Genomic DNA, 72,089 nt, shown 5'->3' on the forward strand with positions numbered 1-72,089 from the left:
ATTGTGCCCTAACTTACGGGGTTTCGATTTTCTCGTTGTTTCTAAATAGCAAAATATCCTTTTCAAGTTTTAAAACACATGAAATTCTCATTCAAATTAGGGGACAACTTTGTGCTCGGGAATTCATGGTATTGTGTCCTAACTTACGGGATGTGATACTCTGATATCTCGAGACAAGAAAATCTTTAAACAATCGATTCAAGCTAACTCAAGCATTTTTAAAATCGACGTCAATAAAAAAGGATTGTATTTTAAAATCCATTCCCGATTTTCAACTTTCGACATTAAGACATTAACTAATCAATTCGGTACCAATTTTTGGGCGTGTCGAGGGTGCTAATCCTTCCTCGCACGTAACCGACTCCCGAACCCATTCTTCCAAGTTTCGTAGACCGAAGGCACTGTTTTAGTAAACTAAAATTGATTTATTAAAACAAAGGTGATCCGATCACACCTAATAAAGATCGGTGGTGGCTCCCGTTTTAAATTTCCATTTTTAAATAAAGTCGATCCCCATTTTCAAGAAAATGGTTTCGACAATAAGATTTGGCAAAAACTTTTATATCATTTTCTTAAATGAAAAATCATGGCATATTTTGTTAATCTTTTTCAATTTATATCCCAAAGTCTTATATGAGTTGATTTTTCTCTAGAAAAATGGGTAACTAGAGAACCAAATGAATATTTAACCATTAAGCTTTCAATCTTGGTTCTTATAGAAAATTAGTCAGCATTGATCGGCCACAGTTTGCCTTCAAAAAGACCCAGAGACGTAAAACCTAAAACCTTCAAAAATGGTTACTTCATGTTTACTAAGCGAGACAACAAAAGGCAATCCAAACCAGATTATAAATAATGCTTTTGACGAGGATCCACAAACCCAACAGGAGCAGCCAATAATTCAAAACCCTTCACAACTGATTATTTTACAAATAATGAAATCTAATACTTTGTTATTATATAATTGGTTTTTATAAAATTAAAACTATTTTGAATATGCTGTTTGCAAAATATAATATGATGTAATTTAAATATGATAATAAAACTTTCCTATATTTTTTAGTCTTTTTTTTCAATGTTTGAAATAAAATACTAAATAGACATGTAAATAAATAGCACATTCAATGAACAATTTTTATAATATTCGTTATGTTCATTTATTGAACTAAATAAACGAATATATACAAAACTTTTGTGATTGCTTAATAAACGAATAAACATAAACAAAAGTGATCGATTCATTTATATTCACAAACAAACTTGTTTATAAACTTGTTTATTAACTCATTTATTCATTAATGATATTTTCTTATAAAAATTTCATTAGTATATATTAATAAAATTATCTTAAAACTAATTTGATGTTCCATTAATATATATTAATAAAATTATCTTAGTTTGTATTTTTTCATTTATAATATAATTATTAATTTTTATATTTAACTATTTTATATCTAAACAATATGTGTATGTATTTATTTATTTATTGTTTATTATTTGTTAACATTGTCCGTGAACATGTTCAATTATATGTTCATGAATAAGTTCGTTTAAGGTTCATCAACATTAAACAAACAAACATGAACAAATAATTTTAAATAAAAGAACATGAACAAAAAATTAAAATCTTAACCAACACAAACAAACTTAAAAATAAACAAACGAACATGAAAAAAAGTTTGTTCGTCCAAACTCTGTTCATTTACATGCCTAATATTAAATAAATCTCATTTAACATTATTAGAATTTAGAAAACAAACTAAACGTTCCAATAGGATCTCAACACATTGGTGTCAAGAATCAAGATCCTATATATGTATTTTTCCCTGCATAGTAAAGCGCAGAGAATTGAACACCACATACCTTGACATCCATGAATGTCAAAATAGCTATTCAAAAAAAGAAAAAACAAAGAATACACACATAATCCCAACACAACATTCTGCAGAGAGAAAAAAACCAAAAAGATAAACAATATTTGAATAAATAATTCTAATCCTTGAAGGATAAAGTCTTGAATTTATACTTAGCAGAACCAACTTTTTGTATATATCTACTGTTGTAAAATATAATTTTGTACAAACTATACACGAGAAAGAATAAATGCAAGAGTAAAAACCAAATGCTTTCCAGCTCAACTCTTATCTAGCTATTGGCTCTCTTTCTTTCTTTTTTTGTGAACTATATGTTAGGGACCTTTGTTTTTAATTATATATATTCTCCTGTTCTTACTGGGGTGAAAAAGGCTTACAGAAAAGGAACTAATAAAGGAAATCTACCTGATACTACTTCTCTGCAATAGATATTCACTTCCCCCTTGCTCTTTCCCCTGTTCAATTGTAGAAAGCAAAACCCGTAAAAAGTTCTTTGTGTCTTCTTCTGATTCCAGTTCCAAGTTGGTCTGAAAAAGTGGAAGCGGAGTTGATGGATTATTCCACCGCATCTTCGTCCCACCGCCACCACCCTTCCTCGACATCTGCTGATTCTGTCTTAACAATGCATCTAAACTGCTTCCAACAATATGTACCACACCATCATCAGCATCAGTGTGGATTACACTATGCAGGCTAATTTCTGTTTCTATCACCCACTCTTGATTAGCTGCAACACCTCGGAATTCAGGTTTCCCCAAGTCCACCAGACTCGGGCAATTAACAACCAACACAAGTCTCTCTGTCATGATGACATATTTACCGGGGTTTTTAAGTGCCTTGGACATGACATAGACTTCATCCTTGAGCTTGCCATCATCAGCTTCCTTAAGCACCGATATTCCAACAGCTTCTTCCCAAGAGTAAGGCCTCAAAGGAAGTTCTCTGCTTAAAGGCCTCGGCAAACGAACTCTACAACGTTGCGAACCCATTTGGTATAATCTGCTTCTGTTTCTAATACTCTGTGCAGTTTTTCCAGTAACCTCAAGTATACTAGCAGCTGGTCTTCCCACTAGTCCTGTTACTCCCAAAGCTATTCCTGTACGGAACACAAAAATAATCAGATGATGATGCATGGCTTGTTGTTTATGATAGTAACATGGTTCATAAGACCTGCAGCCAACTAGCTACCGGTGGTTTACCTGAGAGGATTCCAGGTAGGCCATGTTTCTCTGCTTCTTTAACTGGCGATTGAAGGAGGCCAGTAAGTCCCTGAAATTAACAGGAAAATAAGATTCAACCTTGAAAAGGCATGCAGTAACATCTCTATCCAAACAGGCTCCCCATAAAAGACAACTGTTAACAAGCAGCTTTATTTCTTTCCAGAGGGTTTATTGCTGTGGTGCAATATTTACCATCCAAATAGAAAGAGCTCAAAAGAGAAAAAGTAGAAAAGATGTTCATACCTCAAAAACTTCATTAATTATGCCTTTACTGTGTGAAGCCTCCCCTTTCAATTGCCTTTCCATTCTTGCAACAGCCTGCTCATCAAATGTAAATGCAACAATACCCTGCAAGCAGTATAGCTTTTCACTGTCAATCAATGATATTTAACTGAATAATTCAAGTTTCTCATAGATAATAACATTAAGAGATAAAAAATAAAATAAAACGTTAATTAATTAGAACAAATTGCATCTAGTGATACCTTGTGTGCAGCTTTACTGAACTGAGTGGCAGCATCACTTAGTGCATAGACCGTATTGCTCAGAAGACTAGTAGTACCTTGAGCCATGCCTGTGATAAGTCCAGTGGGACTCTAAAAGAAACATTCCTATTTCAGCCCTCAGCCATTAACACAGAATTAAAGCTAACAAAGAATACAAAATTTAATTACCTTCAAAATACTCTTCGCAGGAACTGCTAAGAAATCTCTAATTCCTACACCTAGACTCCTAGCAAATCCCATGGGATTGCCAATAACACCAGCAGAGCCAAACACCTGCAGATTACATTAGTTTCTGTGAAATCAAGTGAGGAAGAAGAAGGAGAAAGAAGGAAGAAAACAGCTGCTGTTGCAGCTCTACTGTTGGCTGTAACAGCCGTAAAAAAGAAAGAAAAATAAGGAGAAGAAAAGAGAGAAATAGGGAAAAGACTTGTGTGAAAATAATACTTGTCTATTTACAATAAGTTACATAGCCTATTCATAATAATAACTAGATACACAAATAAGGAAAGACAAAGATATGATATGATATGCCTAATATTATGCTAATTAATCCTAGAATCATGACATAATTATGCAAGATATCACAACTATCACAACAGTTCCGAGAAGATGATGAATCACATCAGAGGCAACACAGTCAGCAGCAATGAAATTCATACATGGCAAGCTCTGCAGTGTGCAGAGCACTAATTTGCTTCAAACAGATTCTAAGGGAGCTAGAGATCAAAGCATAACTTCTGAATCATGAAAAATGGAGTTCTGAGGCACCCAAGAGTACAAACATCAAATATAAGGTGATATCTTTGACAAATTAAAGTCACCCAGGCTTTAATGGTAAGTATGGGATTTGGTTGAGATTCTAGATTCAAGTTGTGGTACCAATGGAACGGCAGGACTTGAAATTTGATCTGAGGCCTGTGAGTAAGCCCACTGATAGAGGACATTTATCATGTGGCTTTGTTTATGTGGTCATTCTATTGTACATAAATATTGTTTTTGCCAAACCTTCCTTAATAGTTAGGTGGCCATATTGTGATGCACTTTTTAAACCTAGGTTTGTGAAGTCATAAATATAGGTTTCAATAAAACTTGGAATTTAAGTTATGATGATTGATATTTTGATTTAGGGATTTTTACCTATGAGACATGAGATTTGAGTTCATGCAATTGAGATTATTAAGGCTATTATTGAGTGATTAAGAATGCCTGTTCTACATCAATCTGGTAACAAAATAGACAAGATTTGCAGTTTTGGATTTGAGGGAACCTTTTCAACCGTTAAAAATCCTATACCGCTTTTCATCCACTAAACCCTTTTAAATTTACTAAATAATTCAAACACTGCTCTCACAACTCAAAACTTGCAGATATTTAATAAACTAAACCCTAAATCAAGGTTGTTGGAATTGGACCAGACCGGCCAACCAAACCGGAAACCACTCGGAACACCAGTCTGGAAAAAGAGGTTGAACCAATTGACCTACGAACCAGTACAAACCAGTTGAACCGGCTGTTATACTTTTATTTTTTATTTTTTTATGAACTAATAATTTATCTAATCAAACCACCGGTCCTGTTACAAAATCATTGCCCTAAATACTAAACAAAGAACCACAACTCTCACATCAGAACACTAGTGAAATTAATCTTAAATTCTCAACAAAAATTCAAAACATGAGTAGTTAAATGAACCACGAGCCCCTTTTAGAACATGAGGAAGCCAGAAAATTGCAAAAGCCTCCCATTACCCTTGTATAGCCCAACAAAAAAAGAAGCAGTCACCGTCAAGGGTATAATGCGTTCCAAAATAGTCAACCAATGCATTCCCAACTTAACAGGAAACAATGATGATCCACAAGAAACCAACAACAGAAACCTACAAGAAATGAGCAACGGCGTCAACTCTATGATCGCCTGGGTGACCTGGCAAAAGTTTATCAATCCTGATCTCATAACAATCTCCAAGCTCATGCCAACCTGCTAGTCAGCTACTTCACGACAGAGCTTTGGGTTGTTGATTCCCGAGCCATTCATCACATTGTCTTAGATGCTAAAAGTGCATGATTACCATGGTTCCGAAAAGGTTTCAATAGGCAATGGTAACACCATTCTAATTTCTCATATCAATAAAAACCAATTTATGTGCATCAAATCATCACTTTCAATTACTTAAAAGAAACCTTATATTTGTTTTTCAATTTTGCCACAATAAACAAACATCTATGAAGTTTTCCTGTCAAGGATCTGAATACAGAAGCGCCTCTAGTACGCGGGCAGAATAGAGATGGACTTTACTACGGGCCATCAAGCAGTCCAACTAGTCCCCAATGCAATATGGTCATTACTCGTCACTATGGCACTGTCACTAAAGACATCCAAATTTTCGTATTCTAAATAAAATTTTGCATCAATTTTCTGTTCAAATTCAAAAACTGTTTCCGCTTGTAATTCTTATTGCTTCAATAAGATGCATAGGTTGCTTTTTGCTGAAAATCCCCTACATAGTCAACGACCATTACAAACAATTTACAATGATTTATGGGGCCCTCCATAGTGTTGTCAGTTGATAAAAGTGATTTATGGACCTTGCTTGAACGACGTTTTCAAACAAAAATCTTTTCTATATTGATGGTGGTAATGAATTTGTAAGTTTAAAAAACACATGGAACACCAACAATTATTTTCCCCTCCTCTACAACTAAAGAGTGGCCCTAGTAGAGCACAGATACCTACATGTTAAACTGCTAAAACACTCTCACACAAAGCCTCACTACCCTCAATATTTTGGATTTTGGCCGATCATCAAGCTGTCAATCAATAGGTTAATCACACCAAGTCTAAAAAAAACATGCCCCTATAAAATTTTATGCCAAGAACCTCCAAATTATAAGTCTATAAGATTTGGGTGTTATGCTATCAATGGCTGAAGCCATATGCCAAGTAAACTTTAGTCTCATTTAATACCATGTGTTTATTTGAGATTTTCTAACAAATACTTCACCACTAGCGTTTTCATCCTGTTCGTTCAAAAATTTATAGATGTCTTAGTTTTTCAAGAAAATTTCGTTTCAAAATTTACTTCCCAATTTACAACTATTTCTCACAATCTATCTTGGGAGAAAATCTTATTTCCTTGTCTTAAGCTTCCACCCTGCACTATCACAAAGCCACTCTACTCTGCTGCTTGCTAGAGGGTTTCAAAAATTTCAAGTACTACTCCCAACCTACTTCCTAATTCTCCACCTTTTCCCCCTAACCAAGCTCTATCATCATCTCATCAACTTCCTACAACCTTTGCCTCATCCAACCCGGAACATCGACCACAACCCCTCCTAACCTATCAACATCTAACAACTACTACACTAGCTAAACCAACACAACCTACTCCATCTTCTCCAAATCCATGCTTGCATCATCAAAAGCACCTCCCAAACTAACACACATCCAATGATAACATACTCATAAAGTAACCTCAACCCACCCCCACAGATCCACATCACAGCTCTAGCCCTTCCCCTCTTCATCCCACGAACTTATAAACAAGCCCAATGTCATCCTCAATAGAAAGCAGCCATGAAAGCTGAATTTGATGTGCTTGTCAAAAACCAAACATGTGACTTGCTTCCTTATGATCCTTCAAAGAATGTGATTGATTGTGAGTGGTTATTTAGAATAAAACATCCTGATGGTTCTCTTGAAAGGTGCAAAGCACAGTAGGTTACAAAAGATCTACATTCAGTCCAATTATCAAACCCACTATTGTTCGACTAGACCTCCCAATACTGACTCAAGAAATCTAGCCACTCTTCCAACTAGATGTGAATAATGCATTATTTGCAAAGATGATATAAGAGGTTTATATGCGACAATCACCCAGCTTTGCAAGCAATTCATTGTCTAATCATGTTTGCAAATTGAAAAGCAAATTTATGGTCCTAAACAAGTGCCTAGGGCTTGGCATTACAATCTAGTAAGAGTGGGATTCACCAAATTCAATCTTGATAGTTCTCTATTCATACTTCACAAATTTGACTTGAATGACTATATTCTTATTTATGTGAATGTTATAGATCGCTAGCAATTACATCCAAGGTGTTCGAAATATGATTGATCGCTTGTCCCATAGGTTCTCTTAAAGGTCTTGGTACATTGCATTATTTTACGGGCGTTGAGGTCCTTCCTAGTGATGATAGTCTTCTATTTTCTCAACACAAATATATTTTTGATATTTTGCATGATGTTAATATGCAAGCCATAAAAGGTGTTCCATAACAATGTGTTCAACAGCTTTTGGTCCTTCCAATGATGAACACATTGTTGGTGTCTTGAAATATAGGCAACTTACTGACAAACTTCAATACATATCCTTTACTAAACCTGACATTGCATTTACTGTCACCAACCTATGTCAATTCATGCATCATCCTCAAGAAGCCCATGGGAAGGCTATCAAAAGGTTGCTCCGATGTTTTAATCGAACATCCTACGATATTCGCATAACTCGTGAACATGACTCAAGGCTGGTAGTTTATTCAAATTTCGATTGAGCTGGTGAACCGATTGATCAAACTTCCACTACTAATTACATGATTTATCTAGGAAGAACTATTTTATGGTCCTCCAAGAAGCAGTGATCAGTGTCTTGATCTTACACTGAAGTTGAATATCATGCTCTAGTTGCTGCTGTCACAGAAACATATTGGCTCGCTAATCTCTGCTGTTCGCTACGCTTTTCACTCTATCATCCAGCATATCATATGTGATAAAGTTAGCACAACATACATTTCTGAAAACCATGTCTTCCATAACTGAATGAAACATGTGCAAACGACTTCCACTTCATTCGTGAATAGGTAGAAAACAAAGAAGTTGCAGTCAAACATTTACACACTGTAGATCAGGTTGCATGTTCCAAGTTGGGTGTTGTCAATGTCTTCACCAACTTGCAAGGGTGTAAAAGAGAGGAACCAACTATCGTGAATCTAACTCCATTTTAGCTTTCTGTTATTTGTTCCAAAATTTTGTTTTTCAAATATTTTCTAACATACTTAAGAGTTATTGAGATTTTTTCTTCTAGCTATTAGGAAAATTAGTTGAGAATTACTTGTATAAATAGCTTGATAAAATTCAACAATGGAGCACATTTTGTATTCTATTTTCCTTATAGATAGCACCGTGCTATAGGGTTCAATGATTTTAAAAAAGACGATCTGATATTTACCTTGTACATCTCATGGAGAAATTGTCGAGTATAGTGCCTAATCAGGATCTCCTGAATAGATTCCCAACTGGCCATTTGATGCATGATTGACAACTCTTTGAGATGAATTCGTGCTCCCTCTACATCAGCAAGAGCCATCAGACCTCTCTGCAGTGAATAATTTTACCAAGAAGATTAGTACTTTACAGGAGAGGAACCCCAAGGGAATTTTCAAAGTTCTACTAAAACAATGGAATTAATATGAAGCAAAGAAAAGTAGTAAAACAAAAGCACACGAATTACACTAGCAAAGCACATTTTTTATTAAGGAATGACCATTTAATGATTGACTCAAGAACATCTGCATGATTAAAATCATGGCCAAAAATCAAAAGATGAAATGAGAATGATGATTGTTTTCCCTATTCCCTCTTCCATTTATTTTATTATTATCATCTTTTTGCTTTTGTGGTTTACAGTTTCTATGGATGAGGCAATTAGAAGGGAAACATATGCCAAACCAATAAACAAATTAAAGAAACACAAAACTGAAATAGACTTAATAGCATTCTGAATTTAACTTCACGAGTAGGAAATATCATATGCTCCTGTTATGCGATTATTACATTTGGGGAAAAAAGGACAAGAGAAAAAGATCATTGCTGCAAGTTTGACCCTTTTTTCACCCTCCCTGTTTCTATTCAACTTATAAAAGCAGTAGTTAGTATTTGACAACCAAATACAATTTTAAAATAGTCTCAACTTCTAGCAAAAATTCAAACATAAAAAATGACAAAAATAAGCCAAACTCACAAGGAAACCATGAAAACTTGCAGAATCCTAAGTAGACTGAATTAGCTTTAGCTCGTGTACTAAGCATAATAATGTGATGGATCAAGACATCACCTAAAATAGCTAACGAATTGCTCAGGTCACTTTCATCCATATACTGAGGCAGAAGAAAATCTCATCCTAGCAAAACAACTTATAAATATGCACTAACCAAATCAAGATTAAGTAGCATCCACCCAAATGCATAGTGGCCAATTCCAATTACAGTCAAAATAGTGAAACAATATATTCTATGAGTACCAATAAATATACCAAGTCTCTATGTCTGCGCATGTAAAATAAATGTGAAACACTAGACATGTTAAGTTTGGCCCTTAGTACAAGGCAGGAAGCACAAATCCATCATATTTGGTATAAAAAAAAAAGGTAACCAGTTCACTGAAGCCACATGAGATTTGGCCATATTTTTCATTTATTTCCTCACTAGACAAGAAATGAAATCTTCACTTCCTGGGTAAGCTAGAAATGCTTGAACTTTTTATAATCATGCCAGTTTTTATTTTTTAGATACTCATCTATGATACACAACCTTGTATGGTTCTCGGAGTTTAGATAATAGAACCACTCACATGGATAACAGATTCTCCAGATGTAAGAACCCCACTTCTAAGCATCCAAGGAGAACTAGAAAAGCTGTTCAAACGAAACCTCATATTTGTTAGTTTAGTTTACAGGTGATAAAATAAGAGCTTGAGTTGAATTTAAAGAAACCAACTCCACTAGAGACAAAGTTATTCTACCTAAGAGTGAACTTTATAGGAGCCAAATCAAATGATTCCACATAAATCTTCTTCTGTCTTCTGGCCAAACAGTGAATTTGCTGCCAAGGAGCCCCTATTGGAACTATTAAAGGTAATCCACCAGTGTCATCAATTCTACTGAGCACAGGAGTACCACTACCATGTAGGTGTTCTCTTACTTTCACATGCTCAGATGTTTGACCGTGCATAAAACCCACATTGAAGTTAGGATCAGAAAATGGCAAGGCTTGACTCTGTAAACCTGGAGAGACAGCTTTGTAGAAGTAAAGCAAGCTCAAAATCAGTTCCTGTTCAAGCTCAAGGCAAAAATCTGCCATTCTGCAAGCAAATATATACTAAAATAAGCACTTAAACTATTACAAATCAAACAATTACTAAGATGCATTTGAATCTGAAACGACACCTTAAGCTTATATATTCAAAAGAGACCAATGAAATATCTTTCTTCCTCCACTTTGCCACAGCTAGGTTAAACACAGGTTCAAACGAAGAATCTGAAGAAATCAGTAACCCCCTTTCTGCTTTAAATTTTGGGCTATCATCCTTCTTTATCTGGCCAGCTTGGTTACTTCTGTATTCCCTATTAAAGGAAAGGACGACAGGATAGGGGGTGTTATGCAGTTGATTATCTATTTGAAGCGAAGATATATGGCAAGAAAGCTTTTGGTGGTCCACACTTTGAAATAGATCAATTTTTATATTTTTTGCAGAGGCAAAAAGCAATTCCTGCAAAATAAAGAGAAAGCTTAATAGATTTTGAAGTATATCTTTAGATCTGAACAAAACTCTAGCAATTTGTATCTGCTAACCTGTGGATAAGAATTAACCAAAGAAATACCAATGCAAGGAATAGTAACTGAAAACTTCTCCTTGTATTCAGCAGGTTTCCCTTGTTTCTCTTGATTTTGTTTTTCTTGGAACCTAATGCTACTTTGATCTGTCATGTCTTTCAGAACATGATATGTTGAATCAATAATTGTGAGCACCTGAAACAAGAAATTCAGTTGTTAAGCTACACAAATGCAAAAAAACATCCAGCTCAAAGCACCTAACTATGATAATGTACCTTTGTTGCACCCTCAGCACGCACGGATAAAAGCAACATCCTTTCTGGCTTCTGTAGACAGTTTAGCATTAGATAAATATTTAATGTAAAATCAGGATACAGGAGTAGAGGGGAAATAATAACCTTGAATAGCTAATTTTTTATATTTAAGAATAGCTATTTCAAATATATATTTATAAACGAGCCAACAGAATCATATGCTACATTACTCCAGCAGTATAATATAGCAAGCCATCTCATATTCCTTATGTCTTTAGAGAACAATAATCGGTAATATTTTTCAAGAACAAGGGAGAGTGAAGGATTTTCTTTGGAGCATGTTTTCTGGATTTATGTTATTTTAATTATTCTTTAAGCAATAATCAATAGATTATCAGGTTCACATATTTACAACACTTGTGTAATTATTTATATTTTAATGTTTGAAAATTATTAGTATTTGGCCATGCTAGTTCTAAAAGATAAACACAGCCATGCAGGTTGTACAATAGCACATTGGCTTATCTTGAACTTTGGTAAAGTAGAAGAGCTTTCTATAGAAATTTAGCCTCCGAAATATTCAAAAAATAATGCTCACCTTCAAGGTAAGCATCTAATGCTACTATATTCATTAAATATAGCATGAAACTAAAAATCGATATATTATTAGCTTGCAACTTTTTATCTTGCAAATTGACCCTATTAGACAAGTTACTGCAGGAGGGTTCAATCCTCAAAGAATATCAACTGAAATATACTACTAACCCTCCTTTACCAATTCAGAGAAGATATAAAGTTTGCTGACCTATTTAGGCGCCTTATGTCAGGTCCTGCTTAAAGAAATAAAGCTAATAACAGAATGATGTACCTCAGAAGTAGACTGTAGGTGCACAGGCATATGTTCTTTCAAATCATCTAGAGCAAAAGAACCCACCATACGCTCCCCTGGTACCTTTATATGTCAAACAAAGATTCATTAGAAAGGCAATACCTTACAGTTCATCACTTCAAAAGGAACAAAAAGTAAAGCGGGCATACCTCAATAGAAACACGGTGGGGATAGCAGGGTTCATCCCACGCATAAGGGCAGGAAGTGTATGGGTGAACAATGGTGTCAAGTGATTCACACCTTTGTTGGTAAATCCTTAGTCTCTACAATGACAAAAAAGATACAGAACTCTCACAAAAAATTATTATTAAAGTTTTAAAATGGGTGATGCAGAATGCAAAGAAGGTAATTGAGGGATTAAACTACTTAAAGGTTTGGAGTTTACACAAATATTAGCTATTCCACATTTGATGGTTTGGGATCTTAGCATTTCATATTTAAGAGTAGAATGTCATAAATAACCCCTAACAAACAGAAAGAAAAGTAATAGTAGAAACGGCAGTACAAATAAGTAAAATATAAGATAAAAATAAAAAATAAAAAATAAAAAAACTACTAACAAGTACTCTGTCAGATTTCAGAATATTTGAGTATATCAAATATGATTCTAAAAATATTCTATCCCTAACTTTAAGGCTGTACAGTATCCCTACAATTATTCTGTTTCCTAGCATAAAGTTACCTTCGTGAGGCTAACTATGTGTATAAATATGTATGTAATCTCTTGTGGAAAATATAATAGAAAATATCCTGTTTTTCACATGGTATCAGAGCCTGTTATTTAGCCCGAGTTCTGGGAGTTTTTAGCCGGTTTCTTTAGCCTGTTTTTTTTTTCTGACTCCCAACCAGTCCTCAAGTCTATAGAACTTGTTCAGACACAACATGACTGAAACTGTCAAGACCAGTAACACTGGGGAGGGCTTAGAAATTTCTGTAAACAACTCAAATCCAATGAGTGAGTTTCAGAATATCCAAGTAGCCTACAGGCTAAATGGAAAAAATTATCTGAAATGGTCCCAACTGGTTCGTACCTTCTTGAAAGGAAGAGGAAAGCTGAGTCACTTACTCGGAACTGGACCTAAAGAAGGGGTCCCTAAGTTTGATGCTTGGGATGAACAAGACTCTATGGTAATGTCTTGGTTATGGAACTCTATGATGCCAGAAATCAGTGATACATGCATGTTTCTTAGCACATCCAAAGAAATATGGGAAGCTGTGAAGCAGACTTATTCTAAAGTTCGAGATGCTGCTCAAATCTATGAAATCAAGACTAAGATTTCATCCACCAAGCAAGGAAGTCGATCAATCACGGAGTATTCCAATCTGTTGCAAAGTTTGTGGCAAGAGATGGATCATTACCAGTGCATTCAGATGAAGTGCAGTGAAGATGCAGCACTCCTGAAAAGGTTTGTTGAAAAGGATCGAATTTATGATTTTCTTGCTGGACTAAATGTTGAGTTTGATGCAGTAAGAGTTCAAATACTTGGAAAAGAGGAACTACCATCACTAAATGAAACAATTGCAATTGTTCGTGCTGAGGAAGGAAGAAGAGGAGTTATGGTGGAGATCAATCAAGTGGATAGTTCAGCCTTGGTTACTAATGCTGTAAATGAGAGGAGATTTGGCCTGGAGCAGCCAACTAGTGAAGATAATAGACAGATAGAACGTACAAAGTCTTTTAACAAGGATTCCGTATGGTGCACCTACTGCAAAAAGGCTCGTCACACTAAAGACAGATGCTGGAAACTCCATGGGAAGCCATAGACAACAAACAAAAATTTTTCAGAAAAAGGTGGACAATCAAAGGGACAAGGACGAGCAAATATAGCTAGACAACTAAATAAAAAAAACAATTCTCAGGAATTACCTATTGAATTCAATAAAGAAGAAATTGAGAAGTTAAAAAATTTGCTGGGATCATTGGAAAAAACTTCTTCAACAAGTACTTGTAGTTTAGCCTTTTCAGGTATATCCTCTCCTCAAAGTTCTAAAGTCTCAAATACAGATACCAAAAGTTCTTGGGTCATTGACTCAGGAGCTACAGACCACATGACCCACTCCTCACAAAAATTTGTTTCTTATACACCTTGTTCTAGTAGTAGAAAAATAACAGTAGCTGATGGTTTTGTGATCACAGTGGCCGGTCAAGGTGATATTGTTATAAACAAAAACCTTACTCTTAAAAATGTCCTTCATGTTCCAAAATTATTTACCAATCTTTTATCCATTAAAAAAATTACCAAAGACTCTAACTGTAAAATGGTTTTCTATCACAATCGGTGTCTTTTTCAGGAACAGAATACGAAGAGGATGATTGGACATGCTAAAGAAATAAATGGCCTATACTATCTTGAAGAATCCAGTGAAGAAGTTAGTGTTTTGAATTCCTCACCTTTATCTCTCATATCCGAGTCTATTAAAACCAATAAAGACCAAATTTGGCTCTATCACCTTCGCCTTGGTCACCCATCGTTTAGAGTCCTTAAAATTATGTTTCCTTCACTATTCAAAGGATTAACTGTTGAAAAATTTCATTGTGATATCTGTGAACTTGCAAAACATAAACGTACCTCTTTTCCAGTAAGCAATAAAAGAACATCCACTCCTTTAACTCTTGTTCATAGTGATGTTTGGGGGCCATCCACTATTTCAAATATTTCTGGAGCTCGGTGGTTTGTATCCTTTATTGATGATTGTACTCGTGTGTCTTGGATTTTTCTTTTAAAACAAAAATCTGATGTTAGGTCTGTCTTTCCAATTTTTTACAACATGATCAAAACACAATTTGGGGCCGAAATAAAAAGGGTTTAGGTCAGACAATGCCAAGGATTATTTCAATCAATTCCTCTCAACATATTTTCAAGAAAGAGGCATTATACATGAGTCATCTTGTGTTAGTACACCCCAACAAAATGGTGTAGCCGAAAGAAAGAATGGTCACATTTTAGCCATTACAAGAGCCCTATTGTTCCAAAAAAAGTCCCTAAACAATACTGGGGGGAGGCTGTTCTAACTGCTACTCATTTGTTAAATAGATTGCCTACAAAGGTCCTTGAATCTCAAAGTCCTATGCAAGTTCTAGCCAAATTTTTTCCTGATTTCAATACCTCCAGTAATCTTACTCCCAAAGTATTTGGCTGTGTCGCCTTTGTCCATGTTCATTCTCAAAATAGAGGGAAATTTGATCCATGGGCTGTCAAGTGTGTCTTTCTTGGATATTCTTCCACTCAAAAGGGGTACAAGTGCTATCATCCAGCCACAAAAAATTTTTTTGTAACAGCTGATGTTACTTTTGCTGAACAAGAAAATTTCTTCACTCGTCCTTATCTTCAGGGGGAGATCTTATTCACAGAAGATAAGGACAAAGAACTCTTTCTTCTTGACATTCCAGCTCCTGTCCAGCAACCAAACACTCTCATTCTAGCTCTAAACACTCCCATTCCGGCTCCTGTCCAGCAATCAAACACTCTCACTCAGACCTTGCCTGCTACCCAACCTGCCCAACTTGAAACAATGACCCCTATGCAACCTCAAACTGAGCCTAGTACACCCAAATCACCAAGAGGAATTCAGGACACTACTCGTCCGTTACTGGTTTACTCAAGGAAGAAGGCACCAGTGCAAGTTCAATCATCTTCTTCTCCTATACGACCTGAGGTAACTGCTGAACCTATTTTGAATTCTAATACTACAGATTTAGATGATTTTCCCATTGCTATTAGAAAGGGGACTAGAGCTTGTACAAAACATCCCTTACACCTATTCATGTCTTACAAAAACTTGTCCCATAACCACAAAGCCTTTCTTACTAGCCTAAATTCTATTTCCATTCCTAAAATTGTATTCGAGGCATTAGAAGATGAGAATTGGAGAAATGCCATGAAGGTTGAAATGGAAGCTCTTGAAAAAAATAAGACATGGGACTTAGTGAAATTACCGGAAGGAAATAAACCGGTGGGATGTCACTGGGTGTACACAGTGAAATATAAGTCAGATGGTTCTTTGGAGAGGTACAAAGCACGGTTGGTTGCTAAAGGGTACACTCAAATGTATGGGATAGACTATCTTGAGACATTTGTCCCTGTTGCAAAGATGAACACTGTAAGAGTGTTGTTGTCAGTAGCTGCCAACCAAGGCTGGAAATTACAGCAATTTGACATCAACAATGCCTTTTTACACGGTGACCTTGAGGAGGAAGTCTATATGGATGTTCCTCCAGGATTCGGTCCAAATACAGGACAGGCAGTTTGCAGACTAAAAAAGGCTTTATATGGACTAAAACAGTCCCCGAGGGCTTGGTTTGGAAGATTTACCAAAGTGATGCTCAAGCTGGGATATAAACAGAGTCAAGGAGATCATACTCTGTTCGTAAAACATTCATCTTCAGGGGGAGTGACTGCTTTATTAGTCTATGTTGATGATATTATTGTGACTGGTGATGATCTAGAAGGAATGGAGAAGTTAAAAAAATGCCTAGTAAAAGAATTCGAAGTCAAAGAGCGAGGTAAGTTAAAATATTTCCTTGGTATTGAAGTGGCACACTCTCGGGAAGGAATATTCATATCTCAGCAAAAATACATAGTTGATTTGTTGACAGAAACAGGCAAGTTGGGCTGTAAACCAGCAGAGACACCCATAGAGGTGAACCACAGACTCGGAGATGTATTAGAAGATACAGCAGTTGATAGAAGGTCATATCAAAAACTTGTGGGAAGCCTATTTACTTGTCCCATACCAGACCAGATATTGCCTATGCAGTAGGTGTTGTAAGTCAGTTTATGCACAATCCTAAGGAATCACATCTTAGTGCTGTATATCAGATTCTACAGTACTTAAAAGGCACGCCAGGCAAAGGAATCTTATTTAAAAAAGGCGAAAATTTAACCCTTGAAGCCTATACCGATGCAGATTATGCAGGATCTATGGTTGATAGAAGATCAACCTCTGGTTACTGCACTTTCCTAGGAGGCAACCTTGTGACTTGGAGGAGTAAAAAACAAAACATTGTGGCTAGATCTAGTGCAGAAGCTGAATTTAGGGCAATGGCTCTAGGAGTTTGTGAGTTGTTATGGCTAAAGATTATATTGGAAGACTTGAAGATCAAGTGGGAAGGTCCAATGAAGTTGTATTGCGATAATAAGTCTGCTATCAATATCGCACATAATCCAGTTCAACATGATCGAACGAAGCACGTTGAAGTGGACAGACATTTCATAAAGGAAAAACTGGACAGTGGCTTAATTTGCACTCCATTTGTGTCCACTGATGAACAACTAGCAGATATACTTACCAAAGGATTGTCTGGGAAGTTGTTTCAGAAATTAGTAAGCAAGTTGAGAATGGATGATATCCACTTCCCAGCTTGAGGGGGAGTGTCAGATTTCAGAATATTTGAGTATATCAAATATGATTCTAAAAATATTCTATCCCTAGCTTTAAGGCTGTACAGTATCCCTACAATTATTCTGTTTCCTAGAGTAAAGTTACCTTAGTTAGGCTAACTATGTGTATAAATATGTATGTAATCTCTTGTGGAAAATATAATAGAAAATATCCTGTTTTTCACATACTCTAACAGCACACAAGCAAAGACTGCAATCCAACAATTTGAGCCATGTCTTAACAAAGCTGGCTTTTACATAGCACTAGCAGAGACACAGATTAAGTATTTGGTTCACTCAGTTTGTTTTACCAATCGAACTAAATAGGAATAACAAGTTAGTATCTGATACATGAAAAGGCCACAAAATATAGAAAGCCAGAAACTAACGAGTAAAAAGCAATTAGCTAAAACCTAAGAATACAAAAGAAGCATTAATTGAATAGGTACCAACCTCCTTCGAGAAATTATCAATTCTATATGGCATATATCCTGTATCATCCTCAGATATGAGAATCAAGTTTGTCCCACAATTCCCTTGGAGGCTTCCAACAATCTTTTCATTCCTGATGGAAACATCAGCATTCTGTACCTCCACCCGTATCATATTCATTGTCCCAGAAGCATAATTTCTTATCTTCACTTGAGTGTCACCTAAATGATCTGGCAAGAAGCTGCCAGACCATTGCCAGCCAGGTTCATCAAAACGCAAGGACATCAATAATTCCCTGCAACAGATTGAAAATGGATAAGCAAGCTAGGGAGGGACGAAACATATCATAAAGTTGCAATCAAGAAGTTACACAAAGTTATAGAGGACCATCCTATGTAGTACCCATGTCAAACAAATATTCTAACATGAGTACGGGATATGACCCTCCAAATACATGAAAGAAGTTAGAAAAAATTGAATATACCCAAGTTAAACACATACCCGTTATCCCACACTCACACCCTATCCAAGTATCAGCATCCCATTCTAATTAAAACTTAGTTAGATGATGATAATCCAATACTCTCTCTCTTTCTCTTCCTCTTAGCGAAGGCTTCGTAAATAATTATAATTGATTCAAGTAGCAACCTTGGTTCAATCCAGATTCATATTTGCCAGCAGCTTCTTCCATTGGTTAAATCATGTTAGTGCCAGCACATAGAAGTGCTACTATTCCTCCTAAAACCCACTAATTAATGCAGTTCTTCACCTTCCTAGTGAAGTAGGGAACCATATACAGCAAGTTTTGAAGATAAGAAAGCTTGATAACTTTATGAGGAAGCAAATTATAGCATTGCAAAGATCATAAACTGTTCATTGGAAATATGAGGTTATTGAGGATGTATTTGAAAATAGACTACAAATAGTGAGCACATGTAGTTAAGAGTCTACAGATAAATTAACTAGATCACTTTGACTAAGGACTTGAAGAATGGCTTGGCTTTGCGGTTGTAGCCATTGGGGGTTAGCTTATCAATAGTGAAACACAGTGCATTAAGGCTTTCATTAAGTCATGTATAACATACTGCAAAGACAGGTAGTTGCTCACATGACACATCTTACGTAAGGTAGGCAGCAAGGGCAATTTTTACTGAAAAAAAGATTGAAATTTCTGTCATATTATTTGAAATACACCTTACAAACCATACAAGATATAAAATATCCCAATTTAAAACACATAAAGGAAGACTATTGCCGATATCTTATTCCCAAGCATCAAATTTTCATAAATCTGTTGCTGGAGAATCCAAGATTCCCATGAAAAAAAGCATTAACGACGGTACAAAAATCTTTATATGATAGTAATGTTAAAGAATAGTATCTCGTGAAAAACATGTTAAATTTTAATAAAGGCATTCAGCCTAAAACTATCTGCCAATAAATAGTGAAGCCCAACCTGAATATAAAGAGAACAAACTGAAAACTTAACCAAAATGAGTTATCAGTTAACACAACTCGGTACTCCCCTAAAGACTTGTTCCAATACCAACAACAGAAACAAATAGGCCTTTCACATGGATAAACACTTCTGGGGCAATAAGCAATAAGAACAAGTAACAACTAACTTGAGTTCCAATACCACGTTAAGCATTCAACTTGAATCCAATTTTAGGAAGGTCCAATGAAAAATCAATAGGTAAGAGTTGGAGAGGCCATTGCTATATTATGTGCCTACCATAAATTTCATCAATAGGGGATTATTACCACGTAACAGTCAGTTTCACATGTAGCAGAACTAGACATATTGCATGATATATCTTAACAGGCCTATAATGTGATTGGACATCACATATAAACACAACAAGCAGATCAAAGAGTAGCAAATACAGTGGGGAAAAGTATGCTCTTTAAGGAACTGGCAATAGATAGAGAATCCAAACTTGAATGTAAAGATAAAACCACAAATTCAAGTAAAATTGATGTGGAATAAAATCTTTCAACATATCTTTGAGGAACTGGCAATAGATAGAGAATCCAAACTTGAATGTAAAGATAAAACCACAAATTCAAGTAAAATTGATGTGGAATAAAATCTTTCAACATAAAGATGGCAAAGTACCTTGTTGTATCAGTCCAATGGAGCTGTGAATGTTGCCCAACACCCAAATGATAAATAATATCAGTTCCCTTCTGCTTATAATATAACTCCTTGCTGCATGCATTACTGATAACATATCTGCACAAGAAAAAACTTGCTATGAAAGAGACAAAAAAAGAATGTTTTCAAGAAAAGTAAAATTATTTGACAAGAGACAGCAGTAATTTTTGGATTCTTAGGAAAATTATTACCTTGGCTGAAAAGTAATAGCCCGTGTCCTTCCAGCAAATGCTCCAGGAATAGCATTAGATGTAACAGATAATATAAACATTGCATTTGATAATGGCTGGGGAACAAGAACAGTTGTTGAACCACTTGGTGGGACTAGAAGAAAAGGCCCTGACCATGGTGAACTAGGCACATTTTCTGAGTTATGTCCACGAGAACTATTAGCTACGCAAACCATAATTTCACTTCCGGAAGAAATAGGATGTGGAGAATATATGCATGCCTTAACCATTCCACACTCTTTCTCCATAAAGTCATTATTCCCTGACAACCGAGTGCTTGAACCCAATCGATTCTTCAGATTATTTGACGAATTTTTCTTATCAACTGAATCATGTTGGTCAGTTTGCTTCTGAGACAATGAAATCAAGGGATTTCTAACAAATCTTCCTAACTGCAGATCAAATGTTTTTCTGGTTGAAACAATGCGATCTTTCGAGAATGACAAGCCCAAACTCTCAATTTGTGGAGATTCAATAGCTGAGTGTTGGTTAGAAAATAAAAGGCTCAGACCATCTCTGGTGCCTTGAAACAGCTCATTATCAACTTGATCGTAACAGGAAGGTAAAGTACAGACAGTTCTGTCCATCTCATTGGCGGACTCTGAAATACTGAGTGGGAATGGTGTGCAGTTATATAAGAGAAAGGGAACATAAATGAAGAGTTCTCGAGCACCAGAGAATGCGTCCATCATCTTTTCCATAGTTACATATATTGGGCCTAGAGGAAAAAAGTAACAGATGCACTATGAAACGAATTCGATAAGTAATAAAGTAGTTAACCATGAGTAGATATAAATTACCACTACATGTATCAGGTTCAAAGGCCACGGTTTCAGACTGAGAGAACTTTGTTTCACTGAACTTAGCAGTTTTACTGAATGTTTCTGTGCGTGGAAACTTAAGGACTGATGGTCTATATCCATAAATATTGAACTCCAGTGTCAGGTCATGTGATAGATCAATATGATGAAAGAAATTGATTATCTGAAAAGACAGGTATATGCTTTTACATTAGTTCAGAGCATTATATCCTAATAAGTAAACTGATGCACAAAACTACATTTGTCACAGTAGAAATGAAGCACAGACCTTTGAAAGCAATGCAGTACGTGTAATTCCACCACTTTCAATCGTCAATGATATTGCCTCAGGAAGATAGTTATTAATGACTAAAGGAGTACTTAAAGTCATTTGATGAATATAACGATCTTTTGACTTGCACAAATCTTTTATATTTTTGCTGCTACTTTGGATTGACTGGCTCACAGTATCATCATTACAGCTCCCTGAGCCTTTCTTTAGCCTGTCAGCTGCAGGTATGCTAATATGCCGAAGTGATAGGCAACAACGAAATGGGTCACTGCTTGGATGAGATGGGTAACAGACAAAAGATCTGAGAAATCCAATCTTGCCTTCCAAGGAGAGAAGATCAGAGAGGTTGTGTGCTTCACTCCACAGGTAAGAATTCCCAAGAGGACGCCACCTCATGCGACCAGCTTCAGCCAAATGTAGAGGCAGTGGAAACTCTTGACCAGGATATACTGGGTCTAGAATCTGGAATAATCAATCCAAAATGAAGAGATGAAGACAAGTATACATAAATTTGTATAAACAGTGAAATTTATAGGAATCAAACAATAGATCCGAGCGCACCTTAGGTGAAATACCAAATGGGATATCAAACCTTAGTTCCAATGGAATTGAAGTAGCATTTAGAATTATCACCTGAAGTTAACAGGAATTAGAAGAAGCTAACAAACAACTAAAAGTAGAAAAATCTGTGATAATATGCGCACGTATACATACTGTTGAGTACAAACGTATTAGCTTGCTATACCGTTGCACTGAAACATCAAACACAACAGGTACAACAAAACCATTCTTTCCGTCAGTTGCACCATTTTCTTTCAGGTTTACATTGTATTGTGAATTATTTGAAAAATCAACCTCAAAATATGTAAGTCCAACAAGATCCATTGAAACAGGAGCAGAAGGAACAGACATGCCATCAAGTTGAATAGTCATCAAATGATGAGCCACCCCATTTGATTGCCTCTCACTGAGATTGTCAGAAGAATGACTAGGCCTATAATGATAAAGTTGTTCCTCCGGTATGTCATTAAGATAAATTGGAACAGAAGCGCCAGCTTGCACAATTTTTCCATCTTTCTCTTTTGAGGCATCAAACTGATCAGAACTGGCCAGTCCTTGATAAACATGATACTCTAGAGGTGAAGAAGTCAGGTTTTGAAGTATATAAGGGGCGTATCTTCCTCCTGACATATTTTCAGTGAGCTGAGGATCAAGAAATCTTTGCTTTTCAGAAGAATCATGTTCCAAAAATCCCCAGGCATCCTTAACCATTTCAATTGTCCTGAGAACAGTCTGGTTTTTTTTTTTTTTTTTAAAAAGAAAAGAAGAAGAAAAGTTATATTTTAGATTAATAGTAAAAATCTAAACATAAGAAAATACTGAAACACGAGATTAGTGTGGTAACAATATCATTAGAAGAAAACGCCTTGAGAAAACTGTCTATATCATATGAAACTAAGGTGATTATACAGCAGATTAAAAATCTATATAAATTTTACTCTGGTGCACAAGCATGAACAATGAAGACGAACAATATTTATGACAACTACCAGTTTACCTATTTTCTCTGAATGACAAATATTCAATTGTTTACAGTGCTTCACAAGAAATGTGATTTTAAGATCGAGAGTTTGCACCATAAAGTGATATTGTAACAATGATGTCCGAATGATTATGAGCAATTATTTTTGGATTTAGTTTTACTGATTTCATTATATTTTATGGATTCAGTTGTACTCTGCATATACTTTATCCTTGGATTCAGTCAAATTATGCTATCAACCCTGTGGTTAGGCCACAAAAGCCCCCTGCAATGACTGAAAGAATTTTGCTACCACAACTTTTCAGGATTTGGAATTTCAGTCCAATCAGTAGCAAAGTTTATTTCCCACCTTTGAGTTCACTGATGTGGACATCGACTTGCTTGTCTGACAATGGCATTGCCGACATTGCAAATAATAATAAATTTGTTCAGGCATCTGATGAAGTTGAATTTTTTCTTATCAATATGGCTTTCTTAATTCATTTCTCTATCAATCTCCCTAAATTCACACCCTTACTCTCTAAACAGAAGCTCCCAGCCAGCCGCAGAGAACTCAGATCCTAGTTATGCCCTGCTAGCTGCCTTCCACCATCACTAAATTATCTTAATATACCATTTGGTACCTAAGTTTGGCTTCAATTTTCAATGTGGTACCTATATTTTTGTTTGTCCCAATTAAGTACTTAAGTTCGAATTCTGATACCGGAATTGGTCCTCAAGGTTAACCATGTTAAATGGTTAAATCTAAACCAATAGTCATGCGACACATGTATTTACATGTTATATTATTTTTTAATTTCATTTTCATTTTATAATTAATTAAAGAAAATGTAATCACCCAAAAAAAATTCTGCAATCCTCTCCATGTTTTAGCACTCCATCTCTCCATGTTTTTGGCTCTCAACCCCAAAAATGAAACTGATGACCACATTGAAGCTTAGCCCATGACCAATGCCCATTTTCAGTAACCATTTCAAGGCAAATCGAGCAAGAAACCGAGCCGAAATGCTTTCCTCCATTTCCACAGCCAGCACCACCACCTCCACTGTCATCCCCACCATTACTCCCTAATCCCACAATTAAAACAGTTACAAAATTAAACTTCAAATTAACTCACCCAAAATATCACCCTCAATTTACTAAAACAAAATCACCCTCCTCCTCCTTTAATTTCCCAACACGACCATCGAGTTCAATGATAAAATTAAAACTAAAATTAAGAAAAATAAAAGCAAAAATGACTCATCTTCTTAAATTCTTCGTATTGTCCAAAGAAGAAAGAATAATTATAATTTTTAAAAATTTGAGTGAAAATGAGAAAATGGAAGTAAAAATTCTCCTTTTTTTAATTCTTTTTAAGACCTAAATCGTCTGCAAAAGCCCATCTCTTCTATGGGATTCTCAACCCGTTTCATTTCATCTTCTCATACTTTATTTCATCACCAACTTTTCTTCTTTTTCATTCTAGATCTTGATGGAAGCTGAGGAATAATTGAAAGCCTGAGTTGAAAAAGAAGAGAATGAATAGCTTGGCCATGGAGATGGGGTTGAGAGTTGAAAAAGAAATGGACTAAAAGTGAGAAATGAGAGAGTTAGAAAGTGAAGGAAAGGAATCAAATCTATGCAATCTCAAGCGCTAGGAATGGTGAAGGAAAGGAATCGGCAGAATGAGTTAAGGAAATGTTTAAACTTTTTTGGGTTAATGAATTTGGTTTAATAATTTTAGTTTTATCACTAATTTTTTATATTATGTAATATTAATGAAATTAAAAACAAAACATTAAAATAAATTCATTTAAAAACTAAAAATAATACATGTATCATGTGTCCATTGATTCAAACTTAAACATTTAACACCATTAACTTTGGGAACCACCCTCAATAACAGAATCCAAACTTAGGTACTTAATTAGGACACAAGGATTCAGGTATCACATTGAACATTAAAGCCAAACTCAAGTACTAAATGCTATATATTACTCGGATGCTATTCACATCCAACAGGTCAAACCTTCCTGAAAAGCCTTTTTTTTTTTTTTTTTTTTTTGCGAAATACCCTAAGAATAAGAATGACTAAAGCCATAAAACTAAGAGACCACCAGCAGCCTCTATACTTTCATTTTCTTTCTTCATCGTTTCCTTCTCCACAATTGGTCAGTTTGGTTTCCTCCAAATCCTCTAGCCATCATCAATCTGTCAGTTGGCTTTGTTATTCGTTTTCTCTTATCTTTCTTTTATATTATTCTTCCTTCGTGGACTGAAAACAAATATGTTAGCTTTGGTTATATCTGTCAGGTATCAATCCTCATATTTTATTTTAGTTCTTATTTTATAGATTTTGTGTTCCTCTTTGAATCTTTATGGGTTCTTTTTCAGTGTTTTCTTTGGGAATTCTTTTTAAGTGCTCCACTTTGAGTTTAAATTGTTAATGCTCTTCAAATCATTTTCATTAAAAAGATATGATGACCCATTTTGGTTAACCACTAGCTATGATTTTTTGGTCAACTAAGTACTTGCTAATTAAGAATAATAAATAAAAGATGAATTAACTTCACTGTGATTGCTAAGAAAATTATTAGTTTTATCTAAGAAAAAGAACAGTTTTTATGCTATTTGTAACTTTAATATTTGGGAAGAAGAAGACAGAAACAGTACAAAATGAGACGACTAACATACATTAAAAAAATTATCTTGTTGAGTGATACAGAGTATGATAAATTAGGCCTTTGAGTTACCTGGCCCCAATGGATTTTTTAAGCTTTTAGATTCAAAACTAATTTTATTTCCATGTTAATATTTGACTGAAAACTATCAATTTTACATTTTTATTTAAAAAACTATTTTTGTGCCTACCATACCCGTGTAATTTCTAGAAATTTGCATGTGTTGTCATATCCATCTCATATCATACCTCTATTGTATTTGTGTCCATTCTTCTTACTAGAACCAATCCAATATCACAACAAATGGCAACCAAAAATATAAGCAACAAAGAATTTAAAAGTTTTCAAAAAGTTTCAACTAAAATAGCAGTCTATGCCATCAGCCTCCTACCCCACCCCCCCCCCAAAAAAAAAAAACGCAAGGCCACATGGATTTGGAAAACCCACACTTAAGAACCCCAAACCACCAGCAAATAAGCTCGCTACATATGCTAAGTCAATACCACATTAGGGTCAACAATTATGTCAGCAGACTTCAAGAAGGAAAATCAACTCTATTATCCATCATTTCATTGGGCTAAAATTTCAAGTTCTGAAAGAGCTGATGTAGAATAATTCTCAAAATCATTGTAAGAGTAAATCTGCCATATGGCCTTAAGTATAAGGATCAAAAATACAGCTTGACCAATAGATTACCAACATCGCTGTCTTTCTAATTTATTAAGAATTTAGATCATTGAGTAGTCTAATCACTCATGCACTGAGTTTCAATAATCAATATTAATGGTGAATTGAGTATAGGTATGACCGGATACCATCATTTGTATCAAAAGGCTCTATTTTACCTCAGTTTCTCCTCTTCTAATTCCTCTGCTCCTACCCATTTTCCCTATGATATCTACCCTACCTTTACTTTCTCCCACTCTCTTCCACCCATCCCTTATTTCCCACCTTATTCAAGCACCTAAGTCACTTATCTGAAAGGTGATCACACAACTATCAAGAACATGAAAAGGAAAGAGTACAAACATGTACCTCAATTAGGGGTTCTGTAAAGTTGAAGTTAAGCTGTCCTGTTGAAATGAGATGTACATCCGTAATATTGGAGTTGTCTAGCAGAGCATTCAGGTTCTGTTTTCTAATTATCTCCATCTCAAACTTCCAGGGCTCAAGAAAAGGCTCCCAGAAGACCTACAACAAATCCAAGCAGTACACCAAGGAATATAAGTCATGGTAAAGATTAAAATACAATAGCAATACATATTATATGCCAATATACCTTGTGAACATTATTGTAATTCACTTGGAGATCACACGCAACTGCACCATTCATGCTGTTTCCAGTAAAATTAGCACGTAACAGGAAGTTTTTCAGAAGAACTTCTAAAAGAGGTCCACTGCAACTCCACTGAAAAGATAGAACAGAACTTAATAAATGAAACGGTATGTGGTGACAAAGTCAACCAAATAAGATGTTTTTTTTTTTTCTTTTTGATAGATAACACACAGTAACTTTAATTAAACAGAGAAAGAAAAGAACAACAAAATTAAGGATGTTGAGATAACTGCCTAGTTGCAATACATAGTTTAACTCAACAGCTACAAATTTTGAGAAGCAGCCAAACAACCATACTATATTTCATAAACTGTAATTGGAAAGCAGAATATCATGCCTTTCTCCCACATCACTTGTGGAGGAAGAGAAAGTATCAAAACTTAAAAATATAAGATTGACCCACACCATATGAAATCTTGATCTCCTACACATCATGCAAGCTCCATACATGGTAGGCAATTTTTTTTATAGAATTGAGGCAAGTGAATTATTGCACAGTTAACAATTTGCAAATAATGAATAGCACGACACATGCAGATAAAGTTGTATACATGACAAGAAACAGTAATTAATGCTTCATCAGAAACCTTTTTCCAACAAAAGTATAATGCAACAACAAAGAGAGCATAAGCAATAACACCAATTAACTCTTCTCAATCACTAGTTCAACATTTCAAGGTCAACTGGATAAAGTAGTAAAGTTACCCTTCCATCAGATACCATAAGAGATCCCTTCCTTAGCTGGATCTGGAATTCCACGCTTCCAAAGTCATACTGAGATCTTGATCCAGGAACATCAAACCTTACATCATGCAAGAAAAAAAATATTTGATGTGATAACCATACATCCAGCTGATCACATTGAATCTCCAGATTGACATGTACTGGCTTTTCCTCGATATTGCATATCTCAGTCTCCACATTAACTTGAAATATCTGGAAGAGAGGCCAATAATTGACATTATCATCGCCTTGGAAACCCACAGCACCACTTGTTTTTTCCAGAATACACTTGAACTTTGCATTTTTACCAGAAATAATTAGTTCACTACTTTTGCTGTGCGTCATAAATGTCAAAAGTTTACAAAGCTTCCCTTCAGTACCAGTAGATGAAACATTCTTCGAGCCCTTTTCAGCGAACACCAATTCAGTAAATTCTTCTCCAGCAACATGCATTGGAAAAAAAACCATGATTCCAATATTTTCAGACCTCAGGACAACAACTGTTTCCTGCATGGTGCTAAGTGGCACATAAGTTGGGGCAGACATTTTATCAGAAATTTGAGGAACATGTTCTGGTACACTCATGGCTGAACTCCCTGGCAATGAATCTAATTTTGCAGTTGTGGTAAGTTTTTTCCCATAAGAATCAAACAGGTCAAGGATGTCAGTCCAGTCAGAACAGTGTAGCCAGATATTAAGAGAAGGAAGACAAATAGAGAACTCATTTTGACATGGATCAGATTTTGAGAAAGAAAGATCAAAAACTGATGAGGTTGAGCAAGCATCAGAACAGCGTGCTAGTATAACCAAATTTGGAAGTGACAATAATTCTAAAGAGTAAAAACTTAAATCCAAGTTCATATGTGTCTCATTTATCAGAGACATGGAGCAAATAAAGCTCATTTCAGCTTTAGAAACTGGCTCAAGTAAGTCTTTCCCCAACCGATTCAATTGTATCAAGAGTGATTCAACATAACATCTGACTTCGATCAAGGTTATGGAAGAATCTATAACTGATACTTCCTTATTTTCCTTTTGCAACCTCCTTGACTGTAGGAACTGTAAAACATCAGAAGTGTAACTTTTTGATTCATCATGAACAATGGAAAACCGGTCGATGATTTCCAGTAACACTTCAAATCCACCAATGAAATAAAAATCTGTCAAAAGGACCAAGAATAGAAATGAATCCAGCAATATTATAGAACAATGTAGTAATACCAAATAGAAAAAGTGATGAGTATTATTCATATTTAAAGTTGCCAAGAGATATTAACTGATCTTACCATCAACATAAACTTGACAAACACCAACCCTTGACATGATACATGTGTAATCAGAAGATTTTTCAGAAAGGGATTCCAATTCACTAGGTATTCTGATCCAAAAATCAGCACTGAATGGTGCCACCAAAGGGAAATTTCTCGGTTTAGGACCTGGAATAAACGTTATGCAATCATCCTTGAACAACAACAATGATAGAGACAAATCTCGTCCAAAAATATTCAGACAATTATTCGGTCTTGCAACTTTATTTTCTGGAACCACACATTCAGGAGGAATGTCCTTCAGTACATCGCTCAAAACACAATGGTTTGTAAAACTACCATACAACTGCTGAATATCTGTCTTCAGAAACCGATGGTCATCACTTTCTATGGGAAAAATTAAAGAGGATTCCAGAACCTCAAATTTACAAATGATAGCAATCTCACTTTGGTTCTCCATATGCTCAATACTTTTGCTTGTAGACTGCATACTTGGATTTGAACTCCAATCATCCAGTGAAAAATAACCAATTATGATGGCTATGTAATGGAATGGTAGAACCCAACAAGTATGCTGAATTCCAACACTAAATTCAAGCTGCGAACTTAGTGATCCAAAATTCCTTTTCTTCATACATATATTTAAGATTGGGGAAAGGTTCGGTAATGATGGACCCCACAAAAAGTCATGGAAATTACTGGTCCACCACGATGATGTAAGAATCACCCCCTCAGAAGAAGAGACCAGATCCATACAATCATCACAAATACTAACCGAAGATTTGGAGGTTGGCAGAGTTATTGTTCCAACAATACAAGATGAATCATGGAAATGCAGTTTAACACCTGAGAGATTGATGTCAATAGCATATAGACTTGCTTCAGGAGAACTCCCTGACACAGGAAATGCAACCGTACCCACTTTGGATTTTAGTGGTGAGGAATGAAAAGGGTTAAATCCCTTCTCTGAACTGCAACTTGGACTTCTCAACTTGTTATCTCTTAAACTGAATGACTTCCGCCAATCAGGAACAGAAAAACGAAGTGAACTCCCTAGACTACCTACGGAACCTGAATTATGCATTGTAATAAAAGGAAAACAATCCAAAGATAAGCTTGCATAATCAGATGATCCTATTCCAGAGTAATTTGAGAAATCAAAGCCTCTGAACTGAAAACCTGCCATATTTTTTGTACTTTTATCTTGAAAAGTGGGGCCCACAGCATTCTCAACTCCAATAAATGCAGTAGATGAACATATTCTATCATAAAACCCAACCAATAATCCAATTATATATGGATAGCAATGGAGGTCAGCATCATTCAAGTATAATGTGAACTTGTGACGTGTGAAATCTATACTTGCAATAGCTTCATAATATAAAACAAAACAAGCCTCAGCAGTTTTATTTTCGTCAAAAGGGTCACTTGCATCACCAAGTGTATTAGCCATACCATCCTGATTTGCAGTATTCGAGGGATAAAGATCTCCAAATGAGCATAAAACATGGTTATTCTTTTCACCATTCGTATGTGCAGTAACCTCTATTGCTTTCAAAGAGACTCGGCAGGTCTCATACTCTATGAGAGAATACCTGCAATTGTAAAAAGTTTAATACAAAGCATATGCACCTACCTAGCATTCAGTAAAGAAAATATTCAAATAACATTCATTGCTAATTACTTTATTAACAAAACCCTCAAAAAAACTATTGATATGACCCACGTATACAATTTGCAAAGAGCCTCTGGCTTAATCTCAGTTATATCCACATTATTTTAATAAGAAACTTAATAGTCAGGAACATACCACACATCTAGAGTTTTTAGAGCAAGCATGATGGAAGAGCTATGTTCTCCATCATTAGCAAGATCAAGAAGTAACTTTGCAGAATTGATGCTTGCAGTTAGAGTCAAACCAAAAGGACGATCCCCTAGGTGACTTGATGCAGAATGGAGTGAATCAGGGTTTCTCAGCACAACAGGTTCAGATCTTGAACATTGTGCATTAAGAAGAACTATCAGTGCAACAACTGACTCATATATTGATAGAGAAAAGTTTGCATCAAGCGATGGTACACTAACATAAACCTGCAATCAAGAAAGCCACTCAGTAGGAAAATCCTAGAAGTACACATCTCATTTACACATTCAAATCCAACTAAAAGAACCAAAAACTTAAAAACTCCCAGGTACAGAACTTTCACTATATAGGTTCCTCAAGTGACTTCAAATGGCACAGTTGCAAAAAGAAAGGGAGAAGGGAGAAACAACGAAAAAAGAGCAATACAACCCATAAATCTGTTCATATCCAAGCCTTACGGTCAGTTGCATCTCAGTACAAATTATTCAGAGAGGCCAACAGCAAATTTAGGTACTAGAGAACTGTTCAATGAGGTATAGGGAATTTGGGGAAAGAATGAGATTCTCAAGAAATATAGGGAGGTTAAAGTTCAGAGATTCAGAGATCTTCATAAGAATAGACACATGAGCAGTTATTAATTTACACATCCTTTAAAGATGGAGGAAGCACTTATAGACAAAGACCAACTAATTCAAACATCATATAGAAAAAATTTAGAATAAAAACCAATTCTGACAGAATTTTCTTTGCCCTTTTTATTTGGGCTTCCCAACATAATAAAACTAGAGAGAAATAAGGACTTAATTCAGACGATAATAAAGAGTTCCATCAACACTGAGAAACAAGATTTCAGACAAGAAAAAATATGTTATGAATTTCGACATTTTAGAAGAACAAGAAGAAAAGAACTTAAAACCAAGAGTATAGTGAATATTTGTCTTCGACCTTGTATGTATTTTGTTAGGCATATTTCCATTTTACAGGTTAACACATTACAGTCACCATTTTTAGTTTTTCATGTTTCATAAGATTTGTAGTTATCTTGTTGGATAAAGACAACGATTTTGGACATGATTTGGATGAAAAGTAGATTAGAAGCCACCTAAAAATATATGAAGCCTTTGGCTAAAATGTATCCGGTTGAAAGTTAAAAAGAGCTTGTTCTTGATCAAGTTTTTTTTTTCCTGCTAGTTTTTTCTCCATTTCCTTCCTTCCTCTCTAAATCCCAAAATGTTTCCATGAAACTAGAGACCCAAAGGGCTATCAGAATAATATCTTCACCCTCTTCAAAATGTCACCACACAAGACGAATATAAAGACACAAGAAGTTCCTTACCATCCCCAGTTAAAGTAAGAGATGTCATATTAGTGCAGCAAAAAGGGATTTCATCTGAAGAAACAACCAAAAGTTTCCTCTGAAATCACTTATACCTAGCTGAATCTAGGCATTGATCTAAACTATAATTTACAAACAAAGAAAAAAAAAATTGAGGTCAACAGAGGGAAGAGAAAGGAGAAAGAGGAACTCCAGGGTCCATAAGCAAGCATACAATAAGGAATGTTCAGTTTCAGAATCATCAAAAGGGCAACAAGGAAAAAAAGGAGACGATAGAATCAAACATACTTTCAGCATTTCCAATGGTTAAAATAAAAGTACCTCTGTCTTAGTACTAGATAAATATAAATCTAAAAGATTCAATCTAATTACCTCCAATTGTTTCAGTCTTGATTCATCAGGAATAATGCAAGATGCAAAAGCAATAGAGGCACAAAACTTTTTCACAATTGAGATAGTGTGGGGATAATTAGTCTTCACCAACTTCACCTGCTCACATAAGTTGCTACTATCAGAATTCAGAATAGGGAAAATATTAAACAGAATATCTAACAAGAACAATGTACCTGACCTCAAAATCAACTAGGTTGACCTCAAAGTGATTATAAAGATCTTGTAGTTGAAAACCCGTTAACCAATCAGAGATTGATGCAGAATGAACTAAGCTCTTCTGGATAAATGATTGTCCATCAATACTTGAACTGAGCTCCGTTTTCGATGCAAAAACAAGAGACCCCAAGTCAAGAACCTGTGAACACAATTGATGTACAAAACTACACGTAACTAAAGCATAATACAAAATTTTAACTTTAATGAGCAAAAGGAACAATATGAATATCCAAGTAATGCAGTAAACAATGCAATTACCATGTTAAACTCTTCAGAAACTGCATTTCCCGAGGGAAAATTAATTGTGATGTTGCTGATATTAACATCCCATGCCACCTTCTCATGACTCGACAGGATGCATCTGCAAAATATTATTATTTGTGCATCTACAATAACGAATATTTGAAAACATACAAAATTTTAACCGACATTATCCTGTATACCCAGTACCAAAAGCACTTACTGAGCTTTTGCTAGCAACCGAGATTTAACATCTTCAATCCCATTAAGCGAAGATAAAACCTGCACTAGGTTAAATACTTAGCATTACTTATATGCAACCATGTATAAAGACATAGAAAGATGTTATTTTAATTATTCTATGGTTGAAGAACTGAAGGAATACCGCCACTACGAAATAAGAAGACAACCAAAACGGTAAGTTCATGCATTGGACTCTTTAACATTGAAATGTTGTTGGATAAACAATATTTAAGCATCCATCAACAGGGAAGTAACATCAATAGTTGCAAACTTGATCTCTTATTTGATCAAAATCAAAACCATAGTTACCAGTAACATGGAACAGGTCTGAGGAAAGTATACACGACTTAATTATTTTATGGCACAATGGGTTTAGTCTCCATTGGTCCATTATAGTGAGTTGCAGTACTATATAAAACATTATTAAATCAAATGGTTTTGTTTTACATTGAAAGGGATACCCATTTGCATCCCCCCATCAAAGACAGTACCTAATAAAAACCTTCCCAGATCATTCATCAAGTTCATTCTTTTGTTTGGTCACTAGCAGGCAGTGCAGGCAGCATTGCAAAAAGCCAATACAAGCCAACTTTTGACAAACCATATAACTAGATATTGTGCTTCTTATATACCAAAAAACTTCGCCTATTTCTACTGCCTAAAAAAGGACTAGAACAACAATAAATTTTTAATGGAAGCCCCAAATATATTATTTTGATTTCTAATAAAATTAAAATTATTTCATAATCTATATTCAATTTATGGTGAATCTGTAAAATTGGAATAAAATCCAAAAGTAAGATGAAACATATTATACTTTATAGCATTATCAGTTTTGTTGGCCACTTTAAATGAGATCTCGAAGAAATCAAAATCTAAGACAGTCTTGTTCACATGAGCAAAGAGCTTTATAGATTAGAAGTCTAAAAAAACCCAGAAGTACCTAAGGCAACATATCAAAATAATACAGCTGGAAACATAATGGAAAAATAAAAAGAACAGAAAAGAATGGCAATAACTGCACTAGACATCTGCAGGAATTGAAAATGTTTGAACAAGATTGATGCATGCTTAATCTGCCAACATAAGAACTGTGACTGTAACTGTTAGAGGTCGCAAGATTAATATAAATACATCTTACCCTTTCATGCTGAAATTCAAAGTATTTGATAACAGAGAAAAATTCAATTAAATCCCAGAAAAAAGTTGTTTCATAAGCAACTTCAAGCGACTGAAGCATGACCTGGGCACAAAAGAAAAAAAAAAAAGACTAGTAAAAATAATAAGAGCATTAAAAAAATATCTTAAACAAGGTTTAAACAATCAAGTAGAAAAGGCTTTCCAAATAGCACCAAAAGGGCATAAAATTACTTTCACTGACAATTCAACATCCCGCGTCTGATACAAGTCTACTTGAACTCTGTAAGAGGGCAGATCTTCCCCAACATTTTTCTCTATACAGGACTGAAAACAAACAAATTAAGAAAAAAACATTAAGATAGATACAAAAGAACCTCTAAAATATTGTCATCATAGAACAGAATTACATTGCAGCATCTGAAAACAAAATCCCAATAAATGTTCCACTCACACTATCTTATAACTTGCATGAGGCTTCCCTAATGTTAGCAATGTTAAATAGGTTTCTCTTAACAAATGCTTTTGGGACATGGAAATTCAGATATTTTAGAGGGGATTTTTTTCCTTGGAGGGAGGGAGGTATAAAACCAATAGGAGGCTTGAGTTCATAATGTCATGCAGATGAGTAAGGTTTGTAGTTAAATTTGGAAGTTCTAGTCCCTCTAACTTAATTTTAATGAGTTTAATATCTGCACTCATATTGAAATTTATATAAAATGTTATCATCTTTCCCTTAATGGTGTTAATAGAAGTGCAGGGATTAAATTAACACTGGAATAGAGAGCTAAAACCATCATATTGAGATAACAGAAGGACCAAATTCATACTCCAACCAATGTCTAAATTGCAGATTCTGCCACCTAAAATCCTATTATCAATTCATCACATCTCATAGAAAGAAGGCAACTCAAAACTAGATAAACCCTTGCAGCAAATTTAGTTAAGCTTTTGCTAATAATTCACAAAATTACCATGATATAGAAGAGCATTTAGAAGCTTCACTAACTGCACAAATAGGTTTCTTACATTTATATGATACGTTAACCTAACTCCAGACACCTAGGGACTTCCTTTTAACTAAATACATTCACCATTTTAATCCAGCAAATTATTGGAAGAGCTGAACTGGTATGTAACCATAGAAACACCTACCATTAGTCGAATCACTTGCTCATTGCCTGCATTAACCATCTCTCCTGACTTAACAAAAGCAATTACATTTACCAATTCTTCCTGAAGGTTGCACTTCATAACTGCACCATGGAGATTCAACCTAGCAATATCTTGACACAAATTCCTACAAAAGCAAAGCAACCTAGTTAACGTTTAACTATATGGACCAAAAAGTACAAATGATATTAATAAAAAAAATGCCCAAAACCACTACTTGCTTCAAAGATTAGTGGACAATGTAAACTACAAGTAATGCAACATCAAAAGGAGCAATTAACTAATATAAGTGAAAAAATATGGCAATAGCAGGGTATGGAAATTTTGATAACTGAAAGTAACACCATGTTTCCTGCAATTCTAGAGAAACTATTGCATTAGGTAGTATGCACATCAAAGCATGTTTCCTTTCAATGAAAAAAGCAGCAAAATACAGTAGCAAAAAGGTCATTGCCCACTCACATTTCTACCAAGGCATGGTCCTAGCAGAGACAGCATGGACAAAGTTTCAAGTATTTCATATTTTGTACATGTTGCTTCTTTAAACAATCAAAGATTTGTAACAGTAGTTTTGTATTTTGAAATATTAGTCTCTCAAACACCTGATTCAGTAGGTCTTCTTCATAAGTTTTAAGTTCCATGGGTTTTGCATGTTCTTGTTCCTCAATGATGCACATAAGCTTGTGTTAAGGTCAAGGGTTATGGATCAAATCATCGGACTGTTCACGAAAAATTTCACTTCAATTAAGGGAGCCTTCCCCTTGTTGCGACTTCTACCATGAGAATAACGTATGGAACTCGTTGAAGGGAGCTCCTAACCTTAGAACTAGTCAAATGGAGCTCCTAACCTTAGACTCGTTAGAAAGAGAGTCATAAACCTCTATAAATTAGAATAATTTCTGTCCTATTTTATTACTAAGAATTGTCCCCTAAAATAGAGGTTACATAGGGTTTTATTCTTGTAAACTAAGAAACTAAAATTTACTTGAAGAATAAGAAACTATAGTTAAGGAAACCAAAACTAAGTACTTTTAATTGCAATAAAATACTTTTTTTTAGATAACATCATCAAGATCCTTTATTCTTGGTTCTACACAACATCATCAAGATCCTTTATCTCCAACAAAAATATTTTTTTACATTGGTGCTTGAATGAATATGGTTCATCACAATTGTAGCCCAAACCCTTGTCTCTTAGTTTCACCATCTCTGCACAAGTCAACCTTTTAACAGAAGAGTGATCGCACTACCTACAATTGAAACTATTTCCATCACCTTGTCATTCTCAGAGTTGTTTTTAGCAACAGACAGGGGAACTGTCACTACCATGTTGGTCCCTTTAGTACTCAAGAATGAAATGGGGTTACACTAACTATCAAATGTAGCTCAAGAATATACTCTATGACAACATTCTGATTCTTTGACACAAGTCACATCTATGTTAAAAAAAGTCACTAATTTGGGCTCTTTAATTAAGGCTTAGATTACACTTCTATTTCTTTTCTTAGGTTTCTTGAATATGCTTTTATTTCAGTTGATTCGTTTTATTTTTAAGAATAGATTTCTTTTTTTATGTGATAAGACTGATCCTTATTTAATGGGAGGTAACAAATTGGTATCAAGAGCCAACAATCCTCACCAATGACAAAATAGTAGTTGGCAGAGTGGCGAGCAGAAACATGCAAGAAGCTCGAGTATATACAAAGATAGAAAATATTATTGATCAGATGTTTGATTATTGCAACATGTTGATGAAATTTTTACTGAAACCAAAACCCAAATGTTTGACCAAATGTGTGAAGGAATACATAAATAATTGCTGGTAAAAAGGTCAATAACACTATGATAGATGAACAAGACCGAACCATGGCAACCTCTACCAATCTCTCTCTCTCATCCTATGCATCAAATCCTCCTAAACTCTCAACAAAACCATGGCAAACTCTATCAAATCTATGCTAGGAAAGGCCATTAATTTGGGTTCTTTGATTATGGCTTAGATAACGCTTTTATTTCTTTCCTTGGATTTTTGCGATTATGTTTTCATTTTGAAGCTTTGAAGTGCATAAATAGGGCATCATGTTCTCTAAAAGAAAGAGCCTTATTCTATATATCATAAATTTCACTCTCATTCTTAGCAAATGCAAACTTGAATAACAACAGGTTTCTTAAAGTGATATTAACAATATTCAAATTAAGACTATAATGGACAAATTATAAGATCAGATCATTAATTATGAAGAATTCAGAAGTTACTTGCAACACATCCTTGCCCAATCCAAAGTTAAGATACTTCAAAGCATGAAGTTTTGTTTAAGATTTCAGCCTGGATCTTAACAAACAGATATTGTTATAGTGTCATATGAAGCTAAAGTGCCATACAAATGTACAAGTTTTAATATGGAGAAAGGAATTAACACCAAATTCTTGTGATTACAATATATGATGTAATATATACAACAAATTAACATCAATATATTTTCATGCTAAAGTGAAATCAGTAATATATTTTTAAATCAAAAAAGGCTCAAAGGTAAGCTAACATACATGCTCCATATTGTTGCAGAAATTTCATCTATGCTGAACTCGATTGCCCTTGAGTAAATCTTATCATTTGTATCGGCGTCTATTCCAGACAAAACTGGAGGATAGAACTTAGTTGCCTCGTATATATCCTGTGAAAAAGAGGGGAAGCCATAAGCTTTCTGATCTAAAGCATTTTCAATGAACTACAGCTTTATTAAGAAGTACCTGCACATCTTCATCAGAAACAACACCAGAGAACTGACTAGAGTCATCTGTTCCTCCAGCACCAAGCATACCTCGGGACAACCAATTCAACCATCCTCGAGACTTGCCAGATGACTGACCATCTAGTCTTGACTTCTCAACAGAGAAATTGGCTGTTGACGACTTCAATAAAACTTCCTACCCACCAATATAAATATATATTGACAAAGTGGGAAAAAAACTGTGAGTAAATATATGAAAATTCATAGAACCATGTCAAGTCATGATCAACACATTAAACAGAGTAGAAATATAAACCAAAACTACTAACCATGAGATCTAAGAGGTATTAAATATAGCAACCATTCTGATATAATTGTAAAGCAGTGCATCCAAATATTCATACCTGAAGTTCATGTTCCGCAGCTGTTCTATAACTTAAAATATCATCAATATCAGATTCTTTCTCCATTTGCTCCAAGTCCCGAATTAAAGATTCATCAATCGGCTGGTAACAAATTGGAAAATGTTTTTATGCCAGGAACAAGTGAGTGATTGAGCTACTTTCGAATTGCATAACAATAAATGGAAGTCCATGTGCAAGAACAAAAAAGAAAATTAGGAGGGGAAAAAAACTAAAAGCTTTGAGGTAACGGAACAAAGAGAAATTTGGACATTTCAAATGGTTTTGTTTGTGACTAAAAGATAATGACGACAAGATATTTTAGAAACAAAATTAGTTCCGCCTCACTTACCCCAATACTGAGAAAATCGGATTTGAGGAGAGGGGAAACTGAGAGGAGCTTTGTACCCCTCTCATTCCGTTATTTTAATTAAAAAGGTAGGCAAATGAGGAAAGGGTTTCCCTCTTTCCTAGTGTTCCTTCCCCTCAATCCAAAAATTAGTGTTAGTATTGAGACCATTTTGAATTTTGTGAACATTTTGACAAATTGCAAGGACTGCTGAAGTACTACAACCACAAATGAACCATCACATATATACATAAACTACAAGTTCAACCTAATAGGACCCAAAGGCCATTATTGCAGGCGGAAAAAAGGAAAGGCCAAGAAACACTAAAGTATAACCTATTATGAGCCAAAAAGCGTCTCCCTGAAACTGGTATCAACTACTGAATAATTCAACAACCAAACTAAAAAAAGGTCAGGATGAGAGCTATTGCCGTTTTATGTATTTGTGCATATACAAGGCAACTAAGGTAGAAGAGTAGTTTACCTGGTCTTGTCGAAGAAGCTCTAATTTGGTCTTGTATAAATTAACATACTTTCTGCGATTACTCCTGTGATCACAAAAGAATCTCTTATTCATTTAACATGTCAAAACAAGTAAGAAAAGCGAAACAAATGCCAAATATTTTCCTCCCAACAAATAACAAGAAAATTTTATAATTTAGCTCATATTTGAAGTCAATGTCTATAATTTTAGGAAAATCACACATCCTTTTCTGATTCGACCATAAACTTGACCACACATGACAATCAAATCCTTTTGATAGTTCCTCTCTACAGTTAAATAGCAACTGCCACCTGGACAAGTCAACCATCTATGAACTGAATAAAATTTATCACTAAAACCCAAAATAAAATGCAGAAGTCAAAATAACTAAAAGATGGCATAAAAGCAGTAACCTTTTTCTTTGATTTCCATCCAGCATTTACAATGTTAAAAGTATACTTTGCTACAAGACCTCATATAATAGACTACACCATCCACCCATTTGAAATCAAAACCCAACACCCCATATTAATCAGATGAAATCAACATATAATTGGAGACGGAGATAAAGAAAATCTCATTTGTATTAATTCAATTTTCGGCAACTAACAAAGAACACACAAGAATAGAGACATAAGCTCCTAGTGACTTTATACTTCCAGCTTACATTGGTAGACTAGCAACACCGGGCAGGCATGGCATGTAAAATTCTCTATAACTAGAATGTGACACAAGAGTCTGATTGTTATATACTTATAATATGGTTACTTCAACATTCAAATCAAAACCACATGGACATTTTAGTTATGCAGCCAAACTTCAAGGCAATTTGTGCAAAAAGTGGAAATAAAATTTTCTTTAAAACAAGATCAATCAATTTTATATTAATAACGTAAAAATAATAATAATAAACAACATTCTAACAGGGGAAAAGCTTTCCAACTTCTTGTGTCTAGAGCTTTATATTTGATCTGAGAATTTTTAGTCCCATTAACTTTAAAGGAAAACTATATATCCACAGGAGCAAGCTCAATGCTAAAGCATGATAACCATTAGGCTATTAATCACACAGGGAAAGGAAAGGCAACATCAGAACCATGTCTAATTAATTCCTACTTCAACGTATAGGATGAAGACAGCAAAAAGGTAGCATTATGGTCGAAACAAACTTACAATCGCTGTCCAAGATATCTCCAAGAAGTCTTCTTTAATTTCTCACGAACATCTGATAAAATAGATTCTTGAGCGTAGTGCCACCATAATCTTTGCCAACCATCTTCTTTTCTCGACAAAGGAGAAGACCAAGGACGATAACGTCCATACCTAAGTCAATAACAAGAGATAAAATATTTTAGATAACAAAATTAACAAATAACGACGACAACACCACCACCAACACCAACAGAAGATTACTTGAGCTCTAGATGCTATGAATAAGAGAGCAAGTCAAGACAGAACCTTCCACTGAGAGATATATTAATGATTAGCTAACTCTACAAATATAACAAGCATTCAACAAAACCCCATCAAAAGTAAAAGGAGAAAAAAGACCAAAAGGCTGAGAAACTGATTTGAGGCAAGAAAGTTACAAGACTCTATTCAATTACATGGTTTCACATTATGAATGTTATTCAAATGTATATCATTTAGCATTAAATCTCAAATTCTGCATTTATTATGGTATATAGGGTTTAGCTCATTAGAACTGAGGTTGCTTATTTTTTATAGCTATGGATCAAAAAGCAGTGAAATTCCATCTGAGCTTGTTATTTGCCTCTTCCTTCTATCCCTCCAACCAAGCAATTTCGTCTCCTCTTCTCCTTAAAATTGCTTTGGTCCCAAATTTTGTGTTTTGCGTTGCCAAATCATACTTAGTCACATTCATTAAAGTTATTTGATTAAAAAAAATGCAACAACATTTTTAAAAGTAGAAGCACCCCATCAAAAAGAAAGAAAAAGCTAATCGATCTATCCAATCATCAAGAAACCATAAAAGCTACAAGTAGCCTCAATAGATAACACATAGAGGTAAACCAAAAATTACTTCATCAAAGTCATAACAAGTCCAGCTGCTTAGCTCTTTCATGATGGCAAGCCAAACAGTTTGGAAATAAGGCTCTTATGATTTTTGACACAAGAATTATATAGGTCTACATAATCAATTACTAGAAACTAACCCCAATTATTATGTGCCATTGAAAATGATAACTAACATTGAATTAAATTTTAGATGGAGAACGAAAATAATCCTTCCAAACAAAGAGTGAAATGCAAAAGAATAAAAAAAATAGTTGTCAATAGATTAAAGCCTAAGTGTAGATTTAAAATTCCGAAAAACCAAGATCCTCAATTTTTATCAAAAGTGGCTGAAATTGTAGGCCAACAATTTAAATTTAGACTTAACCTTTAGTTAGCCAAACCCAAAATAAAAGGTTTGTTAAAAAGCCTTAAGCATACATCAAAATTCTAGAACCTTAGCTAATATTTGGCATGCAAAAAGCTAGGCACTTTCCTCAAAATTAAAATAGGAGCAAGGAGATTGTATGTGTGGTTAGGCTCATTCTAGGAAAAACAACTTATCATGATCATCTCCTCCCCTTCAAATGATGGAATGTAGAGCTGCAAAAATGTATTCAAGCATGACAACACCGTCCTGCCCAACCTAACCAAAACCAGACCAAACTCAATTTGAGAAAAGTATACAGCCCAAACTGAAAACATCCATATCCACATAAGCCTAAATCGAAACTAGTCCGTACTTAAATGATCCAAAAGACAAACCTGAAATAATTTTCATGACTCTAAACTCAACAAAATGGACCATAAGTGACCTAAAACTAAATAATCAGAGCACCTAACTAAATGACACAGTCCCAAAACGACCAAAATTCTCTTTGATCAGAAATGTCTCAACATGCCCGATTGCCACCTCCAATGGAATGTGATTCCTCATGGGATTTGGTAAAGTTACTTTCTACTGTTCAGGTAAAGTGAAGGCTGTTTATTGTGACAAAATTGCCATTCAACCTACCTCCCTATCCAACCTTGCCGCCACCCTTTTCTTCACATCTTTTAATTCAAACCTACAACCACAGTCATATACCTATACTCAACATCTGCAGTTCTTTTTCTGCCAGAAAATGCAGACCATGTCAAAAACCTGCGTCAAGACCAAATAAATCTTCATTCTCTGAAATCCTGACTCGCTTTGGCATGGGCTTTAGAGCTTTCATTGAATTTTATAACGGTTCATGTAGCTTTGAGGATTAGAGATTGGTGGAGGTTTTACTTGGTTAGCATGCTCAAGGCAGTATTGGAATTGGTATTAGTAGCTCCTTCCTTTAGCCAGTATTGCAGTGCCATGAAACTTCTTTTTGCCTAGAAAATTCTAGTAAATTTTCCCAGCAAGAAAGAGAAAAAGAAAGAAATAAATAATATGGATTTTTTCAGATTTTTTGGCCATTCTACTCCAATCAATTCATATTTTTCAAAATTAAAAAAATGGCTAAATTATGTAAAAATAGAAATCTAGTAATTTTTAGCGCATAATAATCTTAATGTCCATTTACAAATAACTTTTTACTATGAGATTTTCTCCAAAAAACAATTATCATTAACAATTGATCACAAAGTTGATATATTTTCTTAAGAGGATGCCTATAATTTAAGATGTGTAGTTTATTCTCATTTGAATGGGTAGAGATAGTTTAAAACTTTCTTAGAACTTTGCTAGTAAAGCACCTAATCAACTAGACATGCCAGTCTGACCTTCCCAAGATTTTAATCAATACTTTCTCGTGCCTATGATACATAGTAATGTTATCTTCCCAACAATTTAATACCAATCAAATGCATCCCCCTCAAACCAAAATAAGAGAAGGTACCAAATGGCCACTTAATTTCATACAAAAAAAGGTGTTCTAGGACCTTTAATTGGTTTCTATCTCGAAGTTTGAATAGATGAGCATCAACTGCCAAAAATTAAAAAAATATATCATCTTTCTCAAATGGATATTACCTAAAGCAAGTATTGACTCTTTTCTATTGATAATTACTATTCTGCCAAAAAGCTATTCTCAAAAACATATATAGCAAGTAAATAAAGGCAAGTTGAAAATTGCAAAGCAGCACTTAACAAAACTAGAAAAAATTCCAGGCAACATTGTGCAAAACAAGACTTGGAGGTATGACCAAGTATAAATCAAGTGAGAGAGAGTGAAGAAAATTTTGGAAATTTAGGCTTTTATGATAATAGGAGGATTTAGAAATGAAATAAAACTGAAACAAATTAAATTTTATCAACACGAAAGGAATTTGATTTAGGTTGCAGAGTATACTTTGATGGAAGAGGTTTCTTTTTTCTGAACAGTCCTTATAGCAAGAAAGGAGAAGATAAATAAGGTAAATGAAAGAGAAAGACACTACTCATAAATCAATACTAGAATTCGACACACCCACTATGTGAATGAAAATTTTATTAATTTTAAATTATAAAACGTGATTTAAAGAAAAGGAAATAAAATGGGTGCATAGCTTAAAAATTAAAAAAAAAAAGGGGAAGTTAAGCAGTAAAAATATGGAAAGACAGCCGAGTAGTATGAGGTAGGAAACTCTCAAGTATGGTAGCATTTTAGGAGTAGATAGTATTTCAAGAAAACATGAGTTTCTATTAAATTAATAGACATAAATATTCCTGAATTAAATTCATTATTTTAATTTTTATTTTCAATTTTACGTAAATTACCAAGTTGGTGTCACTTAGACTCATCACACATTTACACCAACTTAGTTAAGAGTTCTAATAATAGTATAAATATAATTTCATTGATCAAATTATATTAATATCTACATCAATTCCTGGACTTCTAATCCTGCATGAAATAGTCTAAAGGAAATGAAACTAGCAGAACAAAGAACCGACTTTAACTCTAAGCAAATATACTCCTACAATAATCTAAAATCAGCAAATAAGGAATTAAAATTACAGTTCCGATCAAACAAATGAAATTAGAAAATGACCAAGTAGAATAGGGTGAAATTATAAATATGAAATTTCCTATGGTTGTACCACGATCATAGTCAAACTAAGTGAGTTCGTAGAAATTATAAATATGAAAACAACAAAAATTCTTCTTCCAAAGGAGTATCACCAAGCCACAGTAAGAACTAGGAAAATCACTGAAATTATAGGAAAAACTTTGAAATTAAGTTTGCATATAAATGACAGAGAATGAAAAATCTAACTTACTTCTCCCTTAACTGACTTGTAGATAAGTAATCTGAAAGCACCAAGATTTGCTGCAGCTGAATCTCATTCAAAGACACAACCTTAAAGAATTTAAGAACCCAAATTACAAATCGAATATCATTCAAAATAAAGGGTTGACGAAATTATAAAGTACTAATAATTGGTGAGGAGGAAAACTGACCAAACAGGTCATTTTAGCACTGATAGAATACTGCAGCAAATCATTAAGTTTTTCTGATCTGTTCACCTGCATAACCAAAAAGAAGTATGATAGAAAATTCTAAAGTAAATAGTACAAATTCAATGAAAACTTGTAACTCGTATATATGTATATATAGACACATAAATGCATGCACATACAAATTTCCTCAAGTTCAAGAACAATACTTTTCTTCAAGAAACAAGGATATTTATTATCGAAAAATGCATTCTTAAACCACAAATAACTGTTACTAAGAAGGCACAAAAAATCCCCAGCTTAAGTAAGAGCAATATTGGATAAAGCAGAGTAACAATTTAAACGAATAAATCCCCCAGTTTCCTATCACCCTACACAAGTGTAGGCGGCAGCATTCAACTCTGAAAATATATCTAGGTTGATATTCCATCACCATTTAACCACCAAAACTCCATGTAAGGACCAATATCTTCTCCTTAAAAAAATGTTTGGTAAACAGGCATCCAACTTCTTTTTCCTTCAGGGAAAATTTAGTACATATAAAACTATAAACATTGGATGACTACTTATATGTAATTTGAGAAAGAAGCAAGAAGTCTCCCTAATCCCACTTTATCTATATTCTATATCCACATTTCAAAACCTTCATAAAATAAAACCCAGAACAGTTTATGTTAACTTGTCAATCTTCTGGCCATGGTATTTAATAACCATATTTCTCTTTCTATAAATGATAGTCTGTACAGTGTATCTTTTTTGAACTTTTACAATATCCCTGAGGACTTTTTATTGAAATTTGCATGACATTTCTGAGGATTACGGAAATCGGTTTCTTATGCTATCCTCTCAAAACTCATGAAGTACATTTATCGCTTATTTTGGATCTGAATGCAGCGGCACTGAATCAGAAGATTAAGGCTAGGCAACAAGGTAACTACAGTTAAGCCAAGCCTAAACTAGATACAGCTGCACCAAATTTTCATGAAATTATGCAGTTACAGTTATTGGTTTCAATGGCAACCACTCAAAGCTTGTTAAACAAGACCACTGACTGTTTTGGTTTTAAACACAACAATATAGAGCCAAAAGATAAGGGTTAGGGAAAAACTTGATAAGCTTCTATCAAGCTTAGCAAAAGCAGGTTTTTTAAATCTAAATATTAAGTTGAATACAAGCAGCAACATTGAGACATGCTAAGCTCTTAACATGCAAGCACATGCCATGGTTCATTTGCAGCTCTACCCGACAAGGTTAAATTAAATTTAGACCTTCTAAAAAAACCACCCTCCTGAAAATGAGAGTTTTTATCCAAGAGACATAAGCACATAACTTTTAAACTCATAACCTATCTTTTTCACTTAAATCTACAAAATGCTTCTGCCCTTACCATCAATAAACTGAAACCAGAAAACAAATGTTCAAAATTAACATAATGCTTTTTGGAAAACAATAGAAGGCAATTCTTATAGCTCCTTATCCCACCCACCATCCAAGAAAACAGAATAAAGTTTTTCCTTTTTGTTTTATCATCTTGTGGAATGCTGTAATTAACTTAACAGTCATCTAATTCAGGGACAGATTTTAAAACAGAATTAGACTTCTTGAAAACTGGGAAAAGAAACAAGGTCCACCTAGGCCCTTCAAGATGCTGGCATGCTTCACATGATGCCCACATTAAGGATGCAAGTAAAACACAAGGCATAGGCAGAGAGAGAGTTACAGAATAATAAAATCACTATATGTTAACTGATTTTAGTCATAAAAGAGACTAATAGAACAAAAGAGTCTTGTTATCACAAGCAAAGATCAACAAAAATCCTGAAGAGAAAAGTTCATAAAAGATATAACTATGATTGCCTTAAAGCAGCTCCCTAGCTTTGCTACAGACTACTCCTTTTCTTTTCAGCAGATATAGAGATATATAGAAATCCCCAACCAATACCTACATTACATAGAGACTACAAAGAAATTCAAACAGGAATAAATCTTGAGCAGAAGAACTAAAAAGCTCAAATAAAATTTGCATACCAAAAGAGACAGTGATACATTGAATGGCTCTACTATATGTTCAGACTTATCACCAACACGGTGTGAATTGAACCAGGATTCAGAACCCCCAGTATTGCTCAAGCTCAAATCCTTGGCAGCATCCTTGCAGATGCTACAATAAATTTCCAAACCTTCAACCTCCACAACTTTGCTCACCTGACCCATTCTCAGCCTGCATTATAAGGTAAGAAAATTTTTATTTGAAATTAGAGCTAATTACATATCAAGATAAGAATCAATATTTGGACTTAATTTTTGCAAAACTTATGAAAAAGTGAAAGAAAACAAAATGCAAATTAAATTTGCCATTGGTTAGTGGTACTTCACAAAATTAATGCAGAACAAGGTAAATTTCACATGTAAGCCAAGCCACAACAATTATTGCCATTAAGTTGAAGAAATTCGAATAACTTACTTCTTCATGTCCCTATGACAAAGTGGAAGAGAGTGTGTGTCTGTGAAAATTAAAATGAAAATCAAGAACATTATAGTAGACATAAGAAATTACCCAACCGAATTTTGCTTTAACATTGTCAAGCTAGAGAATCTTAAACCAAATGAAACCTGCTCCTGCAAAAACATTTAAGTAAATAAATGTTTTAAAATTTTAAATCAAATAAGTTGCATAATAACATAACAAAGAGAAATGTTAATCTAAAACGTAAAAACAATTTAATGCCAATTTTTAAAGAAATTACATATGGTTCTAAAATTCAAAACAGGGACTCCTGAAAGCATTCAGACGTTAAATCAAATAAGTTGCATAACAACATAACAAAGAGAAATGTTAATATAAAACGTAAAAACAATTTAATGCCAATTTTTAAAGAAATTACATATGGTTCTAAAATTCAAAACAGGGACTCCTGAAAGCAGTCAGACGTTAAATCAAATAAGTTGCATAATAACATAACAAAGAGAAATGTTATTATAAAACCTAAAAACAATTTAATGCCAATTTTTAAAGAAATTACATATGATTCTAAAATTCAAAACAGGGACTCCTCAAAGCATCCATACGTTATTAAGCCTCCGCTCAGCCTATGCATATAAACATAAACAACCCAAGCTTTAAGCTTAATTTATCAAAGATCTCTAAATTCCACCTCCCTCACTTCATTAGTAATTACCCTTTATTGCAGTCAGACACAAATAAAGACAATAGTTATTATAGATGATCAAGTTAGTGGTTCACAAGGAAAATCTACAAGGGTTCCCTGGCTTACTAAGTCTACTTGCATCCCTAGAATAGATCGTGATTAGCATGCAAGTAGACATCCATCTTCTTTAATTTCTATTTCTTGTAATAAATGGTAAAGTCCTAGAGCTAGAATCACCAAAAAGAAAAGAAAAGGGACAATAAAGTACAAAAAAGAAAACGACAGATAGAAGCAATGCCAACAGACATAAAAATAATCTTAAAAACAAATGCAAACAACACAAACAAATGTAAGTAACTTAAATAGTAATAGTTGCAAAGCATCAGATTTATTATAATAAATGGAAAAAAAAAAAAACAAGAGTTACCATAGAAGAAGCATAAGGCAGGAGAAGATGGTATGCTTACTGAATTTGATTGCAAATCACTGTAAAAAACATGGAAATTTCTAATGGACACCTGGATATTCTCAAGAACCTAGAAGGAAAAATGAATTGTCATGAGTATAGAATAGAATACATTCAAAAGTCAGAGCAGTGTATTTGCAACATGCAGAAACAGAACCAGCGGCAACAGAGGGAGCAATTAATCCTCAAGAAACATACAATGAAATTCAACAATAAATTTATAAGCACAAATATTGAACAAAGAGGCAACAAAGAAAGGGTTCCAAAAAATGGATTACCTTTGTGGTAACAAAGGGAATGAATGACCACCCTCCTTTATTATCTGCTGAAGTTTACAAAAATAGATTAATATATAACCATCATTGAACTTAAGACATCACATGTTACAATTAGCTCTAGAAATTCAAAAGTATATGGAGATATATAACTAACCACAAACACGTCTAGATAGTTTAGCAAGCTCCGCAGCAGCAAGCTTAGCCTTCTTGCCAGCCAGTTCTCTTGTTTCGATTGCATCCATTCTCCACTGCCACAGTGAATCAATTACATTAGAGTTGTTCTTCTTTTCTTTTCTTTTTTTAAATTCAAAGGAATGAAGTAAGAAAAAAAAAAGAAAGAATACCTCATGATCATCCCTGGGTGATACAGAAAAGAAAACATTTTCCAAAGCAATAAGAATGGGTTCACCTCCAATCAAACTCCAGGGAACCTTAATGCTGAGTCTCCCAACTCGACCTTGCTTCAGAGCAAAAGGCAATTGCAGATAATCAAAGGCTTCGAGAATGAGGTCTATGTCCTTCAATTCAACCTCGATATTCCAAAGAGTGACCTTCACTTGGTCCCTTGAGAAATCCTTCACATATCGGCCAAGATATCCTAGTAGCACCTGATGAACCACTCTTTCCAGCATTTTTCCCCTCTTGCTTTCAAATTAAAACTGATTTTTTTTTCTAAAATGGCTCCAAATTCATTGACGTAAAGCCCAAATATGAAATAATAGTAGAATAAAGTTGGAAGTTTGGATCTGTTTTCCTTTACCTACAAAAAAGTGCATGATGCATCACATAAAACCCTAAAACCTAGAATTCAGTAAAAATGCCCTCTACTATTTTCTATTGCTTTATAAACACCCGCAAAAATGATGGAGAACATAGGCCATGGCGGCCCATCGTTGTTATTTAACGTGAAGTCTCAGGGCAGATGACCGCCCTCGCCAAAATTTGCCGACACCGTCCGAACCAGCTAAATTGCCAAATTCATTTTATTTTTGATTAACATTTAAATGGTTTGTTGGGTTAACAATTTTGGATATCAAACCAATTATATAGCTTTTATATATATCTCAAACCCGATTTTCATACCCATTTCCATTTTCAATTAAACTATTCAATTAATTATTTAAATATAAAATTAGCCTATTTCTATTTAAGAATTTTAATATTTTCATATTAGTTTTTATTAGTTTCTAACACCACATGCATTAAATGTGACTCTACTCGTTTAATTTTTAAATAAAATATTTTAAATTATTATAATTCATTTTTAAGTTTATTCTTTGAATTGTTAAATATAATAAACCGTGAATACTCTCTGTAACGACAAGTAAAGATTTTCTGAAATGAATAATGAAAATTCTCAGTAAAAAGAAAAAAATTTGTAATTAAAGAATATATTCTTTAGAAAAATAATAGTATGAAAAAGGAATAGTTGTAATAATTTTATTATAAAGATACGCGAGTCTTCTACAAAAAAAATCATTTTGTAATGAAAGGCTGACTCAGTATTTAATTTCGAAGTTCTTTTGAAAAATTTTCAACATACTCATCAATGACTAATAAGACAAAACAATAGAAAGTTCAGTAATCTTTTTTCTAGAAAAATCTTTTAAGATCAATAAAGAATAGTTTAGAAAACACTTCTATTGCAACAAAAATAAACAAAAAAATTAGTTTAAAAATTATAACAATGAAAAAGAAAGTAGTCTCCAAAAAATATTACAAATGTCACCTTCCGAAAACCAAGTTAGTAGAATCAGTATTAGATTATAAGCTCGAGAGCAAAATTGAGTTTAATATCATAGAAATTAAGATAGGATAAAATAATTAATTAAATAATAATGGTAATAATGAAATAATTGGATTATTCGCATAGGTTAGCAGGGACTAAATGGAAATAGTGGTTAAATTAGAGGTTAAATGTATAAATTAAGACTAATAGTTAAAAAGGGAAGAAGTTGGAGAAGACTTTGAGGATAAATAACCCAATTTTTAAAGAAGTTGGTTGGTTAAAAAGGCCACCCATCGTCCTTTTTCTTTTTCTTTTTTTCTTTCCTTAGCATTCTTCATTTTAAAAATTTGTTAGATCTAGATTGGAAATTTTCTCTAAAAAACTATTGCTATCTTTTATATTTTCTTGGCATCCAAATACCCTCTGCTTCTTTAATTTTGTAAGAAAATTATTCTTTCTTTTTCAATTTCTCACCTAAACTTAGCTAAGTTTTGTTCAATTAGTACAAATTCGTGGAGTTTTTCAAACTAAAGGTAAATCTATTATTTTCTTATGTATTAATTTTTTTATTAGGTGTCTTTAATTTGAATTTTCATAGATTTAGATAAGAAAATTGAAGATCCATGATTTTAAAGTTATCTTTTGCATAAAAATGATTGATCTCGTAATAAAGAGCTAAGAGATGTTTTTAAAATGATTTTTAATATATTTTGACGAGATTAAGGGGTTTACAAATTCAGTTTAATGAAATCTTTAAGTAATTACATGAATTAAATAGTTTTCTTTTGAGAATGAAAATGAACAAAGATTTTTAAAAAAAATTATTAATTAAAGAAATTGAGTAAAGTAAAACATCTAGATCTGTAATTAAACTTTAGTTAGGGGTTAAGAGGTAGAAATTAAAGATTTAATTAAGTTAAAAAAATAAGAAGATGAAATTAAGCAAATTTGACTGTATGAAATAAGTCTAATAAGTACATGTGGGTGTAGAGTTGTTATATTAACACAAATAAAGTAAGCTAAGGGTCTGTTTGATTGGCAGTAAAATATTTTCCGTAAAATGATTTCTGAAAAATGTTTTACTTTTCTGTAAAATGACTTACTGGAAAATATTTTCTGGTATTTGATTGAATCTGTGTAAAATATTTTCTGCTGTTTGACAGATTTCCTGAAAATATTTTCCGGAAAAGTTATTTTTTACATATATTAATATATATTAATAAATTTTTATATTTTAAATTGTTTTTACATATATTGCAATGATTTATTTATAATAATACTCAATAATAAGCTACAATATTGATCGTTATAAATTTAAAAAAATATTATCCACAATGAGTACTAGTAAGAATATTGAATAATTATAAATTACTTCGAAACCATAATGAGTACTAGAAATAATATTATCCAAATACATAATTAGTAGTACACCACATAGTAACAACATTGTCCAAGTGCATAATATTACAGCACATAAAAGTGTCAATATCTTCAACCCTAAATTAACTGCCAATGAACTAACAAAACGAGACTGAATTAGGAGTTGACAAAAGTCCAAACATGACAGTCTCAGAAATTTTTCCAACCATAATCATTCTTATAGAAGAACTACAATAATCTGTATTAGTATTTGACGATTATTAGAATGACAGCTCCTTCCACTCCAAAGGAAGCAATGTGTAAGAATCAAGAAACCTTCCATAAAAGATATATCAGATAACAAAGCAATGTTCTAAAAACGGGCACATCAAATTAAAAAGCAAGATTAACCAAATCTATTGGGAATTTGAAATTACTATTTATAACCTTGACACGATTATATGTTCACAAACATGATTCATCAGGATCATCATTTAAAAAAGACATGAACAACCTCCATACATTGCAACAGTTGTTCATGTTTATACAAAACATGCTCATGAACTTCAAACAAACAGAAATAGAAAACTTATATTAGTAAGAACACATAAAAAAAGGAATCAAATTATGGACCCAAAGGCAATATACAACTCTTTGAAAAATAAAACAGTAATGCTAGAAACATAGTCTATTTATTGTAGAAAGCCAAAAAGAACTCAATTTGCTCCAAAGGAAAATATCAGCATTGCATGCAATTCTATGTCATAAAAACTTTAAACCAAGATCGAAACAGATACATTCTTCACTAAATTTACAATCTTTCATTTGTAAATTTGTTTAATGAACTTATTGAAACCTTTAATGTAATGTAATGTAACGCAGGTTCTTTATGGGCATAAATGTACTAATGGCTCACCCACCTAAAGCCTGCATATTGATATTTGTCCATGTTTACAGCAGCTACACAGACTTGAGTGCTCTGCCAAGAATTAGGACAACTAAAGAACCCATTAAAATTAGTTCATAACATAATATTTTCCAGAGAGCTAGCAGACAATAATAACATAATTATGTCTTTAGTTCATAAAATAATATCTACTCAACAAGTGGAATGTTGTTTGCATGTGAACATATTTTAGATTTCTGGGTAGTCCACTAAAGTGCACAAAATTTAAGAGTAAATGTTGTTTGCATGTGAACATATTTTAGACCTAAGAATCTAGTCACAAAAATAAATTCCAGTATCACACAAACTCCATATATTATGTAAATTGTTTGATCTTACATCAACCAGTACACAAGTAGGTACTCCAAGAAATAGAAGATAATTTAACTTGCTGAGTACTTTTCTCTTCTACTCTGACATGATTCAATTATTTTCTTATATATTTATATGATCTACCCTCAGGCACAACAAACTTATTACATGGTCATTAGTTCAACACATTCTGCTTACAGGAATTACACATAATTAATCCAACTCATGTCATGAGGGGTAACACTACTGGAGACAATACCACCACTAACAGGTAACATATTCTTAGACTCTTAGTGGATATAAAAGTTATGGACTGCCCATGTTTACAAAACCCTAAAGGATGCAGTTCACCAGATTGATGATTAGAAATTCCAATGGTAACCTATGGAATGCATTTCTTTTACAAACTTATACAAAAAATGATATAGAGGTAAACCTTAAACTTTCCTTCAAGTTTGTTTGTAAACTAGCTGCCACACTCTGTCTTCAGCTGCAGCATCGCAAGAACATAACAAATTAACAATTTAATACAATCTTCTGAAGACACACCATTTAATGCGAAGAACATACTGACCTTAGAAATCATGGATTTCTCTGCATCAATAGAAGCACTCTTCCCTAACAGCAGCCTTTTAGCAAGATCTTTCTTATAGAATGCTTCAAAAACATCCTTGCCCTTAATTATCAACAAAAATGCCATTCACAACTCTAGCATTAACTAGTGAGGCAAGAAAGAAATAAATGCACAAAAGGAAAATTGTTACTTGGGGGAAAAAAGTAAATTTAATCATTTTTGTGGGAAACTCTACCTGGATGAACTTGAATAAAACCAAAACTTTATCAAGTGTACCCTCTAATTCCTCTTCAGAAGTACCCTTATTACCATCACGAAGCTTTTCATCCAGAAACTTAGCAATAAGCTCAGCAGGTCGATTCTATTAAACACAATAAAGTTCGACCATCAGTCAAGTTCAAAATATGATGATCTAAATTAGGAATTTACTTTACTGGTTTAAAGGTAAATGAACATGCAGTTTAAAAATAAAATAATCTCCAAATACAAAGGACAAACATGCTAACCTGACGAAGATTAATTAGATGCTCAAAAGAATCCTTAATGGTGTTGCAAAATGCCTCATTCTTGGAAAAGCTTTCTTCTAATACGGAGTCAAGTGAAGCCTTGAATTCTAACAAGGAAGACACCATGTCCTTGTCTTTCTCTTCATCCATGACAATGCTCTGCCCAGTTCTCCGAATATATGAGCTTATGGCCTGCCTGAGTGATTTGCATTGACCCTTGAAAACAGTGAGTACATCCTCTGAAGGTCCTCGATACGGTGTCCATCCATCAGCATCATAAATCCCTGCACAAATTAGAGAAACCATAGCTACTAAGAAGATGCAAATTCAAGGTGTTCAAAGCACAAAGAACAACCAAAAATTCAATTCACACCTTATCAAGAATGGCAGGTATATGGCGTTCCAGCAGTTGCCTTTCTGCTGTTGCTATAAGCGGCTTTCTCGTAAAAGCATCCAGGTAGAGTAAGCATCTTTCATTTTCTTCATTTAACCTCATCTGAAGGAATACGCACAAAAAGCCATTTCCACCTTCTGGGGTTCCTGATTCAGGGCAGAATTCCCAGACTTGATGAACGCCGGTGTCTGGTGTTAAGAATCGGTGTTGGCTGATGGCAAGCAGAAGATCAGGTGTCAAGGATAGGGGAAGGGGAAGGGAAAGGGAAAGGAAAATTTTCCTGAAAATGTCTTACCGAATCAGAAACGGTAAGACATTTTCCAAAACTAAAGGCTACTATTTCCCGTGCTTGTAATTGATTTTACATAGGGAAAATATTTTCCAACAAACAAACACCGGAAAATGTGGAAAACCAATTTCGGAAAATATTTCCCCCCTATCAAACAGACCCTAAATTGTTTTTGAATGCTTAGTAATATGTATAATTTTGTGCGAAGCTAAAAACGTTGGTGAAGCCTTAACAAACCGAGATAAAGACAAGTACAAAATTGTTTAACTCGACGAGTCGTGGTAAAATACAAATGAGTATATTTATATGTTATATTTTAGCATAAATTGCGAGACCTGAAATACTGAAAGATATGTGTATATAATATATATGTATATATGAGTGGGGTTTATAATATATATAAACGTGGGTTATCACATATATTATATGCTGATAAGGTCAGAGGCTCAATTACGATGGAGAAAATTTAAAGATATTTTTTTGGTCCCTAACGTTGATGTAGGAGAGTAGACATTATTAGTGACCTTCAATAATAGAGACAAGAGATTTGACAATTAACAAGAGACAAGAGATTTAACAATGAACAAGGGCAAGAAAAAAGAAAGAAAGTCATTTTATTTCCTTTTTAACATGCTTTGTGCATTCTTATATAAAATTTGTGAACATGTTTATGGATACGTTAAATTAGCCTTTAATACACTATAGCTTTTTTGGATGAATGTTTATTTTCAGTGCAGTGTATTTAATTTTAGTTTTATATCAATATTATTATAATATTTAATCTCACTATTATTACTATTTTTATATTAATAATAGGTAAATGCACCGTCCATTCTAAAATGGTATGTAAAAATATTGGAAATTAATAAAAGAAAAAAAGAAAACCTTGTAAACTACGAGAGCAAATGGCCCAATACCGGCGTCCAAAGTAGAAGTCTTTTTAAGTTTAGAAATTTGTATGACCCATATCTCTGCCCAATCTAAAGCCGACGCTAGCTATCTCCATCTCCTACCACTATGCTAAGGCCCAATCCATGCAACCTATGATGATCTAAGAAACGCACCCAAAATGGTCAATTTATAGTTTAGCCCTTTGGAAATTACAAATTTTAAAGTTAATACAATAACACTAAAAAATTTATGAATCAATTATGCCACCCCTAAATTGGTAAATTTATAGTTGAAACCCTCTACAAATTGTAAAATTTTAAGATTATATAATTTTTTTTACTTTAACCCTTGTAAAAAATTGTTATTCAATTTTGGCCTTATGAATTACATTTCTATCTTTGCTTCTGGACACCATGGTTAGTCACATGTCACAATAACACCCTATTAACTTAGATATATTTTTTGTATGCAAAATTAGGGGAGGTAACATAATTCAAACTTGGGTCAAATGGGTGTCTAACAAAAAATTTAACCATTGCTCCATTCAAGTCAAGACAATTTAAATATAATTTTTTTTAATTATTAACAATTTTTAATATTTTTATCTCAAAAAACATTATTTAAAAAACCATTTAAATATAATCCAACATATTGAACAGATTGGTTGAATCAATTAATTTGAAAAATTGAAAGATTGACTTTTTGTAGTTTTTTTTTTTTTTTAACTTTACTTTTCGTTAATTCTCCAAAGAAAATATAATTCTTAGCTTAATTTTTTTTACTATTGCATTCGTGAGCTCCGACTTCAGTTTGTGAGGCAAATTTGGCTGCTCCAACTATTAAAAAAAACAAGGGTGTTATCGACATTTTTCAATATTTTTAACTCAAGCAAGTATTATAAACCTAATTTAGGTGGATCAAACATTATAAATAAAATATTTTTTAAATTAGGGTTAGGGAACAACTTTTATTAAACATTATAAAACATTCGTTTTAGCATTTGCATGTATTTTGTTTTAATTACAAATATTTAAGTTTATTAAATATTGGTATCGATTTAAATTTATTATAATATTTGTCTTATCAATTAGAATAATTTATCCGTAATTGTTTAGTTTATTCTTGTTGATCAAGTACATCTCTTATTTTAGTCAAATTTGAGAAATAACATTCCAATTAAATTCTGTTAATTTGTTTCAACCAAACTCTTATTAGTCTATGAATTTATTTAGATATTAGAACTCATGACACTTTTGGAGAAGTTTGTGTTTACGTTTTGAGAGTTCTTTATTTTTTTTGGATATCGGGGTTTAGTTTTTTATCTCCATCTTTGTAATCTTCGTTCTTTTGTCATTATGATAAAATTATATTTGCCAATATTTTTTGTCCTCTTTGGAGGAGTTTTTTCACATTAAATTTGTATGTTAATTTCTCAATTTCTTCCACTATTTTTTTACTTGTTCGTTACTTAATTGAGTTGATCCCCAACAATTCTAATGCTTGTGAGGAATATCCATAGTTGGATATAAGCTCTATATGCAATCTATGTTGTGTTGACATGCAATCTAATCTAAATAAATCTTGCTAGTGTGTGTTTGTTAATTAAAATTATGTCTCTTTCATTCTTAATGCTATGAATAAGCTAAATTCTAGGTGCGAATTTATAGGTTTGTTTGTTGATAAGAAGAAATATTTCGACAAGCTTTATCTTGGTTATTGACAAAGTAAGGAGAGATTCGTTAATAGACGCGACGTTAGTAATTATAACTAGTTTACTAAAGAATACTAAAATAATCTTGCATCGATAATCAAACTCATGAATCACAATTGAAATTTTCCCTTTCGCTAAACTCCTATAATATTGAATTTCCAATATTTTATTTTGCAACATCTTTTTACATAGTTTTAATTTTAGTTTTTGATTTTTAAAACCCTCCTAGGCTTAGTTTGGATGGGCGATTGGGTGCGGTGTGGTGCGTTTAGCTTACTTTTTGTCTCACGCTACAGTCTTGCTATAATATCTAATCTCACCGCCATCGCTGTTTTTACACTAACTGCAAGTAAACGCACCGCCCATCCAAACTCACCCTTAATTTTTTAGTTTACTTGCTTTTATTAAAGAAATAAGATTGTCACTAGTCATGGATTCGACTCTACTCATTTCTATTTACAAATACTTATATTATTGAGTAGAAATTCATATTTTTTTGTAAATGTACAATTCTTAACTTCGAGTATAAGAGGTAGAAAATGTGGTACTTTACCAATAGGTGGTTAAAAGAAGTGGTAATTGATTTTTGTCCTCAAGCATTTGGGTTATGGGTGTGTTTGATAAACAATTGAAATTTTTTATTTTCATTTAATATTTTAAATGTGTTTGATAATTATTTTAATTTTTTACTTAATATAAAATTTTCAACAAAAAAGTATTAAATAAGATCCATATGTAGATAGCTACTTATCACTTAATGTAGAAAATATTAATCCAATTTCGCTTTACTAAAAATTTGAAACAAATTATTTAAATAAAAAAGAGATATTCAAATCATCATATTTACTTTTCATCCAAAACTATATCATCATATTTACTTTTCATCCAAAACTATCTAAAATAATATTAAATATTATATTAATAATATTAAATTTTAAAATAAATTTTTTTTAAAAATTAATATTTAATTTTGTACTTATATTAACCAATTTCTAATATAAAATTCAATACTTATAAAAAAATCACCCATTTTTTATCAATAAAGTACATTCTGTATTGTTTTCCTATTTTATTTATTCTCGCCATCTCTCTTTATTTACATAATTTTACATTTACTCAAAAATGTTTGATCTTCAACTTGGTTAGGATGCGGAAAATAGACGCATCCCATGAGTTAGTAAATAAAAGAGGGCAAGCTACACATAGAAACCCACACCAAAATCCAAATTCCATGCATATAAAATTCCAGTCAACTTGGGTTCTATTATCCACTTGTTCTCCTACAATTTTGCTAGCAGGGACCTGGGTCTTTGAAGTAGATAGAGGTGGTCCATAGAGTTTAGTGCCAAGAAAACTGGATGCACTAAAGCTTTGGAGTTGAGTACCTGTTGGGATTTGTCCAGTAAGATTGTTATAGGACAAATTCAGGTAACTCAAGAAGTTTAGCTCAGACATAGAGTGTGGGATTTCACCTGAAAGATTGTTCTCTGATAGATCGACACATTCTAAAGTCTTTATGGCACCAATGTTACTCGGAATCTTTCCAACCAAATGATTCTTTGACAAGTTCAACGATAGCAGCCCTGTGAGCATTGTCATTTCCGTAGGGATCTCACCTGATAAATTGTTGTCTGAAAGATCCACCAATTTGATTAGTCCAAGGGTATTGCTATAATCAAGCACCGCCCCTTTCATCATAAGTGCCATATTGTCAAAAAAGCACCCCTTTGAAGTGTTATAAGATATCTTGCTGCATGACATTTTTCTTGAGATCATTGCAGTAAGATTGTTGATGCAGCTTGGGATATTTCCTGACAGATTGTTGTGGGAGAGGTCCAGGATTTGAAGAGAAGACAGACCACAAATTTGGTCTGGTACATGACCATGAAACCTGTTTGATTGAAAGCTGATGATGATCAATTTTGAGAGCCTTTCTCCCATCCATGGTGGTATTTCTCCAGAGAGATGATTAGCAGCAAAGTCAAGAGTGAGCAATTGAGTACAATTTGTTAGCGAGTCAGGTATTTCACCCTCTAGATGGTTGTTTCGTAGGTGCAAGGACTCGAGAGAAGTTAAAGCTCCCATGGAACTTGGAATTCCACCACTAAAATTGTTGTTGCACAATTCAATGGCTACCAAGCTTCTCCATTTCTCCCAACAATCTGGTATTTCTCCAGACAAGTGATTACCCTCAAGGTTGAGAACTTCCAGTTTCATCTGATGCTCTTTGTAGCACAAAAACTGGGACATAGATCCGGATAAAACATTGTTAGAAAGGTCTAAAACTGTCACATTTAAGGAGATACCAGGCAATGAACCAGTGAAGTTGTTGAAACTCAAGTCTAACACAAGAGAGGCCTGATTTGTGAGCAAATCTGGGATTTTTCCCTGGAATTTATTCCCAGAGATGTTCAGATACTGCAGATGGGAAGTCAAGTTCCAAAACCAATCAGGGATTTGAGTTGGATCAAAATCATTGTTGCTTAAATCCAAGTAAGACAAATGCTTCAAATCTAGTAAAGCAGAGCTCAACTTACCACCTAGCTTCAAACTCTCAGCCTTTTTACTCCTTGATGATGCAATGGTATCATTGGAATTTCCAAGCTGAAGTTCAGTGACATGGCCAGTAACAGTGTTACAAAACACTCTCACCCATTTGCAGCAATCTTCATTTCTAGCCATCCAATTATCTAACATGTTAGAGTTCTTGAGTTGTTGCTTAATCTTCAAAAGAGCTTGTCTCTCACTTTTGATGCAACTTGGTTGAGGGATTCCCTTGCTGAAGCTGTTGGTAAAAATGTTTAAACATAGCAACATCAACAAGTAGATTGCAACAAAATCCATTAACTTCAACCATAATGCATCACTTGCAAATAAGTATTACAATCTCCCTTTTCGCTACAATTTCTCAACACCATACAACCAAATGCAAAAAACAGAAAAAGTTTTAATAATTTATTATAATGCCTAGAAATCCTAAATTCTGTCGATATTCCACTTGGAAGTTTCCATGGAAGTTGGAACACTTTCTCTACCAATTTCTCAAAACCATGCATCCAAACGACCAACCGAACAAAAAGTCAAAAGGTTTTAATCTGTACAATTTCTCAACACCATGCACCCTAAAGTTCTCCATGGGCTGGACCACCTGACCCGAAAATCCGCTCGGTTTTGTTTGGGCTTGACCCGACCTGGCCCGAATTTGCATGTATTATTGTTGTTTTCCTACTTTTTTGTCATTGTTTTTACTACCATTCAACTATTATATTGTTACTATTTTATTTTTAATATTTGAATATTGTATAACACTTGTTTTATTATTAATTTTACTATTATTTTAGAGGCATTTGCTTGTTAAGTTGCACTATTATGTTGCTATTATTTATTTTAATATTTTAATGTATTTGGTATATTATATATTTTTTAAATAAAAAAAATTAATACCGACGAACTAGACCCGAATTTTACCATTTTTATCTGAACCGAGTTTGGGTAAAAATTTAGACTCATTTTCAGACCGAATCGAACCTATCAATCAGGCTTAAATTTTTATAGAGCCCGATCGGAACCAATCCAAAAACAATTCTAATGCTACCAAAAAAAAAAAAGGTCAAAAAAGTTTTAATCTCTACAATTTTCTCAACACCGTCACTGCATATTTTTGGTTGCTTTATTTACCTTCTCCAACACCATTGTCACCCACTCCCTCACTTCCATTTTGTTAATGTTCTTACCATTCCTATTTTTAATATTATAAAATATACTACGAAATAAGAGAGAAATGATAAGGTCATTTTCATTGAAAATTTTTGCCTGTCAAAATCAATAATTAATTAATAATTAATAATATTTTTATTTATTATTGATACTAGATTTGTGATCCCTGCTCTCTCTGGGTTTTAAAATTTTATTTAATTTTAAGATTAAGCCCTTATATTTTAATTTTGATCTAATTTGGACCCTCTATCCTTTTTTAAGGCTTAATCACCTAACTAATCATACTAACATATTTATTTTTATCAGAATAAGTATGTTTACGGAAAAATTCACCTAACAACAATTTAACTGAAATTATTAATCATGATAATTATTTGGACTAATTAAATCATTGCTTAACCGTGTATGTTTAAAGAAAATTCCACTTCAACACTTTAATCGAAATTATTAACCATGGTAATTATTTGGACTAACTAAATCTTGGTTTAATCGTCTTCTAAATAATCATACTAACACTTTTTTTTTGTTGAATGACTAGGAAAAATCCAATTCACTATTTTAACTGAAATTATTAATTGTGTTAATTATTTGGAGCAACTAATCATATTATAAAAGTAGATGAAAATTTTGTGTCAAATTAAATTATAGGGACTAAATCTCATATATGAGTATAATAAAAGGACCAAAATCACAATTTGATATTACAAAAGTTGATGAAAAATTATGTCAAATTAAATTATAGGGACTAATCTCAACTCCCGGTATAATAAAAAGACCAAAACCATAATTTGATATTATAAAAGTAATAGAAATATTATGTCAAATTAAATTATAAGGACTGAATCTCAAATCTAGATATAATAAAAGGACCAAAACCATAAATTGACATCATATTTTTCTTCATCATTCTCTCTTTCCCCTCCCCTTTTCTTTCTCCCCGCCAGTCCACGTATCTTAAGTCTTCTCTCCTAAATATTAGAGCTGTCCATGAGTTGGACCTAATAAAATTTTAGGCGCAATCGATAGATTTAGATTCGGACTAAGTAAAAATGTTAAAATTTAAGTTTGATCTGTTTGTATTAATTGTTTTATTTTATTTTTTATATAATTTTTTAAAAACATATATAACATCAAAAACATAAAATTTTAAAATAAATATTTTCTAACAAATTAAAAATAAATTAAAAAAGTCTTTACACTTAAATAACATTAAAATAAGTGCAACTTAACAAGCAAATGCCTCTAAAATAGTAGCAAAATTAATAATAAAACAATTATACAATGTCTAAACAATAACAACAAAATAGTAACATCATAATAGTAAAATGACATCAAAGCAGTGGGAAAACAACATCAAACCAATTTGTCTAGCTTATATTTTTACTTAAACCCTCCCACTTTTCGGACAGACTTTCGGGCCTAATCAAATGACTCGACCTATGGACAAGTCTACACAATACCCCACCCAAGTGCTTAGCTACAACAAAGCATATATTTACTTTTTATATATGTTAATAGATGATTATTAATATTTTATTTAAATATAAAATGAAAGTTAAATGATAAAAATCTTTTACATCTATATCGAATTTTTTTTATAAGTTATAAAAAAAATTTAATATAACATCAACACATTATTTTATTTAAAATAATTATTGTAGGTCAATTTTGGCCCATTTACAACTTAAACCCCAATAACCCAATTTAGCCCAAATCAAAATAAAAACCCTAGCCCACAACCTAAACTTTTCTCAACTAAATCCTAGCCTTTGTCACCACCAACTCTACTAGCCACACTTGCTCCACTACCTACTCCAATAGCCACACTTGCTCCACCACTACTTGTACCTACAAATGAAGACATAAACAATAAAAAAAATATTTTGTAAATGGCTATATAAGCCTTCTCATATTTTGTATTAAAGGGGGAGGAGGAAAGTTTTTTTTTTTTTGAAAAAGAAGTTTTTTTGAGGAGGAAGGTTTTTTTTAGGGGGATAAGTTTTTGGGGGAAAAAGTTATTGTAAAGGATTTTTAAGAGGTTTTTTTAGAGTAATCAATGAGAAGAGTTATTGTAAAGGCTAGTTTTTGGAGAGGCTAGTTTTTTTTTGGAGATTAATCAAAAATCAAAGCAAAAGAGGTTTCTTTATCTATTCTCGTTTTAAGTTCTTTGTTTGTTTATCGTTTTTTCTTTCAATCTTATTTTGTTTCTTTTATCCGAAAGTAAAAATAAAAGGAGGAAGCTTATCCATTTTTACCGAAAAATTTTTTTTGAGGTCCGGCTGTCGTGTACGGTGGGGCCGACGGCGGCCGGCGACGGTCCAGCGACCGGACGGTGGTCGGGCTTGTGGCCAGAAATCACCCACCCTCTCCCTCTCTCTCATTTTTTGTTATTATTATATTTCTTAGTATTATATTATATATATTCTTTTAATATATTAGGTATATTTTAAATTCTATATTACGTATATATATATTTTATACTATTTTATGTATATATCTTTAATATTATATTATTTGTATATATATATTTTTTTCTATATGTTATCTTATGTATATATCTTAACTATATTATGAATGTATTTTTAACACTATATTATGTACATAATTTTAATATTATCACGTATTTATTTTTTATATATGTATATATTTATGTAGTATTATTAATAGTATTGTTTTTTTAAACATCATTATTATTTCTAATATATATTATGTACATTTTTTTATTTCTATTTTATTTTTTATTTGTCAATATTAATTATTATTATTCTAATATTTTGATATTTTAATATTTTATATTTTAATATTTTATTATTCACATCATTATTCGCATTTTTTTAAAAATAATATTTTTGGATTTTTTTTTACTATCATTTTAAGAACTTTTTACATTTTAATTTTAAGAATAAAGCAATGTACCGATTTTAACATTAAGTTATCGATTTCATCGCTATGTTGGGTGAAATTAATCGGCTCGTGTTAAAAACGGGACGTCCTTCTAAAAAACAAAAAAACTTGCAACTTATCATTTCCTTCAATCGGATCACACTTAAATGTCAAATTGAATTCGTATTTTTGAAAATCAAGACAACATGTGTTTAATAAGATACCAATTTTGGGCGTTGCGAGGGTGTTAATACCTTCCTCGCGCGTAACCGACTCTCAAACCCTAAATTTTCTCTAGATTTTAACTAGACCTAAACTCAGCCTTTTATTTGTTTTAATAAGAGATCTAATAGGTGTCCGATCACACCTAGGAAAAAAGATCGGTGGCGACTCCCTGTTTATTTCAAAAATCAAACGTCAAATTTCAAACTTTTTTTCAATAAATCGCCACAATTAGCGACCAAGCTAAGCTAAAATTTTTACGCCGCTACAATAATTACATAAGTTTATTTTAAAAAAAACAACATTTATAATCAAGAAAATAAAAATAATATAATTATAAATTAAATATTATTTTAAATTTAATAAAACTATTTTACACTTAAAATTTTAAGTATAAAAATAGATTGAGATAAATGCTTTGTGCATTCTTGTACAAAATTTGTGAACATTTTATGGATCTCACAAATATAAGAGAAGCATTGTTTACCATTTGTCGAAATTATTTTTTTGAAAAACGAGGTAGATTTTTATTTAAAAAACGAAAATGGGAGTCACCACCAATCCTTTTTATTTAGGTGTGATCGGATCACCTCATAATTTAATCATTTTAATAAATATTTAAATTTACTAAAACGATAATTGTTGGTCTACAAAATCCAAAAAACAGGTTCAGGAGTCAGTTACGCACGAGGAAAGATTAGCACCCTCGATACGCCCAAAATTAGTACCTAGTTGATTACTTAATGGCTTAATGTCGAAAGTTGAAATTTTGAAAATATTTTAAAATACGATCCCTTTTTATTAATGTTAATTTCTAATAAAATCTCTTGAATTTATGAAAACGCGTAAAGGGACATCTTATCTCGAGGTAAATAAAAGGCCGTACCCTGTAAGTTAGGATACAACATCTCGAATCCCCGAAAACAAGCTTTCCTTTTATTTTATTATTGAATCGCATAAATTCAAAATGATATTTAGTTATTTAAGTCCAACGAGAAAATCGAGACCCCGTAAGTTAATGAAATGTTTAAAAATGATATACGTTTAATTGATTATGTTTTAAAGAAAAAATCATTTAAAACGTGAATGGGGTTGTACTTGACGAATAATGATAGTGTGACACAAATTTGGCGTAATGATAACGTAATACACATAAAACAATATAATATATAACATTAATATCAATAAACTAAAATATTAATATTTATGGATAATAATAATGATAATGGAAACAATAATATAAATAATAATAATCATCAACAAACAACAATAATAATATCAAAACAATGCATATAAAAAGAAAATGCAGTTTTTTTTAAATATAATATGTACAAAGAAATTAATAAATATATAAATAAATATTTAAGAAGAATAATTTATAAAACATTGAAAACAAGAAACTAAATTAAAATGTAAATGAGAGTTGGGGTGCAATTTGTAATAAAGTATAATAATTCTAATATTAATAAAGTATAACATGAAATGAATGGACAAACGTAAAAATAAATAAATAATATATAAAATGAAATGAAGAAATGACAAATGAGCAACTAAATGAATAAATAAATAAATTAAATCAAATGAGTTAATTGCTACCTAAATTAAATTTAAGAGATAAAATAAGATAAAAAATAAATAAAGGATCAATTCGAAAGGGGCGAATAACACTGAGGGGCTAAATGAGAAAATATTCCCTGCCCTCTGAAACGCACCGTTCTAGTAGGATCAAATCAAAACTGAAATAAACTCTGAGGTACAAATTAGAAATAAAAAAATTGAAAATGCGGAAGGGCCTACATGGAAAATAGACCATCTGGTCTAAAACAAGCGGATCCTCTGCCTGTGGGTCGGGTCGCAAGGGTCAGAGGTCAAAACGGTGTCGTTTTGGCCTCTAAAACTAAACATCAAAACGACGCTGTTTATACAAGCCATATAAGTCAATTTTTTTGCCCAACAATTCATTTAGCCTACCATTTAAAAAAAAATTAAAACTTTTCCCAAAACTCTCTCAACCCCCCTTAGCGTCGGCCTAGGGCTCCGTCGTCGGCACACCGTGCCTCCGTCATGGCCCCACCGTGGACGGTGGCCGGAGTCGCACAAAATCGGGTTTTAACCCCTTTTTAAAGCAGATTCGAAGGTGAAGCCTTCCTAGACTGAAAAAATCAAAAAGAAAAGGACCCTCTACCCTCTGGTGAGTTTTCCCTTTTCTTTTTTCTACTTACGTATGTAAAATAAAAATATTTTTAAGAGTAAAAATATCATAGATAAAAATTAAAGAACACCTTTAGAAAATTCTATATCTGTTTTTTGATTTACTAGTGTGCGTAAAAAAATTACAGAGGAATTGATGTTGCTTTTATAGCTGAAATTACAACTCTTTGTTTTTGTCTTTTTGTTTTTTTGCTATTTGTTTCTTCTACTTGTCGTCTTCTGCTTTTGCATTTGCAGGTGGTGTTAGAGAAGCGTGGAGGAGCGGCGCGTTAGATGGCGAGGGATAGGCCTAGCATGCGGCAGCTGAAGGCTTAGGGTTAAGGGTTGATTTTACTAAAATGTTTTAGGATAGTTGGGCTAGGGTTAATTTTGGGTTATTGGGTTTTGGTTTGGGTAATGGGCTGATTTGATTGGGCTGATGTGGGTTTTAATTTTGTAATTTGGACTATTAAAACTTTGGGACCTTTTATTTATTTATGTTTATTATTTGGTTTTTATTTTATAAACTGTGTCAGACTAAAATTGGCCTATTACACCATTGATGTAAAAAACACTTTCAATTAAATTATAATTTTAAATCAGTGACATGACCATTAACATTGTTACGAAACACTCTCCCCCATTTAGAGCAGTCTTCATTTCTAGCCTTTCAATCAACTAACACGTTAGAGTGTTTGTTCTTATCATATCTGCTCTTTTTAACACAATATCTAAAATTATCCATGACCCCTCCCCAACCCATAAATATGAGGATAATGCGCTTCAACACACTCAAATCCACGTCCTTTTGCATTAAAAATAATACTCATATCAATTGAGTTAAGACTCAATCTACAACCATAATGCAACCCTTGCAAATAACCATTACAAACTCCTTTTTCTCTACAATTTCTCAACACTGTGCAACAAACAAACAAACAAAAAAAGTCAAAAAGTTTTAATCTCTTCAATTTCTCTACAATTTCTCAATACCACGCAACCAAACCAAAAAAATGTCAAAAAGTTTAAATCTCTATGATTTCTCATGCATCCAAACAAAAAGAAAAAAAAATCAATACATTATTTTAATTAAAATAATTACATAAATTTATTTTTAAAAAAATTATCTATAATCAAGAAAATAAAAATGATATAATTATAAATTAAATATTATTTTAGATTTAATAAAACTATTTTAAAATTAAAATTTTAAATATAAGAATAGATTGAAACCAATTAAATAATGAGATACATCTTAACGAAAATAGATAAGTTATAAATATAAATATAAATATATATATATAAAAGGATAAAAGTGTAAAAGCACATACTGCAGTTAACCCTATTAGTTATATATATATTAATATTGAGCTAGTGTTATTAGTTAACTCGACACCTACTCAAAAATGATGATAACATCATGATAAACAATTTAATCTAAATTTTTTTTATTTTAATAACGTACATTTTCATTTATTATTATTAATTAGTTTCAAACCATACATTCGATTATTTCTTGTATGTTATTTTTAATTTGTATTCTAAATTTATGGTTTCGACATGTATACACGTGTGATAGGATTTCTAATGTAAATTATATAATACTCAATTGTTGTTGATGCATGTGACATTTTTAATTACACTAGATTTTTTCTCACCTGTGTTCCTAGTAAATAAATGCATTTATTTTTAAAAATAAATAATATATATAATATATAACTTATTTAATGTAAGTAATATTTAAAATAAGTAATACTTTTTAAATAAAAATTTAAAAATAATATAGAAATTTAGAACTATATTAAAAAGTAAATTATAATATTAAAATAAAATAACATAAAATAAACAAAAATGATAAAACAACATGCATCCATTATGATAATGATTTATGATAAGTACGTAAGATATTTATATTAAATTGAAAATTATGAAAGATATAATTTTAACACTAATTAAATGAAAATTAAAAAATAAAATTAATCTCTATTTATTTCGAGTTATAACTTTATTTTATCAGGTTAGTAAATATGAAAAAAAAATACTTATAAAAAAATTTAGAATTTTTTAGAATATTAATTATTAGTTATTTTGACTTATTGGATGTGAATATGCTTACACTTTTATTCAAGTTATAATTCTATTTTAGAGATAATAAAATTATCACAACTTATTTTTAAATAGAGTTTTAATTAATAATTCTAAATTAAATTATAAATATTTTTAAATGTCAATTTAGTAATATGATAAAAAATAAAAATTATTTTTGTCGATTCAATTCTTTTTAAAATTCGTACTTTTATATATATTAAAATAAAAAAAGCGTTATAATTTAGAGGTCAATTTTTCATTTACGCCTTTTTCCTTTCAATTACTTTGATGATTAAGGCAAACTCCCAGTACTACTCGAGTTTTTTATTTAATATTAAAGCATCATTATAGGGCGTAAGTTTCGTCTCCTTTCATATACTAGTTTTTGTTATCACTGTTGGCCCAAACTAGTTGATAATTACTTAAGAAAAGCAGAGTTCATAAGTGGTGACAAAGTGGCAGCGGAAGTAGGCACTTCTGATGACACTATAAAGAATAACAGAAAAACAAAACATCATAAATTGTTTACACAGTTTGGTTTTCCTACGTCTGCGGAACCTAGCTTCATGAGATGAATCCATTATCTTCCAACTCAATAAACAAGTGACATTAGTTCTATTACACCCCGAATAACAACCTCACTTTTGTATCCAAAAACTAGATCTCTCACATCTAAATTCTCCTTTGAAAACTTAGTCGAAAAACCTTACAACAAATAGGAATCTAAACTAAAATTTGCTATTTAAAACTAAAGTAATATAAGTTTTTACCTTTTTGTTAATGGAAACATAATAATTTAAATATAAAGTAATATAAAGTTGTGTTTGTGGTACAAGACAATTGCCTAACCCCAAAATAAAAATTTATTAAAGTTGAGTAACTAAATTGAGTGTAAGATGGCATTGCTTAACCCTAAATTAAATATCGGGTGATGAAAATGAAAACTTTTGTTGATAATAGTGCCCTTATTGTAAACTTTTTCTTTAGCGGCAAAAATGAAAACTTATGAATATTAGTTGACCAACTATATGATTTACCCTTATAATTATGGCGGTTTAAATAAAATCACCAACAAAGTCTTTATTTCATAACCAATTTAATTAAGAAATTATGTTATAAATATTATAAGCTTAACCTACAATTTGGTACTTAAACTATACTAATTTTTTCATCTTGATACTTAAACTTTTTTTTGTCACAAGTGATACCCAGACATTTTTTCCCTTGAGTTGGTACTTCTATTAGTCAAACCAGTAAATCTATTTAAAAGAAAGGTTTAACTCATAAATTGGTACCTAAATTATGCCTTTTTCCCCATTTAGGTACAGAATTTTTTTTGTCACAAGTGGTACCTAAACAACTTTTTTTCCCAATGTGGTACCTCTATTAGTTCAACTGTTAGTCAAACCTTTAAGTCTATTTTTTTTAAATATAACCAATTAAAATTTTTCATGTGGTAAAAAAAAGAAAGAAGACAAAATGTATTATTTTCTTTTTTTATATATATTTTGATTTTTTACTTTATATATTTTTTGGGTTAATATATCTTTTGCCCTTGAATTTGGCCATTTGTACCTAATTGGTACCTATTTTTTTTGGATCTAATTGGTGAACTATAGTTCCATTACACTCTTTGGTATCTCAATAGTAACATCGTTAAAAATTGCTGACATGACACTAACGACTAATAGCAATGTGACATGTGACAATCTCCGATTTTGTTATGTGGAAAAAATATTTAAAAATTATTAAAAATTTTCATGTAGGGAATGAACCGAGACAACATTGTCTAGATACATTTGCACACGAACAACCATTTATCTAGATTTATTATAGAAATATTATTTTTGGCAATTTTATATATTTTAATTTTCATAAAATATTATATTTATAAAATATACTTTTTCAATAAGATTTTATAAATATATATAAAATCTTGCATTTTATAAAATATATACAATATATCTGTCAAAATATATAAAATGTATAAAACATTAGATTTTATATAATATCAAATTTTATGTATTTTTAATTTCATAATAATATTAAAATACAATAATTTATGAAAATTTAAAATTTAAAATTATTAAAAAAACCATTTTGGAATGAATCTGGACAAAATTTTGTCCAGGTTCAAATGTAGGTGGACAACAAGTTGTTTGGGTTCATTCTAGTGTCAAATAATATTTTTAATATTTTAATAAATTTATATATTTTTTAAGCTTTTTATAATTTTATATATTTTAAATTTCAAAACAATAATAATATAAAAAATCTTACATGTTATAAAAAATAAAAAAGCTAAAAAAGTATGTCTAGAATGAATCTCGACATATCTAGATTCATATGAACCTAGTTCGTTCTATATGGGTAAAATAAATTATTTATAAATTTTATATATTTTTTAATATTTTTCCACTTGTCAAAATATGGCGTTGCCATGTATCACCATACTATTGGTTGATAATGGCATGTCAGCGAATTTTAACGATGTTACTGTTAAGGTACCAAAGTGTGTGACGGAATTAAAATTTAGGTACTAGTTAGGTCCAAAAATAATTAGATACCAGTTAGGTACAAGTGGACAAATTAAGGGACAAAAGATATATTAACCCTTTCTTTTTTTCATGCTCTCATATTGTGTTTCTTCTTCAAATGTGAACATTTTGTGTTCCATGGTTTTTGTTAAGATTTTCAAAATGGACCGATAGTCGAATCGGTCAAACCATCGGTTTTTGGTTTAATGATTCAATCAATTAAATTCTTAAAAAAATCTAAATTAAAAATTAAAAATAGAAAAAATTGATTCAACCAGTCTGTATCAGTTGACGGGTCAATTGGTTCAACCTATCTCTAGACTAGGACCTTGGTCGGTTCACGATCTAACTAGTTCGACTACCCAATCTAGTTCGATTTTGAAAACACTGATTTTGACCAATGAAAGAACCTTTTTGATCTCGTAAGATTGAGCAAATATGCGGTGAAGTTTGAAAACAAAATTAATTGCCAACATCTTGACCATGGAAGTGTGAATTTCGAGCATTGTTGGTGTTGTCAAATGTTATAAAGGAAGAAGAAATGAGAGAGAGAGAATGTAAAAGAAAAAAGAAAAAAAGAATTAAAAAAATAGTCTAACAAATTTAAAAAAGAATGGATATAATAACAAAAAATGGCTTTGGTTGAAATGGTAAAGTTAAAAAGTTGAAAGATGGTAATGC

The 72,089-nt window shown here is 32.7% G+C and overlaps 2 protein-coding genes, 1 non-coding gene and 1 pseudogene across 7 annotated transcripts; all 4 read right to left on the reverse strand.

Moving 5' to 3' along the window:
• Positions 1-1,955: 1,955 nt before the first annotated feature.
• Positions 1,956-50,095, reverse strand: LOC107927572 (uncharacterized). Of its 5 annotated transcripts, none has more exons than XM_016858666.2 (45): positions 49,405-50,095; positions 49,215-49,308; positions 49,061-49,104; positions 48,784-48,852; positions 47,725-47,786; positions 47,196-47,388; positions 45,171-45,236; positions 44,990-45,069; positions 40,915-41,064; positions 39,742-39,805; positions 38,912-39,013; positions 38,527-38,703; positions 38,323-38,450; positions 35,758-35,902; positions 34,837-34,929; positions 34,607-34,708; positions 33,446-33,504; positions 33,241-33,343; positions 32,945-33,121; positions 32,746-32,862; positions 30,984-31,264; positions 29,192-30,768; positions 27,888-29,065; positions 27,126-27,254; positions 26,882-27,037; positions 22,355-22,933; positions 22,202-22,273; positions 21,638-22,102; positions 21,349-21,532; positions 20,510-21,266; positions 20,280-20,396; positions 18,182-18,455; positions 12,497-12,610; positions 12,327-12,410; positions 11,480-11,530; positions 11,223-11,399; positions 10,817-11,139; positions 10,393-10,731; positions 10,222-10,285; positions 8,822-8,968; positions 3,769-3,873; positions 3,580-3,690; positions 3,338-3,442; positions 3,074-3,143; positions 1,956-2,970 (listed from the first exon to the last, which is right to left on the reverse strand). In XM_016858666.2, the coding sequence occupies exons 1-45, from the start codon at positions 49,690-49,692 to the stop codon at positions 2,276-2,278; spliced, it is 10,467 nt and encodes a 3,488-aa protein (XP_016714155.2). In that variant the 5' UTR covers positions 49,693-50,095; the 3' UTR covers positions 1,956-2,275. The 5 variants fall into 5 exon arrangements, with proteins under 5 accessions (XP_016714155.2, XP_016714153.2, XP_040970396.1 ...); XM_016858664.2 differs by having other exon boundaries at positions 49,061-49,107; positions 49,405-50,081; XM_041114462.1 differs by lacking the exons at positions 49,061-49,104; positions 49,215-49,308; positions 49,405-50,095 and having other exon boundaries at positions 48,744-48,794.
• A 2,922-nt stretch (positions 50,096-53,017) lies between these two features.
• LOC121230193 (small nucleolar RNA snoR103) lies at positions 53,018-53,123 on the reverse strand. Its single transcript, XR_005928140.1, has one exon. It is a non-coding gene; the product is annotated as a small nucleolar RNA snoR103 (small nucleolar RNA).
• Positions 53,124-53,238: 115 nt separating this feature from the next.
• On the reverse strand, positions 53,239-55,162 carry LOC121229680 (cullin-4-like; annotated as a pseudogene).
• A 3,725-nt stretch (positions 55,163-58,887) lies between these two features.
• LOC107927551 (receptor-like protein EIX2) lies at positions 58,888-60,615 on the reverse strand. The gene has a single exon (XM_041112055.1). It carries the CDS (start codon positions 60,613-60,615, stop codon positions 58,888-58,890), a length of 1,728 nt encoding a protein of 575 aa, XP_040967989.1.
• Between the last annotated feature and the right edge of the window lie 11,474 nt (positions 60,616-72,089).

This window comes from Gossypium hirsutum, chromosome A05 (assembly GCF_007990345.1).
Source record: "Gossypium hirsutum isolate 1008001.06 chromosome A05, Gossypium_hirsutum_v2.1, whole genome shotgun sequence".
Lineage (NCBI taxonomy): Eukaryota > Viridiplantae > Streptophyta > Magnoliopsida > Malvales > Malvaceae > Gossypium > Gossypium hirsutum.

Bases quoted from the DNA above. Each gene is read 5' to 3' on its own strand.
- LOC107927551 (XM_041112055.1), bottom strand. From the start codon at position 60,615: ATGGATTTTGTTGCAATCTACTTGTTGATGTTGCTATGTTTAAACATT.
- LOC107927572 (XM_016858664.2), bottom strand. From the start codon at position 49,692: ATGCTGGAAAGAGTGGTTCATCAGGTGCTACTAGGATATCTTGGCCGA. The intron at 39,014-39,741 runs GTAAACTACTCT...ATTTGTTACCAG, and splicing joins AGCTTCTTCGACAAGACCAG to CCGATTGATGAATCTTTAAT. The intron at 33,122-33,240 runs GTAATTGCATTG...TTGTGTTCACAG, and splicing joins TTTCTGAAGAGTTTAACATG to GTTCTTGACTTGGGGTCTCT.